This window comes from Atractosteus spatula, chromosome 23, assembly GCF_055471065.1.
Source record: "Atractosteus spatula isolate fAtrSpa1 chromosome 23, fAtrSpa1.hap1, whole genome shotgun sequence".
Taxonomy (NCBI): Eukaryota; Metazoa; Chordata; class Actinopteri; order Semionotiformes; family Lepisosteidae; genus Atractosteus; species Atractosteus spatula.
Genome location: NC_142728.1, coordinates 14,714,070 through 14,784,352, shown reverse-complemented (window position 1 = coordinate 14,784,352; position 70,283 = coordinate 14,714,070). Strand labels below are relative to the sequence as shown.

Sequence of the window (70,283 nt, the reverse complement as noted above, 5' to 3'; positions counted from 1 at the left end):
AGGAGGCACGCCTTTACACAAAGGGTGGCAGGAGTGTGGAACAACCTCCCCTGCCATGCCCTAGAAGCCGATACCCTGGCTTCTCTCGAGACACAGCTGGGTGATGAGATCCTCAGATCAATTTAGCTGCCAACTACCAAGCGATCTTTTTGTTTTTGAAGTTTTCCGACTATTACAATCTTCCAACACCCGACCTGCAACAAAACACAGCAAGCTCATGTTAAGGAGGGGAATAGGAGGCTAACTGACAGCATTTCTCAGACGTGAAAACACGATCACGCCATCAGGTTTCATAGAAAATCTAACCACCGAGAGTCTTACCCAGAAAGATGTTAAGCTTGAAATGGTTAGAAAAGGTCAAAGCCACATGAGCAAGACCAAGAGAGAGTTTACAGCATTAGGATGAGGTCAGTGGGCACCGAACCCTACAGTCTGACATCAACATCGTCTGGATCTGACTACACTCTCTGACACATGGGGATGACATCAGCACTGCTTCTGCAAAGACTCCTACAGCTGGACCCCAGGTGCAGGGTAGCTAATGCCACAAAGTGACTCTGCAGAAATCTAAAACTGAGCTTTAAGGTAGCTACATATCAGAAAGGTCATTTGAAAAAAACAAGAATATCAGAGCTGTACAGTAGTATTGAATATATGGAAAAAAAGACTCGACATAATATATTAAAATGAGATGGGAAACAGAAACCAACACATCAATTTCTATGGATCAGTGGAATTATGATGTGTAGATTTCAACAGGGCTCAGACTTGGGAGAGAGTTCTGTTGGGAGAATTTGATCCGGATTTTTATCAGCCCTAAAATTCAAGCCAAACAAAAAGGCAGTAGTTCACAATGTTGGGAGATTCTGTGCAGAGCAAGATGCAACTCATTCACACACATTTTGGTCATGCCCCAAAAATACACCAGCACTGGAAATCTGTAACTCTTAATAATTTAGTAAATGTGAATATACCATTTGAATTTTCTGTTATATATACTTGGGCAATTTCGACTTTGATGATATTGAAGTAAAGGATGATATATTAGGGATTCTTCTAGCAGCTAGTAAAAAAGTAATTACACAAAAATGGCTTCTAAAAGAACTTCCAACACGTGCACAATGGGTTAATATTGTGAATGAGATCTATATAATGGAAAAAATAACCTTTTCTCTCAGACTGCAGGCAGAGAGGTTTAGCAAAGACTGGGGAACACGGATCCAATTTATCCCCCTACAGGGACCTAATTCTAGTTTATGAGAAAATATGCAGTGATATCTGAGTGTGGACTTTTTTATCGTTTGTTGTGTTTCTTATCAGACAACTGTTTGGCCCTCCATACCTGCTGGCATAGTGGACGTAGTTCGTTTTAGATATACAATGTGGCAGAAATGGAAGATGAAGGCAAATGTTTATCCTGCTGTTATGGTTATGTTGTTTGTAAAACCCATTCATCGCTAAATTAAAAAAAAAAACTGAGCTCGAGACCAGCTTCTGCATCTCTGACTGAGCCCCGCTCCTGGTGATCTGCTTACGCTGCAAAAGCGCGGGGGCTTGGCTAACTGTAAATATTTTTTAAAGCCCGGGCGCGTCACCCATCCGGTTCGCGTGCTCAGCGGGGGCCGCTTCTGACTCGCTCAGACACCTCGGCCCGCGCTGGGACTTTTTTTTCGTGCTGCTCCGCAGGACGGCTGTGAAGCCTCCATCCCACCGTGCCCGACAACGTGGGGCCGTGGGGAGAAGAACTGTTTTGAAAACTGAGGGGGGGGGCGGGAGTGGAGGTGACTTTACACAAAGGGTGGCGGGAGACTGCAACGCGCCACCCAGCCACGCTGTTGAAGCCGACGCCCTGGCTTCTCTCAAGAAAAACAGCTCGTGAGATCCCCAGCTCACAATTAGCTGATCGAAAGTGGCCGGAAAAGCCTCCTCTCTCATCTGTCACATTTCACCTGGTTCTTGTGTGAACAGGTGAATGAATGATCCCGGAGCGTAGTGTCTGGTTATTGTACACATGAAGCAATGACATGAAGCAATGACCACTTAGACACATTTGTTGTCTAAGTGTCATTCTTATTATTTCTCAAGCCACACGGCGTTCTGCGATTTCTGTGCAGACAGCTCCTGGTGCCAGCAGCATGCATCATTGAGAACTGTACCATGGCTCTTTTTCACTAAGTGGCGGGGCGGCTCTGTCAGTTAAGTAGGGCTTAAGACAGGTGAATGAGCTCACTACGCAATCACGCCCTCATTTTCCCTTGAGAACAGAACCATCTAATGTCACACAGGTCTTTCTAGACAATTCTATTTGAAGCTGATCTAGATCGGCTAACCTCACCTACCTTGACTCCTGAAGCTCAGTTTTGGAGAACTAATGAATCCATGCCAAGGCCGTTCAGACTTGAACATTGACTTTTAAATCACAATCATTGATGATATAACTCTTATAACCCCTAATGGGAATATGTCAGTTTACAGTTTCCCGACGGACGAGACTGTAATACTCTTAGGCCCTGGACTGACCAGGCCAGCCCAGTCTCGGGAAGGTTAAATTAACTGCAGTTCTGTCATGGGTAATTGAGTGATCCGACCTTAAATATTTATAGCCTATGATATATTTAAAGTCCTACTCCTCGCTTTTTCCGTTAGTTTTTAAAACGAACTGAAAATCAACACAGATTATTTAGACAACCGCTGTTCCTCAAACGTGGTGCCAATTTGAGCGCTAAAAATGACCGAGCGCCGTCGTGAATAACGGCCAGACAGAACACAGCCCGCGTAGCACAGAGAGGCGTGGGGATATGAGGTGTGAGGGGCGCATTCCACATACACATGCTGGGAAAACTTTACAGCCGGAAAGCAGAAAGGAAGAATTTGAATCTCGATCCCCATCAATCTCATTGATACCTTCTATTTACTTTTGACACACGGAATTGAATTGATCGGCTTTCCCCTTGAATTCAATGAAATGTGTATTTCATTTGCATAGTTCATCATTTCTGCTCTTACCTGGATTATTTTTCATGTACTAGATTTGTAATGTATTATTATTGTTTTTGTTTGTATTTTTGCTGCTGGACTGATAAATGAAAAAAAATCCATTTTATTCCAGGAAGAAGGATAAAAAGAAGGCTATTTCATTCCGAGAGCAAGAAAAAAAAAAAAGATCTTCGACTCTCGGCGGCCTGCTTTTCGTTCTCTGCTTACATCATACGGTTCCGGACTCACGCCCTGCATCACAGACTCAGCGATGATGGCAGCCACCATGAACGACAGTCACACACAGAGAATGCCTGTCATTTCAGTTGGGAAATCTCTTAGGTTTCAGCCCTGGGAGGCCGAGAGGGAAATAACTCCCATAGTTTTGGGTGCTCCTAAATGCAAATTCTCTCCAGTGTCGTGACTCAAGATGAATTTCCTCTTCGATTTCCCTCTACGTGGTTTGCCAGCTGCGAGCGGCAGATATATATATATAGAAAGAGAAACCACCTTCAGGTGTGCGACCTTAAAAGGCTTCCCACGGGAATCTGGGCCTGGTGACAGCAGCTGCTTGTATTCTCAGCTGAGAGGGTGAGCTCACCGATTCTTAGAAGGGAACAGCGCCCCGAGAGGCTCAGTCAGCCCAGGTGGTAAGAACGCAGTGATGTCACCCTGAAACCTGGCACAGGAGCCCCAGCAGGCCAGGGAGGCAACGGTAGCAGGTGTGCAGTGCCTGGAGGACTTTTAATCTGCCTGTACCTCCAAACAAAGGCATTCAGTTGTCCTCAGCCGTTCAACACTCGTTTCTGTGGTTTGTCTCCTTTCCTCTCCTAATCCTCAACACCCAGGTGTGAAGATACCCAAAATACGAAATTCCCTTTATCTTAGCAGCCTGCAGGACTCTGTCCTCATATGGCTTGGCGCACTGTTAAAAGAAAAAAAAACACTTTCCTGGTGTTTCCAGGTGACAAGGCTTAGGGGTGTGCCAATGGGGTCAACAGGTCTGGGCCATGGTTGGGTCTCAGGACTAACTACTACGGTTGCTAGGGTTACCAGCGTCAGGGGAAGGGTCGCACCTGGATCAGATGCGGGGAACTGAGAACGTGTGGGGAGAGACTCGGACACCCCACGGGGAACCCCCCCGTCTGCTCCCATCCAGCCCAAGGACTCGGGCGCCGACGTGCTTCTCCAGCGGCTCCGCCGACCGCGCTGTGGATATTTCGGATCGGCGCAGGAGGGGGCGGGCGGCGGCCGGTAGCCACCTCAAAACGCAGGGTCTGTGCCCCGGCTTGGCTGCAACGGGCAACGCGACCTGGCACTGGCTTGTAAGGGAGAGGAAAGGGCCAGGGTGACTCTGATCCCGGCCATGTACCCCAACAACACCCACTCGTCTCTGTGTGCCCCGAAGGAGACGGCAGCCTTCAGTTCAGTTCAGTGTCATGTGCACAAGCGCAAGGAAATGCGTACTGGGATGTGGGCTCCTGATACAAAGACATCAAGGAAACACCGAAAACATAAACACAGAACAGCAGCAGCAATAAGTTAAATAACAGACATCTTAGAAAAATAAACCCCACCAGTGTGAGCCAGGGGTAGGGGTAGAGTTCAGTAATCTGACAGTCTTGTGTGACGAAACTGTCTCTGAACCTGGACGTTCGTGCCTTTATGCTCCTGTAGCGCTAACCAGAGAGCAGGTGGGAGAAAAATGAGAAACTGGGATGACTGGTGTCCTTAGCGATAATTCCAGCCTTCCTGAGACAGCGAGCTGTACTCCACTGATGGACTGGGCCGACCTGACCACCTGATGCTCAGATAACCTGCATGTCAGGTAAACTGGGTTCAGGTGGTACTGTGACTCGGGCTCAGGTAATGCGTGTTCAGGTAACACATGCTCAGCTAACCCGCATTCAGGTTAATTGTATTCAGGTACTGTAACTCGTGCTCAGGTAACCTGCGTTCGGGTCAATGGCGTTCAGGTACTGTAACTGGCCCGCAGTGAAGCAGCTGAGCTAAATTTAGATCCCCTGACCTCCCTGGTATGCCGTTTACCTGAAGCCAGGTAATCAGAGCTGCTCGCAGAACAAAAGACATACAGGCATGGGGGGGTCGGTGCCCCCCAGGGGAACAGCCGCAGGCCGGTGAAACTGGATGTATTAATGGCCTCCTTTGTCGACTGAAGGTCAGCGAAGACGTCAGCCCGGAGATACGTTCCTGGCTAGAGCCACCGCAACTCTAAATTTAGCGCGTTCTTGCTCTGTCAAAATCTTTTGTTTGCGTTTTCCCACCCGCTTTTGACTCCCCCCCAGCTACTTCGCATGTCAATCCTGGCGAAAACGCTTCAGGATTAAGGCTAAGAAAGCTCCAGTCGACCGCAGCGCACGACAGCCCCCAACTGCGGTGCAAGTTAAAAAAAGGGGGAAACGTAATTATTTCACAAGCACGGATACTAAGGCATCTGTGCGCTATGATTCACAAAGACGTTATCTCATGTGCTGGTATGTGCTCTGTAAATAAAACACGGCCGTTGATCAAACTCTTTTAACAGTCATCACGCCTGGAGGGGTAGATGCGGGTCAGAGACGAAAACAGTGTCAGGGCTCTGGAATCGAGCAAGCAGGTCTGTTCCCAGGAACCGGGGAGTGTCCTCCTGTCACAGGCCCGGGGAACCGAATCTCTTCGGCCCTGTGCATCCGAGAACCCGATGAGATTAAACGATGGATTTAACGATAAAAGCGCTGTCAGGGGGAGGCCCGCGGTGTCCCTGCGGCGGTTTTAAAACAGACACAGCCCCCCTGGATCCGGACAGGCACTGAAAAGGAGGTTGGGACCCCTGATCCTTCATTCTCCTCGCGAAAAACGTTTGTTTTCCCCCATCTGTGTGAAAACTTTCCTTTAACCACATTTACTTGTATAAAAACAAACCGCTGTGGTCTCGTCCGCACCGTGTCCGTCAGTCTGTGTGTGTGTGTGTGTGTGTGTGTGGGGGGGGGGGGGGGGGGGGGGGTACCTCTGTCTTTTTGGGGCTTTGTTTTTCTTCAAATTTAGTCACCACACCGACAGGTAAACATATGCCCTCCCACGCAGAGTGGAAATAATGATCTTCAAAACATCCTTTTCTGAACGCGAAGTTTGTCTTGAAAAGCACGCCACAGCTCGGCAGTTTTCCAGAGGAGAGAGAGAGAAAAAAAAACACGGCTGTGTTTCCTCCATTTTGGAACGGCCCTCGAGCACCTCCTGACCTCGCGAGGCGCCTGTGTCCACAGTCACGCACGAACACCCGAGCAATCCGGATGGCGTCAAGAGGACAATTTTCTTCATTTCCCTGATTACAAGATAATCCGCCATCAACACTTGCTGAGAGGCGGTATTATTCATAATTGAGGGTTCTCTCTTTTTTTTTCTTTCTCTTGCAGCCTTAATTAAAATGAAGTCATTACCGGCGCGGCGCCTCCAGTCACAGTGTGAGTGTGCGAGTCGCTGTTTGCAGGTATGCAGTGCGTGAGACCTGGAGATTCTGACAGATTCACGTTAAAATGTGCACATGCGGTTTTTTTTCCTTCTATAGACATTCCTTTGCCTGCTTCTGACTAAGCGATTAGGCCCCTTCTAATCTCATGGCATTGCTACACTGGTGTAACCATTACTTAAACCCTGCAACACGCACGTCAGGACACCTCGAAGCACAAGTTATACTTCTGTCTTGCCTGAGACATTACCAACGGTACGTGGGCCCCCCTCTTATCTGATATTCAGTAGACGCCCCTGTACGCCTGCAGGCTACCCAAAACCCATCTCTGAACTGGCTCCATCACTCTGCTCTCCTCCCCCCTGAGAGCTGGTGTGTGGGGAGCGGACTGGCGCAGCATCCATGTGGGGCTGCACACTGGTGGCGGCAGTGGGATTCCCCATCACCTGTACAGCGCTTTGAGTGGAGCGTCCAGAAAAGCGCTCTATAAGCGTAAGCAATTATTATTATTCATTATTATGAAAACCGACAGCAGCACCCGCGCGACTGCACGTCCACCCGTGTCCGTGAACGTGTCCTGGGCCGCCGTTTGGCGAGCAGTAGTCGTGGGTTGTTTTGTTTTTATACGGGAAGAGCAACTGGCTTTCCGGGCAAAAAAAAAAGGGCACGTTTTACAGTCGCACAAAGCGCGGTGGAGGAGTTTAAACAAAAGCTGCCTGTGTTCTGGGAGCTGGAGAAAGAAGGAGAGAGAGAGACCAGAGGCTGTGCTGGAGGGGTGACTCGGCTCCAATACCCATATTTTCCTTCTCCGTTCCGCCGCGGGATAACTTTTTTTTCGGTTGTTTCGCGGAAGGCGTCCAACTCCAACGCTTTTGCTTGGAGGAGAAATACTACCCTCATTAAAAAAAAAAAAGGGTATCGTGTTGTATATTTATCTGGGCATTTCGCAACGCCTTCTCTGAGATGCGATCTCTACTCTTGCAAAAGCTGGTACCGCTGTAGGCCGGGGGCACCGCTCGTCGAAGAGGTTTCGAGGAAGTTTCGTGTGATATGCATCGCTTGTTCCACCAGGAAACGAGCGTTTGGCGCGGAGCTAGCTTCTGCTAGTCCTTTATTTTAGATCCGTGCGTGGCTATATATACCGTGGCATCTCTAACGCCTGCTATTATAGACACAGCTAAGGTGGGCCCGTCCCCACTGCAGAGATGAGGGATCCCTTTGAAATCAGGACACCCCAGAGGGTAGCGGGGGTCAGTCAGGAACCAGGCGCCGGGTGGGTGAGCCTCCGGGACTCGGTTTGGCTTCGAGCCTGTCAAACGCTCGACGTCCTCCCCGCCGCATTTTAACGCGCGCAGGAACAAGTGAAGGTTCATTCCCTGCCGAGAAGAGAAGAAAACAAACACGACCTTTCGGGGGTTTGTCGTCGCCCGAAGAAGGCCCCACAGCCGAAACGTTGTGTTTCTTTTCTTCTCTTTCCGGCAAGGAATAAACCTTCCCTTGCCCCTTTGCTGCCTACGCGTGCTGACGCAGCTCCCTAATTGAACTGCTTTTAAGATACAGGTCTGTGACAAATGGGTTTGTTTTTTTAAATACATTTACATGGGAAGGAGTTTTGGAGATTCCATGCGATCAGCTCCCCCCCCCCCCCCCATCACTTTAAGCACATTGTAACACACTGGAAGAGAGCCAAAGACCCATTTTCCACTCTTTCGGCCTCTTCTCACACAGGAAGCGCGATGTCTGTTCCAGATATTGGAAAAGAAAACGAGCTTTAGAAGTCGGACGTTTCTCAGCTGAACCGGCGCGGGTTACCCATTCAATTCAGGAATGAAGTGTAGTTTTAGGGTCATAAAACACAGCTGCTGCTGCTGCTGCTGCTGCTGCTGCTGCTTTGTAGCAGACGCCCCCAAGGCGATTGCCTGATGTGGCCGAGGGCGCTCATCAGGAGACCGTCCACGGACCCACTCCCAACGCCGAGGCCAGAGACGGGCCGCTCGGACGGGGGCTCCAGAACGCATGTCCACGCCTGCTCGGTGTGGGGACCGCGTCAGACACCGCGTTCTCACACCTGTGCGTGTTCTGAGAACAGCTCCTCCGCGACGTGACGCGTCCTCCGGCTGCAGAACCGCCTGCTGTCACCGCTGTCCCGCACCCCCCCCCCCCCGATTCAGATCAGCAACACCCGCTTCAGCAGAAGGGAGGCGCTCGTCAGCATAAATGAGATCATTGACACGGGGCCAGAAGAGGTCACCAAACAAGTATTCATTCTGGGCAGCAGCAGCAGCAATCAGGGGACAGATTCGGTCAAACTCAAGGTGTCGATACTTAAGTCAAAAGCGTAAAATGATGCATACGGTGTAAAAGGAAGACACTCTGTGCACCTTTGAGCCATTAAAAGATATGTGTTGCAGGTAGGGCGAGACGTGTATAACGGAAGGGGGCGCTATTTTTGACGCGGCTGTGCGCCGTATACCTAGAGAAAAGCATGTGTTTCGCCGTTAACCACCTGTCTTAGAGATGGTATTATGCGTGACAACAAGCACGCACTCGTGCGTGGATTCTGCCACACACACAAAAAAATCCCAATAAAATTCATACAGCTGTTATATCAATGATGTGGAGCCGGGTTTTGGAAGAAAGATGGGAACTTTCTCTTTTGTGAAATACGGTTCTAAATTTGGACAGCGCTGTGACGCGAGTCGGGGGGGAGGCGGGGAGGCGGGTCAGAGGGCTCACCGCTTCCCTATAAAAACTGGCAAATCCAGCTGTTAGAGCAGATCGCGCAGTAGCTCTGAGTAGGAGCGGTGTGTGAGGTGAGAGCTGAGCTATTTCGAGTGTGCTTGACGACAGACGTTTCCAGCGCCCTCAGACGCCAGAGATGTACGTGAGATCAGACAGCCTGGTTCTGTCCGTGCCCTCAGGGAGGTGCTACCCCGAGTACAGCTCCTACAGGCCCCTGCCGCGAAGAACCGAGCCCGAAATTTTCACTTTCGAGCCGGTTGCTGTGCTCGAGCAGCGCCGGAGCTCGGTGCTGCGCCCCCGGAAGAAGACAACGCGGGTCATGTACCCCTCCAAGGTGCGCAAGTACCTGCCGCCCGCGGAGAAGAGCCCCGCCAAGCGCTGGTTGCTGGCCCTCTGCTTAGTGCTGTCCTGGCAGATCTACACCGAAGACCCCACGGCGGAGCCCGCAGCGCCGGCCGAGAGCGGCGCCCCGGCCGCCCCAGGCGGCGAGGATCTCTCCTCCCGGTACCAGTTCCTACCTTTTTTCTCCGCCGAGCTGCCCCTTCCCGAGGTGGAAAGCTTCGCAGCCCAGGGCCCGCAGGAGGAGGAGAGGGCGGCCGGAGCCGAGGTGCCGAGCGGCGGCGGCGAGGCGGAGGGCGCGCCGGGCCCGGACGAGAACGTCACCTGCCCCGGCTGGCTCTCCGACGCGACCGGCTCGTCTCCGCGTAGCGGGAGAGACGGCTGCGCGCTGGATCTCCTCTATCCCGTCTACCCCACCATGTGAAGTGGGAGGCCAAGGAGCAGATGGACTTGAAACGCACATTTTTTTATATATATATAGAGAGAGAGAAACTTAACACCGGGATGGTGAAGAAAACTGCGCGTTGCGTCGAGAAGCTCTAACTTCGAGTGAGGACAACTGAGAAACATCGAGGAGACGCGCGGCTTTGAAGAAGCGGAAAAAAAACTGTTGCACTTAAACGGTGGGAAGACACCGCAGAAACTGACTTGAAACTTTTGTTTATATTTTGTATTCATGAACTGAAAGCAAAGGGACACTTGACTTTGATGTATGAAGTTTTAATGTATTACTCGCGGTGTTCTAGCTGGGGTGGGGGAAAGTGTTTCAGAACAAAGAAGCACTGTCGCCCGGGTTGGGAAGTGCAATTATTCTTGTCAGGTTTTTCTCTGTAGTCTCAGGAAAAGCTGCGAAAACTTCACTAAATCTGAACAAACAGCTGCAATACTTGAACAGTTTTCCATGCATCACTGTCTGTGTGTATTTATTGAGCCTATTTATTAATTATTCTATTGTTATTTATTGGTTGGATGTTATTTATGTATTTAAGGGGGGAAAAATGAAAATTCTCGCTAATAAAACACTTAAACCCATCTTCTGTTTTCTCCTGTTCTAAATTCATAATCGAAAAACCGTGAGCCGCACAACACGTACAGAAATAACGGCAGGTCTCTCTGGGGGGGGGGGGGACTTAATTGTGGAGAAGCGTTTCACACACCTAGTGCTGCCGGATTTATTGACGTTCGTCGAGGAAATGATGAGAGAACGTGTTCTCTTCAAGAGTAGCACAGGTCAGGACTTCAGCGTGTTGTTTTTGGAAACCGAAACCTACGTTGTCTCTAATTAAGTAAATCAATTAGTTCACGCATCGCAGAAGTCATTTGGTACGGAAACAATCACTGCGTCCTCCCCCGTGAAAAAGTCCGGCTCTCCAGCGCACCGGAAGCGTTCTTTTCATCGCGGATTGGCTGCAACTGCTCCTGCGGTTGATGATGAAACGGAAGCGGGTAGTCTTCACCCTTGCGCCACACCGCCTCAGAGGGATAGTTTAGTGCCTTTATGCTGAATGGGGAACCCAGAGGTTCTCCAGTGTTTTTCCGTCGGTGCATCTGCAGATGACTCGATACAACTGCCCCCCCCCCACCCCCCTCAGCTTCATCATCTCAAGACGGTGGGAGTCGAGTCGGAGCTGGGAGACGGAACTGGTTACTGGTTCATTTCTCTCATTCCCAGTTAAACCACAGTAGTCCAGGAAATCCCACTCCCGGCACCTGTGATCTCAGCGTGTTTAGCCGTGGGGTCCCCCCTCCACGCCATCATTAAACCCGCAGGACGCCTCGTCACTCCGTTAATGAGACTTTTGTCACTGCAAGCCCACGACTCCTGGCTGTGACAGCGGGGCTGTATCTGTGCCGCTGCAGGGAGGCCACGCGAAACGAGAGCGCGGCGCAGGGAACTGGCGACTCTTAGGGGCAGCGCCAACGTCCACTCCGACCCGGGATGTTGGGAGAGCCAGGCCTGGTTTTACGGAGAGCCCTCCGCTCCCCCGTCCCCCATCCGTGCACTCAAAACGTCTGTGCACGCAGGACACCACAAGACGGCACTGCTTTCACAAAGACGTCAGGTCAGGACCAGGGGTTCGAGTGCTAATTTCTCCTAGGGAGGGGGTAGCTAAAATGTGTGTGCCCCGTTTCAGGGGCAGGGTGTCAATAATAAGCTTTATTTTATATAGTGCCTTTAAAGGAGGCTTCTCATAGCGCTTTACAGCATGACATAACATAATAACATTACTTTATTAACCCTTTACAATTTCTTGCATTAGGAATGTGTCTTTTCGCAGACCCCAGCTTGCTCTCCATGAGACACACAGACAGGGAGAGAAGCTGGGGGTCAGAGCGCAGGGTCAGCCATTTATACGGCGCCCCTGGAGCAGCTGGGGTGAAGGGCCTTGCTCAGGGGCCCAACGGAGTAGGATTCCTCTGCCGGCCGCAGGATTTGAACCAGCAACCTTCCAGCCACAGGCACAGAGCCTGAGCCACAGAGCCACAACAAAGTAAAAAAAAAAAGATAGCAATAGCAATGTGTTTGTTCACCCTCTGAGCGCTTGGTTTTGGTAAGCCTGGCTGTCCTGGTAGAATTCAGACTGCGGGGGGGGGGGTGGAGGGGCCCAGTTGAGTTTTCTCCTTTTCCTTCTCACTCCTCTTCCTCTTTTACGGGAACGAATCTGAATTTGAGCTTGGAGCACCATTGCAACAGACATGTGACAAGGAATTGATTGCAACCAGGAAGACTCATTCTCCTTTTCCTGGAAATACCCAGGACTCCTAAAACCCTGTAATATTCCACCCTGATCTGGCACCCAGACAAGTGAACGGAGGATTTTTTAAGAACTTTAGTTTCATTTCACAAAAAAATACAGGACATCACAAATTAGAAAGCTTTACATTAATATACATACTTAAAACAGTATATATGATCACATCTCATTTACATTTTGACACGGTACCAGTTACATAGCAACAATTTCTTTTTTTCTGGTGCAAATCACATTCTTTACTTAAACATGATAATGTTTTTCACAGTTTCTTGAGATATTGACCTATGCTCTCTATTTCCCACAGAGTTTCTGCTTCCTCCCTCCCTTCTCTCCACAGATCTCTGAGGTGATAGTTCTCTCGGGTGATGAACAGGGCCAGGCTACCTGCTGCCTTGACTGGGACCTCGATGCCTTTGAACAGCCCCCTGTTCCTCACTCTCCACAGGGCATCTTTCCCAAGTGAACGGAGAACAGTGAAAGCCAAGAACAGGCTTGGTGAGGCCTTTATATTAGCTGAATTCATTTGGTGAAGTTCTCCTAGACCACACCTGGCTGGCACATTTTTCCCTAGGGGTGAGGAATTTTACCAGCGTGAGGAATGACAGAAAAACTCTCCAACAGCAGCGCTCAGGGCCTTTGTGATGGCACAGTCATCGTGTCCCTCCCCGGGGCCAGTCGCAGCTTGCAACACGCTGAGTTACTCAGAGTCAGAAAAATTGAGTTTGCAGTCTTGCGTTAAAATAAGCCATAATTAAAATAGTGCGTTCCTTTTTTTTTAGAAGAGGCGGTCATTTCTTATAATCTCGGCGGCCAGAATGATTGCTGGTGAAAGAGGAACGTATATATTTGCCGCGTGGAGTTCAAAGAAATCACCGAGGCGGTAGCGCTGAGCTGTCAGCCTGGGCAGGGCTTAGAGATCTGCCTCTGACCCACCATGGAAACTGCCATTGCTTATTAAGAGTGATTTGGGGACAAGCCAGGAACTGGTCTCTGGGGTCTGAACACCATTATCAAGAGACAAGACACACTTGTTTCACGAATGTATCCTATCCGCTACGTTGTAAAAGCAAATTCACCATCTACATTTTTTAAGCAGCTGCCGGCAGTTATATTTTGATTGTATTTGGCTGACACTTGTATGCAAAGCAATGCACAGTTGCTCCCATATATAGAGGGCATACTACTGAAGCAGTCTGAGTGATGGCTCCTTGCTCAAGGGTACAGCTGCAGGGTCTCATCTAGGTCTTGTAGCCATAATCTTCCCGTTATGATTTCTTGTAACTGGTCTTAAAATGGGAAACTTCCATCCATCCATTTTCCAACCACATCTTCCAGTTCAGTGTTGGTGGGGGAGCCAGAGCCTATCCCAGCAAGCAATGGGCACAAGGCAGGGTATACCCCGGGCAGGACGCCAGTCTATCGCAAGGCGCACACAGACACAGACACGCACACACTCACATGGAGGGCCAGTGTGTCTTTTGGACTGCGGGGGGAAACTGGAGCACCCAAGAGGAAACCCATGTGAACATGAGGGGAACATGCAAACTCCACACAGACAGCACCTCAGATCCAGAATTGAACCCAGGGCCCCAGTGCACCAAGGCAGTAATGCTGACCACTACACCACCCCACTGACCATAATGGGATCCATCTGCTTGAAAAACAACGTGACTGTAACTGTGACTGTCCCATTCTCTTTATTAACTCGGTGGGCTCCTGTCCCCACAAAAACACCCCACATGCCTTGGGCTTCTCTGACTTTTTTTGTTTGGAGGATTCCTTTCCAGCAGGAAAGAGAACCCTCAAGCTCAACACAAAACCGGACTGCTATTTTGAACACTAACAAGTTAGACTCGTTAACAAGTTAGACTGCTCCTATCTCTCACGTAGAGGTCAGATCAATTCTGAGTAACTTCAGGGTAAACCTGTTACATGAGGGTGTCCTGTGCATGCAGTTCTACGCTATTGGGGTGTGAGGGGAACCCCCTTATCTAGAATGGGCTCTCTCTTTCCATTATGAAGCTGTTTTCCTTCAGAGCCTTGTGTGGACACGGAAATTAGACTTCAGATGTCTAATTTAAATAAAACCAAAACAAAAGTCAGATCCACCGCAATCAAAATAAAAAGCTTAAAGGTGTTTTCAACAGCGGGAACAGCTCGGCGCCGTTTTCCTGTGACCCTGCAATGTCCAAGTCCTCTCTCAGCAGATGAACCATCGCTGTTGCATGTGCCAGGCCGCGACTGCAACCAGAGATCAGTTTGAGGAAGAAGTTCCTCCAACAGGATGTGACATCGTCACGGGGGTGGTGGTGGGGGGGGGTGCCTTCCTGTCTCTCCTTCTCCCTCTCTTCTGAGCCGGAATTCCTTTGGGCTGACCCAGCGCCTGGCAAAACTGCTCTGATCCTGTCTTGTGCAGCTCTAGCTTAGGGAAGGATAGAAGGAGGAGGAGGAGGGATGAGAGGCGGATTTAGGGAAAAGCGAGAGGGAGAGACAGAGGGCTGGGGGTGGGGGGGCAGTTGGCAGTGAAAACTAGCAGGGAGAGGAGGAGAGACAGAGACAGAGCGGTGGGGGAGGTGAAAGAAACAGATGGGGAAGAGAGAGAGAGGAAGAGTCTTCTTCGTGTCCCGACAGGAAGAGAGGGTGTGGCGCGTGTAAAATGGAAAACTACCCAAATCCACCGTTCCCAGCCCTGTAATGTAACACGAAGGCGCTTTCATTTTTCTGTGTGGCGTCCTTTTGAAAGGCAACACCTGCACGGAGCTTGAATTCCAATGCCTTGATCTGCACCGTAGCAAGAATTGCATCGCATAGATATTCGTGTTAACCGATTTAGAATACAGAGCGCCGCTATGAATTTAATTCAATTGATTTTTATATAGCGCCTTTCACAACACGGTTGCCCCAAGGCGCTTAACGATGCATGTAGCCATACATTTTGCGAATAATAATATCTTCATAATAATAATATCTTCAATGGTATATTTGTGGTGGAGTACTCATTTATTTAAAGTACAGATCTACTGTATATCCTTAACAGGCACCCAGATTTTTGTGGCCACCATGTCTCCCCCTGAAGGTGCTGAAATCCTGACTGCGGGTGATCTTGGATCATTTAGAAAACAATCGCTACCCTGCACTGGGCTGCCTCCCGGTTCGGTATTTATCAGACGGCAGCTGGCGCAGGTGGGGGTTTCTGTCGCCTGCTGGTTGTTGCTTGTGCTCAGGCACTGCATCGCCAACTTGGCTGCAGGCCTTCCCAGCAGGCCGTGCTTCCTGTGACCTTCTCCTCACCTTGTGTTTCCCGACGCGATTGCACCACGGCGAGAGGATGGGATCGTGACAGCGGGGCAAGAGCAGATTCCTTTCGTCCCTGCTCACGAGGGAGCGCAGCCTCTTGGGAATGTCTGGCATGCCGGTGTCCCACAATGCACTGGTGGGCGGGGGGGAGGGGAGTTCACACACCTGCACACAATAGGCGAGAGAAAAAAACAAACATCAGAAGGCATGTGTCGAGGTGTGGCAGAACAAAGAGGTGGATATTGGCCAGGAACCAGCAGAGTACGGGCATACGGACTTTTCCATCAGACACGGAAGTTTCCACGACCGACTGCATGTTCACAGCCTGTTTTTAAAACCTCTGTCCTAGCACACAGGGGGCTCTAAGGACAGATGCTCAAAGAGCTCCCCGAAGGGATGATGATTTGGGGGTGCTGGTGGTGTTAGCTGCAGCTCTTTGCCAGCAGTAAAAGGCTCCCAGGACAAAGATCGAAGGCTTTGCGAGACGTCTGCACCAGCTGAGCGAGGAGCGTGCCTCCTGTTTCCGAGACCAGACAGCATGGAGTCAGGCCAGGTGCTCATGCCAAGAGAAAGACAATGTTTAAGCCATCCCAAAGCGCGCTCCAGAAAAAAACAAGAACAGTTTTCCGGAAACCCCCCCCCCCCCACGTTTTTTGCAAACCCAACGTCAGCTGTTTATTTTCATCTCAGATAAGATTGCTTTATTGGCTGTTGTATTAGGAATTGGTCTTTTTCACATACCCAGCTTGCTCTCCATGAGACACACAGACAGGGAGAGAAGCTGGGCGTCAGAGCGCAGGGTCAGCCATTTATACGGCGCCCCTGGAGCAGCTGGGGTGAAGGGCCTTGCTCATGGGTCAGGTGGTCACCAATTGGTCAGGTGACCAAGGGCAGCAGCACATTCCCCTGCTCCCCCCTCCCCCACAGAATTCTGGGGAATGTAGTCCAGACAACAACCTCCATTTTGTCCAGTGTCCCTGCCCTCTCACACAAGTGTCGTTTCTACGAGCCACAAAGGGTCACTGTTATGTCGAGACGTGAGAGAGCTACAAGTTGGGTAGTGACACAACCAGGACCCAGACCCTTCCCGCCTGCACCGCAGAGCTCAGCCTCCGCTCCGGACGAGCGCCTTTCGATCTGCGAAACCTGATGCAGGTGCCGAGTTCTGCTGGGGTGAAGATCCTGCAAGGAAACACCACAGAGAAGTTACAACTCGTGAGTCTTGGCTGAACTTTTCCAAACAGGCCCCCAGCAGTCTCGCCCCACGATGGCACCAGTGGAAAATCAAACCATGGATCCAAGAGGGACATCGTGGATATGGTTGTCGTTTAGGAGGAATTTCCTGGTCTACAGAGATCTGCATGGAGTACTGACACACAGAAGACATGATGGATGGATTGATACCCTCATTCATTTATTTCCTTTTTTAAAAAAATAAATAATGTTAGCATGCCCAAAGGGGTTGGGCAGCCAGTTGACCTTGGACCCCTAGAGGTTTTATTTCTCCTTACTAGGGAGTTTTTGGGTCCTCTCCTCCGTTGTTTTCTGTTCTGTATTGACAAAATGTATGGTCACTCGCACTTGTTGTGAAAGGCGCCATATAAGAATACATTGAATTGAATTGAAGTGAAAATCACCGCAGATGAGCAACTTTTCTGAACAGAGCAATCGAAAACACCGGCTTCCAGACTGCGATATGCAAGGGAATGCTTAATGGAGTTTATTTAACTAAAGTGCGGGAGGGATGACGACACCCACGCTCAGTCATCCCCAGCTGTCAGCGATTAGCAATCACTCCCTTCATCCTTCCTCCTCCGAACACTATAAATACCAAATGCGAAATCTCTCCTCTGCAGCGGCCCCTTGGTTACCCTGTGGGTGGGGGGGTCCTGGCCTCCTCGTTCTCTGGCCGATTTTGGGGCGTTGTCATTCCTCGTGAATTAAGCTGATGCTGAACCCTCCCTGCCTGCCAGCACCACCTGCTTTCCAGATATGTCTTCCTCAGGAAGGAGCAGTCCTCAGGTGTGTGGGGAGGAGCTGGAGAATCTGGAGATCTCTGTGTGCGAGAGTTTCCCCGCAGTGTCGCTATGTGTAGAATGTGTTCCTGAAGGGCACGAGAGTCCTGGTTCCGGAAATGAGCTTCCGGTATGATCACAATGCCGGTGACATGATCGGATTTCTGCTGCTCCTTGAGTCCGCAGGTGAGCGTTCACGCCCAGCTGTGTGAAGCAGGCATCTTCGTCACGCCATGCCTGTTTTTCCAAGAAACTGGTGACAGCTCCTCTAGAAATGCTTGAGAAGAAACTATGCCCAAAATAAATGCCATCTTCTTTAGTTGGCACATTAATTCTTTGACAGAGGCGTTCATCCAAAGTAAGTTATGTTCACACCCATTCACACTGGTCAGTAGTTTACTGAAGAAATTCAGGTTGAGGAACTTCACTCTGGGGCAAACAGCTTTGCCCCCCTGCTGGGATTTGAACCCACAACCTTCCAGCTAAAAGCTGAGACCCTTAACCACTGCTCCACACTATAGCCCGGGTTAAGTGATGCCCCCCAGTTGTGTGCGTGTGTGAGCCCTGAAAAGGCCTGGCACTTCTGTGTCTGCTTGGTTAGACTTCCACTCAACCTGTCCTACTTAGACTATTTTCAGCTTTTTAAAATCATGTCACTAAAAATGGACAGATGCTGCACTTGACCATTTGTTTCTTCAGTAACCCTTTAGGCTTCTACAGTGCTGGTAGGCAACTAGCAAAAAAATTAAATGTTATTACTTATACCGTTCACAGCTTTTTGAATGAAGAGTGACCAGGGCTTCATGTCCTACCCCTGACGAAGTTATAAGAGCTGAATCTCTAGCCTTGGAAACAGAAGACGAAGAGCACTTAAGCATTAAGAGTCCTCAAAGTCATTTACAAAGTCGACCCAATGGACTTCTTCACGTGCATTCAAGACTGAGAACATCTTTACACAAAGGGTGGTGGGGGTTTGGAACAAGGTAACCGGCCATGTTGTTCGAACAGATACCCGGGTAGGATCTTTGCATCATTTAGCTGCTAGCAACCGAACAAGCCAGACAGGCAGACCTGAGCTTCTCCTTTGGCCCTGGCCTCGTTTAAACGCTGGAAAGCTTGTGATCGGGGAATACACACAAGGCCGGTGACTGGCTGGCTCAGGGAGGTTCGGGGCCGGATGTTAGAACGCCCTGAATCAGGAGCTGATGGCTCAAGCTACTGTTGGCCATAACGCAATGCTGGAATGAGCGCCGATTTCTAACTCGCCTGGACCGGCGGTAGTTTCCACACCCGCTGACCACAGGAGTGTTCTAGTGATGAAAATGCAGAAATGCCTGACTCCACTTCCTCTGAACCTTTGCCTCTTTTTCTTGGTGGTATGTAAGTGCAGTTCCTGAAGCCAGCAGGGCTGTGGCGGCCCACCGCCGTCATTGACTAATCCCTGGCCTGTCGGTCAAAAGCCCCCCAGTATGGCCCACTTCTTCAAAAGTCGACCCCCGTGACTGGGCATCAGGAGCTCCTCAGCCCAGATGCTCATTGCAGCGGAGCTTATAGCCAGGTCGCAGAACCCTGAGCTGGACTAGTAGTTGTTTTCATCTCCTGAAACAATGAAAAAAAAAGGTCTAATCAGATAATCGCTACATGGACCAAGCTACCCCGCAGTGCTGTTGAAGGTGATACCCTTCCAGGGGGCGGGGGGAGATCCTGGGATCGCTCAGCTACTGGTAACTGGACCAATAGGGTGGCTCAAATGGACTCCAGATCGGTCCAACTTTAAAAGCATCGGGGTATTTGATGACAAACTCTCACAGCGTCTGGGATCTCTGCGGTCAGCTCAGATGCAGGTGACAGAGTCCAGGGAGAAGGAGAGGGAGACGAGGGGTGTGTGTGTGTGTGTGTGTGTGTGAAGTGACACACTGCAGGGGGTCATGGAACTCAGGGACGTTTCTGCAGGCTGTGCGCGGGACGCCCCTGTCCTATATTCACACAGGCAGTGACGTCAAGGCCCATCCGAGATGCTGCCCGTAGATCAGAACGATAAATCTTAGATTATCTTCTCAATAAAAAGCCTTCAGTTTGTGGTCCAAACTGAAAATGAAAATAACGACTGTGTTCGCCTTGCTGGCTAGGAAGAAGCCTTCCCACACACACACACACTAGATCTTAGAAATTGCACTTTATTACTGAAACACATAATGTGTAGGACTTCCCAGGCTCGTCAGAGGAAAGCTCCGAGGAAGATTAGATGATTGAAGCAGTACCTGTTTTAGTAATAGATTCATGAGTCAGTGAGGCTGGGGGTGAACCTTCTTTCAACGCTATTTTCAGACCTGTCCGATTCTGGTCCGGTTCTGTGTCTGTGTCCAGGCCTGTTTACAGAAGCAGCGCTTGAACAGCCGGTCCTGATTGACCAGCTGATTAAGACCCGAGTTGCAATGAATACCTGCAAGCAGAACCAGCCCTGGACGGTGTCTCCCCTTGTGCCCCCCTCCCTGACCTCCAGCTTTCCCAGAGTCTGCTCCCTGCGCTCGGCTCGTGACAGGCGCCTGCCCACGCGCTCACACAGACGTCTCCCAGACTCCGTGAGCTCCTTCAGGAAACAAACACAACCCCCCCCCCCCGCCCGGCAGGTGCTGAGTGCTCTTCCCCTTAATCAGGTTCCACTCCTGCTCTTGCACAAACACTGACCGAGTCTTACACAGTAGACCACAACAAGCTGGAGCATGACCCAGCGCAGGGGTGTCCTGCTCCTTATCGCAGCTCTGGGTTGGAAGAGCGGCTCTAATGATTTAACTCACAGCAGAATCGTTGACTCTTCTAACTGGGCTTGACGGCGATTCGCCGTGAACCGTGCCTTTACCGGAGTGTATTATTTTGGCAGTCAACCTTAAAAGACCTGAAGACAATTCTGTGGTGCTGTGGCGAGCGTTGTTGCTTCGCAGCTCTGGGGCTCTGGGTTCAGCTCTGGCCCTGGGTGCTGTCTGGGTGGAGTTTGCATGTTCTGTCCAAGTCCACATGGGTTTCCTCCCACAGACCAAAGTCATGCTGGTGGGTTAATTGGCTTCTGGGGGAAATTGGCCTAGGTGTGAGCGTGCGATGGACTGGCGCCCTGTCCAGAGTCTACCCTGCTTTGCACCCATTGCTAACTGGGATGGGTTTGACACTCCTGATCCTCCTGGTGTTGTTTCAGACAAGGACCGCTCTTCCCCTCCTGCAAAGACCGTCAAGACTGCCAGCTGCAACAACCTCATTATGAAATAAATAATTGATGAGCTGCTGGTAGGAAAGCCTTACTAGGAATTTGGCTACTGACTCCTAGTAAGTACTGTCTCCTGCACCTGGCTGACAGAAAGAGGCCCATTCACAGCCTCTGCGCTCCCTCCTGGCACTGGAGAGAGGCCGCCCTGCTGGTTTAATGGAGAAATCACATTCCTTCACACCGTAAGCCTGGGAAAGAGACCAGCGGACTTGACTCAACTGACTGAATTGAGTCTGGCAGAGCTCAGCTGGAATGAAAAGCAGAACGCCCTGTGGCTTCCAGGACCTGGACCTGGACCTGGACTTGGAGTGAGCAGCTCTGTCCTATCCGGTGGGGGCACTGGTGGTCCAGTACCGGACCTTACAATCCATTCCAGGTCTTCGATGCAGCCAGTTCTTTTTAAATGATAAAACTGAACTAATCCCTGATTATTCAACAATGAAACATCAGGGAACGTACGGGAAAAAATCTGTCGGAATGAAGGGGAAGGCCTGCTGTTGGACTGGCTCCCTGGACGATGACACAAAATGCCTTTGGGTTGTCATACTTTAATGCACTCGAAGAAACGTAGGCCTCTTACTGTGTCACGAGCGAAGCAGTAACAGCAGCAGTAGCAGCAGCAGTAGCAATAGAATAGGGGCAGCAGTAGTAGTAGTCACAGTAGCAGTAGGAGCAGCAGTAACAGAGGAAGTAGCAGTTGCAGCAACAGTAACAGAAATAGCAGCAGCAGCAGCAGAAGCAATTACGATATCAGCAGGCGCAGTAGCAGTAGCAGCAACAGGTCCAGGAATAGCAGCAGTAGCAGAAGCAGTAGATGTACAGTAGCAGTGGCATTCACAGCAATAGCAACAGCAGCAGCAGTAGAATAGGAGCACCAGTAGCAGTGGCAGCAGTAACAGAGCCAGCAGCAGCAGCTGTGGCAGACGCAGGAGTAGGAACAACAGCAGTTGTAGCAGCAGAAGTAGCAGCACTAGCTGTAGCAGTAGCAGAAGCAGCAGCAGCAGTAGGAACAGCAGCAGCGGTTGCAGTAGTAGTAGCAGCAATAGCGGTAGTAGCAGTAGCAGCAACAGTATCAGAAATAGCAGACGCAGTAGCAGACAAGCGAGAAAACGAAACGAGACACCCGCACCAGCTCGCCACCGCCCCGCCACGTGGCCCCGCTGTGAGAACTGCTTTAGGGCTGATCAGGCTGATAAGGGCCTCAGAGAACAATCTGAGTGGTGAGAACAGGATGCGCCAACACGGGCACAGAGAGAGAGGGGAGGCTGTTGAGATCTGAGGTCAGTGACAAAGGATCCGCTGAGCCGGGCTACACAGCGCCCCCCCTGCTGTCAGATGAGTAGCTGCTCATCGGAGTTGTTGTACCCACAGGAAATAGAAAGACTGGATTTTCCCAGTGTAGGCCCGACCATCTGAGCAGATCGCACTGCCCTGCACTCAGGGAGCACTATCCCTGCAGCCCCACGGTTGACCTTTCGAGAGAGGTCGAAAGTCCAAGCCACACTCCCAGGGAACTGGGGACTTCTCATTTCCCTTGGTTGTGTGCGTAAATAACATCATCGGGAAATATCTGCAGGCAAATCACAGAGCCACACAGCATGTTCCTGGTAATCTCACCCTGACTCAGCACAACCACTGTGTGGTTGCAGATGATAGGTGAAACGTCACGTATCTCTTCGGCAAGGGAAAGATGCAGCCAAGCCATCCAGCTTTGTGCCAGGAAAATGTCATCTGTCTGTCTTCGGGGTCAGTGCAACATCTGAGGAGGTATTCGGTTTGGCTGTGATGGGGCCGGTCAGGCAAGAAACTGAGATGGGCCACAGAGCAAAAATACAGAGGCTCTTTTACAGGAATATCATCGCCACCCCAGGTCAGCAGCCATATCACCGTGCAGCTCACAACTGGCCACCCCACTACAGCTCAGCAGGTGTGAGCCTGGCCAGTACCTGGATGGGAGACCTCCTGGGAAAGCTAAGGCTGCTGCTGGAAGAGGTGTTAGTGGGGCCAGCAGGGGGCGCTCACCCTGTGGTCTGTGTGGATGCCCCAGCATAGTGATGGGGACACTATAACGTAAAAGGGTGCCTTCCTTCGGATGAGATGTAAAACCGAGGTCCTGACTCTCTGTGGTCATTACAAATCCCAGGGCGTTTCTCGAAAAGAGTAGGGGTGTTACCCTGGTGTCCTGGCCAAATTTCCTCCTGTCCTTTACCCATCATTGCCTCCTAATAACCCCCATCTCTGAACTGGCTCCATCACTCTGCTCTCCTTCCCACTGAGAGCTGGGGTGTGTGGGGAGCAGACTGGTGCATCATCCAGGTGGGGCTGCACACTGGTGGTGGTAGTGGGATTCCCCATGACCTGTAAAGCACTTTGAGTGGAGCGTCCGGAAAAGAGCTATATAACTGTAATCAATTATGATTATATTATTAAGTCTAGCTGGAGCAGCGTGGGGGGTTAGAGAGTAAGTCAGGAGAACCCCTGACTGGAAGGTTGTGGATTCGACTGCTGTTGTGCTCACTGGGCAAGCGATTTTCCTGCAATTGCTCCAAGGTTATCCGGCTGGAACAGCGCACTCCACTTCCTCCTGTCCCAGTGGCCACATGGCGAGAGAGGTTGAAGTGTAAAAAGCTGCAGAAACAGGTACCCACATTGCTGGAGGGAACCCTGAAATAGATTAGCACCCCATCCAGGAGGGGGTGGGGGGAGAGTCTCAGCCCATGTTCTGCTGCAGAAGCCAGGATAACCTTTAGTCTTGATGACCCTCTAAGTAGGAGAACCTACTTCCGGACTAAAGGAATAACAACAAGACGTCAGTTCAGGGGAGATTGTAGTGAACTCCCAGCAGTCTGATGTGACTGTCCAATTCACTGCACACAGAAACAATGTCCTGCTCTCTTCTACCAAGCCAAGAGTCAGCAAAACAATTAGCAATGTTCAATTTCATACCTTCAGCCCCAGATTCATTAGCTGATTGTTAAGATATTACCTTGCAGTTTGCTCTCTGCATGTCCTGTGTCAGCGTCTGAACGTCTCCCTCTAAAATCTCTTAGGTTTCAGAGGTATAAGGTATTGCAGAATGCAGGCTTCCAAAAGCCCAGCTTGGAGCTTTAAAGTAAACAGGCAGGGGGAGTGATTTAGAGTCGCACATCGCTCTGCGTCCCAGTGAGTAAAACACTGTGGGGCAAAACCCGTGTCACACTTTTATAGGCTCCCAGGTTTGCTTCCTCTTGTTTTGGTTTATCTGAGCGAAGAGCTACCTCAACCGCTGACCCACACTTCAGGGTGAGATCCATAGGGGATAGAGAAAGAAAGTACAGGCTCAGTGACCACAGCCTGGCCATAGACACTGGACACAGGCAGACCTGGCTGTCCAGAGAGGACAGGCGCAGTGGCCACAGCCTGGACACACACACTGGACACAGGCAGACCTGGCTGCCCAGAGAGGACAGGCTCAGCGACCACAGCCTGGCCATAGAAACTGGACATAGGCAGACCTGGCTGCCCACAGAGGACAGGCTCAGTGACCACAGCCTGGCCATAGAAACTGGACACAGGCAGACCTAACTGTCCAGTGAGGACAGGCTGTGCTCCCACTGCCAGCGGGGAGAAACAGAGACAGAGGTGCACTTCCTCCTGCACTGCGAGACAAATATTCTGGGATTAGAGAAACATTCTTCCCTAAATTCAGAAAGCTAGTCCCAGAGTTCCCACACCTGCCAGAATCACAACGGGTCCCAATCCTACTGGGAGAGGGAGGAGGGAACTCAGTTGAACTGGCAGCCCAGTATGTGATCTCCTGTCACAGCCTGAGGAACAGTGAGCCTGTCTCCCAATAATGCTCAATATGTTTACAGTATATGTAAATATTTTATGATATGTCTCTGTTGTAAATGTCTGTAATATGTCTGTAGATTTTATTTTATGTTTTGTTCCATGTTAATTTTATTATTTGTGTTTGCTTTGGCAACACTGATTGTACCCATCGGTCATGCTAATAAAGCACCCTGAATTTGAATTGAAATTGAATTGAAATGATACCAGGCATGCACTCAGAAACAAAAGGAAACAGGGCAAATGTGTTATTTTGAGAGGAAATCATGGTGGTTATCAACTGCTTTTGTGGAGATCACAGCAATGCCCTTAGTCCCGCTGTCACAGGAAACCACCAGTTATTTCTATATTGTGGAGATAGGCTGCCACCTGCTGGACAGTCTGGGCCATCGCAATCCCATTTCAAAGGGGTTCCCGTGAGGCAGGTAGTCTTCTCTATGACTCGAATACGGGCGACCCTAACTGGCCCAGCTGAAAAAAAAAATCCTCAAGCCTGAGAAGCGAGCTTTAATGACACCTCAGGACCTTATCGTTTGCAACAAGCTCTTCAGACATTTCTATCACGGTCCATCGCTGTCTTCGGGGTTATTATCCCTTTCAATCTGGAGTGATCGCAGTGTGCTGGGTGGGCCTCCAGGATATCTCAGCTTGTCTCTCCTTGTCTGATCATTTGCTGCAGAGTCTCGAAGGTGCTACCGGTGTAAGAAGGAAACGGCCATCGGCTGAGGACCAGCTTTTACCCAGCAGTGGAAGCAATGGCCCCCTGTGTGTGCTGGATTCGGGCAACACATTTGTCTGCTCAGTGTGGCCATACTTGTCCGTAATACTGCATTATCTGCCTGCCTCTGCCACTCTGCGTCACGCAGCCCTGGGGTGTGAGTGGTTGGACCTGTGGACAGTCACAAATAATAATCATTAATAAATGCTTACACTTTTATAGTGCTTTTCTGGACACTCCACTCAAAGCGCTTTACAGGTGATGGGGAATCCCACGACTAACACCAATGTGCAGCCCCACCTGGATGATGCGCCAGCAGCCAGAGTGCGCCAGTGACCAGAGTGATGGAACCAGTTCAGAGATGGGGATAATTAGGAGGCCATGATGGCCATGATAAAGACTGCTGGGAAATTTTTGGCCAGGACGCCGAGGTAACACCCCTAGCTCTTTCGAGAAACGCCCTGGGATTTGTAATGACCAGAGAGCTTTCATTTTATGTCTCCTCCAAAGGACAGCACCTTTTTACAGTATAGAGTCCCCGTCACTATACTGGGGCATTAGGACCCACATAGACCGTAGGGTGAGCGCCCCCTGCTGGCCCCCCCTAACACCTCTTCCAGCAGCAACCTTAGTTTTTGCAGGGTTATATGGCTGCGGACACAAAGAGACACAGGCTTCCTCTGTGTCTCATGGCCCTGCAGGCTGTGCGGTTGTACCTGTGGACAGTCAAGAGACATGCAGGACTCTCAGTGGGCACCTCCAGAATGTGCTAGATGGCTGATCCAGGGCGCTCTTTTTCCTGTGGCCGTGGGATGGCCAGGCGTCCCATCCAGGGGGATCCATCACAACCCCCCGGTCCCGCCTTGTGCCCTGTGCAGCTCCCTCAAGGGCCTTGTGTATCCTTTTTTCCCTATCTGTGTAGTCAATTAAACAATTAATTATTTCCTATATTAGACATACAGTGTAGGGTTTACCTTAAGGTCTTTTACACAAGGACCCAAGAGACTGTAGAACCGAGAGGAGTTCAGTAACCCTGCCAGTCTGATGGCTCCTTTGGTAGAAACAAGCTGGCTGGGTAGCTTATTCCCTACTCCCACAACTCTTGGCGTAAAGAACTGGGCTGATCGAGAAGTGACTAAATATGTTCACTTTGGTAAAGGTGTTTTAACGCTTTGGAGCCTGATTAGAAATGCCGTCGTTTCCCAGTTCATTAAAAATATTAGACCCACTTTTTAAGCTTGTGACTCGGGTTGGGAGCTCAGATGACACCATAATTTATAATCAGGTCAAGATGAGCTTTATCTTGTGTGCATTAGTGCAGTTAAAGGGAAACAGCAGATAAAGCACCATAGTTAAAGATAGTAATAACACAAACACTCTTTGCAAGACATCTCAATTTACATATATTGCACAAGCATTTAGAGAGCTAGCTTGATGTTATCATCAACACTCATAGCTGCATCGCCACCTACCTGCTTGTCAGCTCTCAGCCTAACGTCTGTACAGAAATAACTTATGTGCCCTGTCCAGTACAGTACAGTTTAAAAACCCAAGCTTGTCATATTATGATGTGATGACACAGACCGTCCAGCAGGTGGCGTCATTGAGAGTCCCCCCCCCCCCCCGTTAATGCACTTCTAGTGGCTGCTGCCCATCGTGCTCAGGCTCTCCTGCAACAGAATACATATGGATGTGTTTAAATATTCCAATCCCAAACACAACCCCTAATCTTGAAGAAGGATCAAACCACCACCTTTAAAGGTCACTTATTAAAGGATAAATAGCAGTTAATATGAAGGGTATCACGGGCTCTATTCCAAATATCTGCCGTATTGGCTGTGTTTGGTGTGGAAATATATATGTGAGTATGGTCTTGCATGCTATAATAATAATAATAATAATAATTGCTTACATTTATATAGTGCTTTTCGGGACACTCCACTCAAAGCCCTTTACAAGTAATAGGGATCCCACTACTGCCACCAGTGTGCAGCCCTCCAACTGGATGATGCAACAGCAGCCAGAGTGCCTTAGTCCGCTCCCCACACACCAGCTCTCAGTGGGGAGGAGAGCAGAGTGATGGAGCCAGTTCAGAGATGGGGATTATTAGGAGGCCATGATTGGTAAAGGCCAGGGGGGAAAATTTGGCCAGGACGCCGGGGTAACACCCCTACTCTTTTCGAGAAACGCCCTGGGATTTTTAATGACCATGAATGACCATGGAGAGTCAGGACCTCAAAAATACAATCACAAAATCAAACCAACTGGTGAACCGGATAGTAAAGCAGAGAGCCAAACGTAATGTAATCGCATGCGACCCTCTAGGTAACCAGGTGTTTGGAGCTGGCAGAGCTGTGTAATATGCACGCAAACGTATATGTGCAGCAAATGTACATTTTCCCCGTGAAGAATCTACCCCCGGGTGAGGATGATGTCATCGCCGACGCAGCACTGGCGAGAAGTCGGAAAAGGGTCCCCAGAGGCGTGCTTCTGCAGAGTCGCCAAACGTTGCGCCTTCTCGTCCGCCGGCTTTCTGAGCGAACCCTTTTGCTAGCGGATCGCGTCCGCAAGAGGTGAATTCCTGCGAGCTCCTCTTGAAAGGCTTCAGAAAGGCTCGTCTTTCTGAAAGGAGGAAAACGTGACGGACACAGGACACAGGAAATGCTGCAGTTGGAGATGGAGCCCCCTATCCGTCTTTCCCACCTTTTCCTCCCTTGTGGCGAGTAACGTAAAGAAGAACGCAGTTCTGACTGCCCCCCCTACGCTTTCAACCAGCAGCTGTCAGATCCCAATTCAAAGGGCTTTGTTGGCAAGGCCAGTGGACTGCATCGCTGCCAAAGTAATACCAATCAAAGTATTTCGAGACCTTTCCAATTAAAAAAAAAAACACACTATTAGACATTTGCAAAGAAAACATTATGATGTGAGTCTTGCTGTGAGATCACATCCCGGTGGGCTGCAGCTCCGTCGAGCTTCCTCTCATTGTCACAGTGAGGCTGGGAGCAGTTCCGATTCAGACAGGGTGTGGAATTCGGGGAATTCTGGGAATACACTTGTCGTTGCGGAGAAGGATGCTTGTCGAATCCCTGAGTTCCTCTTGCAGGACGGGCGGGACCTCTGTCACTGCTTGCAGGAGGTTCCCCTCTGGCGACGTAACGTTTCGCAAAACGAGCTTTGCGCCTCTCTCGAATCAGTGCAACACGACGTCCCCCCCGAGAAGAGACTCCCGTCTTACCTGCAACAAGAAAAAAGATGGAGAGACTGGGACATTTCAAGAATTTCCCATTTCACTTGGAAAACCTAGACCACTCAGAGAGAGTTGGCATTTCATTTGTAGTCCAATTTACTTACCTAATTTATCTCGTTATGCTCCCAAACTTCACTGACACCACCTACTGCCACCGATCTTAAGCTTGAACATGATGAGTGTAAGAGGCCATCTGGTGGTCCTAGTTGCCCATTAAGGTGCTAGTGGCTAAATTGATCCATTTGATCAACAACACCTTACACAAAGAGCTGTGGGAGTGTGGAACAAGCTGCTCAGCCAGGTTGCTGAAGCTGGTTCATCCAACTGTTTCCTGAAGGAAGCCAAGGTACTGTATCAGCTTCAACAACGTGGCTGGGCAGCTTGTTCCACACTCCCGCCACACTTTGCGTAAAGGGTGTCAAAAAAGACTTGGAAATCGGACATCAGCTGGGAAAAAAAGTGTGGCATTTCTATTCAGGAAAGTTTTGGCGAAGCTTTACAATGCGGTGCGGTAGTCAGAAACAAAGGATATTACATCCTCAAAAAGAGTTGAAACAAGAGCAAGAGGAATGAATCCTAGTCTTAGAGGACTGCTGTAGACAAACAGAGGACTAGAGAAGGAACTAAATCTCTTCAGTCTGGAAAGAAAGGAGATCGAGAGGAGATTAGATCTAATTAAAGTAATTACATTCCAAAGAGGTTTTGACCACTTCACACTAGAACATTAGAGTCTCAACTGGAAACTAGAAGAGACTTCGTTTCCGATGGAGAATAGGAAATGCTTCTTTACACAGAGTTGTAGGTGTCTGGGACAGGCGTTCCAAGCAGGGGGTTGAGGCCAAAACTCCGAGCTCTTCCAAGACGGGGAGGAGCTGCTAAACTACCTAACGAGCAGGGAAGGTCTCCTCTGGTTTGGATACGTAAGATCTTATGCCTCCCTTGTATCTGAGCTGGGCTAAGTGCCACGTTTTACCACGTTAAACACAGAAATGATATAATTACACATTCGCACAGCTTCAGTAAGCTGGGAGCAGATGGATATTTCAGCTTTGAAACTGGCCTGGTTCACACTGCTGTCATGCTGGATGTTAGTTAAAAAAAAACTTAGGCCATTTAATTCTGTGTGGTAGACCTCATGCCATTCTATCAGATAGATAGATACTTTATTGATCCCGTGAGGGAAATTGCAGTGCAACAGCAGCTTAACACAGACAACACAGCCACAGTGTAACGAATGATACAACAATAATAATACAATACATACAATACAATCAGTACAGTGAGAAGTGCACTAAGGTGCCTTTAGGAGTTGTGTAATGGGTGACCGGGCTGGAATGCGCTAATTTAGTGTTTTCTTTGTGGACCTGGGTTGGAAGAAGATCTGTCGAATATGCGGCACCCCAGGGGTACACAACCAAAAAAACGGGCACAGAGGGTTTTAGTTTAGTGAAGAGGGACAGCATGCAGCTCTCAAGCTTCTCCCATTAGCTAACAAAGCTCATTTACGTCTGTAGCCCCTGCGGCCCCCACAGCCACTCCTAAACCCCACCTCTTAAATCCTCTAACCCCCACTGACACCCCTCTGTTTTTGCACTGGACTCAAAATGCAGCCCCTGCTGGAGTTTTGCACGCAGCTGCAACCTTAAATGCTGGTTAAAACTACAACTGCTGCCCGGTTCCTGTCCCCAAGAGTCGTGATGTCATTTGTGACGTCATGTCTTGGCTCGACGCTGCGTCGTGTTTTCTGTCCTCGCCTGGTACGTCATTTGACCTGGGAGGCCAACACGCAGCACGTTTCATTGCACTCGGCCGCGCATGACGATAACCCCGAACTTAACATCTCAAAGCCTGCCCATTAGAAAATGCGCATAACGACCACTTAGACTATAAAGGGAAAGTGATCGAGAAAGAGGACACGACGTTAATCATTTAAGGACGACGTCAGGAAGAGACGTGATGACGCTCTTGCCTGCTTTCCGCCGCGAGTCCACTGTGTGGTTTCAGATCTTACAAACCTTGACGATTGTGTGTGTGTGGGTGGGGGTTTGGCGGGAGAGTCAAGAGTGTCGTTTACCGCACAACCAGCACAAGGGGGAAAAAAAAACCAGTCCCACGGTCCTGATCTCCGTTCCGACGACGGAGGGGGGTGTTTTCAAAGCGAATGCTCGGTAAATACATAATCCATTGAAAAGACAGGGTGCGTTTTGTAATGAGGGAGAACTGGCGGGTGGGTGCGGGGGACTAAGGTTAGACAAAATGGGCCACATTCCTGCTGCTGCTACTGCTGGAAATGAACTGGTGTTATTGTTTAGTCCACCTTGGTGATCGTGTGGACGCCGTCGGTGTGTAGCTCAGGAAGGGGACGAACAGCGCTCTCCCGTGTCCTGGGAATCGACTTCCCTCCCTCCCTCATTACCACCCTCTCCTCCAGTGGCCGGAAGGGGGATGTGATGTCAAAATCACATTGAAACTTTTTTTCCCCCATTTTTTTTTTTTTCCTCCTTGTGTATGCGGATCTCCCAGATACATTTTTTTTTTCTTTCAGGACGGGAGAGGAACATCTGAACAAAAAGAGAAACCGCGGATTTCTTTTCTGTCGAGAGACTGGATGCGGCCGGGGAAGGGACGGGGGGCGGGTGGTCGAAGAGGAGGTTTTATTTGGCGTTTTAGGAGAAGACCACCGGCGAAAGAGCGCAACAGGTAAATTATTTTTTTTTTTCCTCTCTCTCCTTCTCTCCAAAAGTTGGGGAAGGCGGTTTGTTGCTGTGGAATGGCAGGACAAAAAAAGTTTTCGATTTCTCTTGTTGCTCAGTGTGTGTGTGTCTTTAGGGGGGGGGGGGGTTGCGGCCGTGTAAACGTGTTTAGGCGATTCCGAACCGGGACAGAAACGCGGGGCGGATCATATGATTTCAAACAGTGAAGCCAGGGCGGTCTTGAAGTTTTTGTCGCTTTTTTAATATTTTTTTTTTTTAAAGCGAAGCGAGTAAGAGAGCTCGTTCAGAACCTTCTCGGGGCTCCGAGATCATTTCAGGTCTTTGTTCGCGCAGAACTGGGGGGCGGCGGCGGAGGTGGTGGTGGTTGGGGGGGGGGGGGGGCACGGATTACTGAGCAGGGATCGATCGACCTTTTTTTTTTCTCTCTCCTCGAGAAAGCGGAGATCCGCTCTCGAGTTAACGCTGGCGCGGAGGAGGACCATGAGCTGCAAATTAAAGGGCAGTTCAGTACAATTATGCGACCCGCTGGTTGGCCCTGGAGTCGCTTTGATTTTCTTGTTGTGCACGGGGGGGGGGGGGGGGCAGTGGGGAGTGGGAGTGTGTATTCTAAGGGGGGGGGGAGAGGCACTGGCGTCTCTTCATCCCCCAGTAAGTTACCGGCTGTCCTGCCCCGTGCGGGAGCGTGCTAAGCGCCACGGTGGGTCTAGGGGGATCCCACCGGATCCGCCGCTCGTGGACGTTCCCCGGGGGATCCTGCCCCGCGGGATCAAGTCGGGGGTCACTTCTCCTCCCAGAGATCGCCTTCTTGCAGGAATGCAGTCTGAAAGCAGACGGAGCCTGTGCACGTACAGGCGTCTGAGCGCCCGGACGCGAGGCGCTGATTTAGCCTATCTGTGCAGCCGCTTCCTCCCACTCGGTTGTGAGAAGGAAGCGGGGCAGGACCGGCTGGAAAACAGCTGGAAAAGAGACAGACTAGTGTTGCCCTGCTGTCCCGGGCCGGCCGGTTTTGTTTTGCTTTTTGATTTTCGGTCCTCGATCTCGATGGCGGGCAGTCGGTTATCTGGGGCAGCAGGGAGAAGAGACTGGGTCTCTGAACTCTCCTCTGGGGGCTCAGGCCCCTGACACTGTACCCTGCAGCCTGGCACCCCCAGATCTCCCACCTGCACCCCAATAACGGATTAGAAGGTCAAAGTGCAGCAGACCCCAGCCTGCTCTATCAGGTCTCTCCCAAACACACAGAGTCCGACACTCTCCGATTCCACTTGGTAACGCTTACAAGCACAGAATCTGCCAAGCTTGCAGACCACGGAGACCCTCAGTCTTTTGACCGGAAGCAGCAGGGACTCTGCTCTCCCGCAACGCAGGAGTCCTGCTGGTCTCAGGGGGACTGGCCTCTGGGTCCGAGGAGTACCAATATCCTGATACAGGGTCAGTAAGGGGTTCTGGAATTGGTATATTTGACCTTGTGGGGGGTGCCGTGTGTGAGAAGTAGTTGTGGGTGCAGTCTGGACGTCTTTGGGGTGCTTAGGATGTTGCAGTGCAGGCTGCGGGTGTAGCCTCGCATGGAGAGACTGTGCACGATCAAAACTGGCACATCCCATGCTCGTACCTGTCGCGTGAAGCACAGTACAGGCTGCGGCACCCTACCCATCCTTGGCAGAGGGGGGCAGCCATGTGTCTGGGGGTGGACTGGCGGCTCTGTGGCTCAGGATCTGCACCTGTGGCTGGAAGGTTGCCGGTTCAAATCCCGCGGCCGGCAGAGGAATCCTACTCCGTTGGGCCCCTGAGCAAGGCCCTTCACCCCAGCTGCTCCAGGGGCGCCGTATAAATGGCTGACCCTGCGCTCTGACCCCCAGCTTCTCTCCCTGTCTGTGTGTCTCATGGAGAGCAAGCTGGGGTCTGCGAAAAGACACATTCCTAATGCAAGAAACTGTATGGGGCTGATAAAGTGATCTGATCTCATCTTATGTGTGTCCCTGCTCAGTTGTGAGGCCTTGTGCACAAAACCTGGCCCTGGAGTTCTGGGTTGGCTCTGTTCATACGAGAACTGGCTATGTCTCAGAGTCTTTAATTCCATAACCCACGCAGCAGGTCCCTGGAGAGACGCAGACGCCAACCTAACATCCCTCCGCAAGATACGAGAGACTCCTACGGCGTAGCTTCTGGATCCACGTCAGGTTTTCTAGCTGCTCCCATGTGGTCATAATTGTGCATTACATAATTTCCATAATACTTGGCGTGACTTTTTTGGCGTCGCTTGCACCTCGGTGCCAGTTTATTTCGACAGAGGTTATCGTTATCGCCGACATCTCATCGTTTCTGGCATCGCCAGCACGTCGGTGCAGACGTGTTTTGAGAGGAGGGTGGCGGAGTGGGCAGTTTGTTGAGCCTTTTGCAGCCTGCGGGTTATCAAGCCCGAAATGGGTCAAGTCTGCTGTGCTGATTCATTTAAACCCTTGAGGCTGGAAAGTCGGGAGGCTGTCGAAAAGTCAAAGGAGTTTAAGAGCGGGGTCCTGCAGCGCCACATCCAAGCAGTCGCGGCTTTTGAAAGGGCAATCGGTTCCGTTTGGCTGGAGGTCTTGACGTTTCGCGCCCGGGAAGAATCCCACTTCTTCCACCACGGTTCCCGCTGCCTGCCTCTCCCACCCTGTTCTGGCGCGAAGACGTCTGGCAGGGGGGGTCTCCTCGGGGTCCCCGGTGGGTGACGGGAGCCCAGCCGAATCCCGAGCCGAGTGCCAGGGATCTACGCCCTCTCGCTTCGCCCCTCCGGCCCACAGTTTTTCCCCGCGGGCCCGCGCGTCCTCCGATTGTCTGGAAGGATCCGCTTACCGCCAGTAGCGACTCTGGCTTTGGAGAGAAGGGCGCGGGGCCTGTCCCTTCTCTTGCTCAAGAAGGCGAGTCTGGGGTGGGGGCAAGGGCACAGCCACCATGTGGTTCATCTTGTAAGGAGTTCTCAACCAAAGGTCACACCAAGGTGTCATTTGGGACAGGCAAATCCAAGAGGTACGGGTCGATTCTGCTTGCGTTCTCGAGTACCAGACACCTCTCCGTGCTCATTCGGTACCCAACCGGGTTGACGTTGTCGATGCCTCTGCCTTGGATTTTGAGTTCCTGTCTTGGGTCCCCTTGTAGACCTCTCTGTCGAAGCCCAAAAAGGCTCAGTTCCTTCAGCCTGGCGGGGGCGGACGTTCCCTGACGCCCTGAAACGTCTCCGTTTCCTCTTCTCTGGACTGATTTCCAGGGCAGCGGTATTGCTTGTTACTGAGCAGAAGGAGAGGACGGTATGTTTTCCCGAATCCGCAGATGCCCGAGCTGCCTTTGATCCCTGTTAACCAGAAGAACCGGGGCGTTGGCCAATCGGAGCTTCTTTTCGGGGTGCGGGCTCAAGCTGGATGCAATTACGTTGTGCGTGTCGGAAAAGACGCACTGTCGGTTCTGGTGGCGGGGGGGGGCCGAGGGGCGGGGCTTGGGGCCGAGGGGGCGGGGCGTTCCACATCTCGGAGCTCTTGTGCAGCTGTCTGGAGTTTGATGTCCAGGAAGAAGACACCGGCCTGCTTGCTGTGAACTCGGATGGCCCCCAGCCAGGGCTGTACAGTGCCGCTCTTTCTGTAAGATCAGGTACCTGGGTCAGCGCGGGAGTTGCTGCACACTTTTTTCCCCAGGCAGGGTTGATGGGAGTGTGTGATTTCAGCTGCCCTGGGGAGGTCCTGTTACAGTATTTTTTTCAGGAGTGGGGGTGGGGTGGGGGGTGGGGGGGCTTGTAAGAGAATCTGGGCGGCCTTTCACCCCTGGATCCCATGGAGCAGGGCTGCTGTTAGGAATCCGGGGGGTGGATGGGACTTTCTTTCCATGGGTCGTATTTATAAACTCTGAGCTGGAAAAGATCAGGTGTGCAGCATCCGGGCCCTTCTTGGGTTACATTTTCTCCCCCCACGTCCCTCCCTGGAGTTCTGTTAATTCCCTTCCCCCCCCCCCCCCCCCCCGTTTGAAATAACACACCTGTGAAAACAGAGCATGGAATCTTGCCCCAACCCTTCCCACCAGAGAAGGCCAATCTTCTTTGAACCAGGCTGATTCCTCAATCCCTCAAGGGTTGTCTTTTGCATGGACAGGTTACAGGAACAGAATCTCTTCAGTTTCTTGGGAGAGGCCTTAGGCTGGTCCCACTCGGTATCCGAGTCTCCATATGTCCTGTCCGAATTCCAGCAATGCTATGCTCTCCTGGGGTCAATCAACAGGCTGTCAAAGGCCTTTAAGCTCAGGACAGCATTGTGATTGCCATCCTCTTGCCCAGGAGACCCTGTTATCTCTCCCTGGTCTGTTTTTCAAGAAGCCCCTTCTTTTCCCCATTACCTGGGAAGCGCTCCGAGTGGAGTCTCTGGAAGAGCGCCGTGTAAGTGTAAGGAATTATGACGAAGAAACAGCTGGAGGAGATCCTGGAATCAAATGGCTGCTACCTAGAGCAGATTAGCTACAACTGAGACCAGCCATTCTCAGGTTCATGGTGGAGTTAAGGGGCTGAAATTGTGCTGATGAGCATCAAAGGGTGGGTTGTGTCCCTTGCAAGACTGAGGTGAGGGGTGGACAGGCACAGTGATTAGATTTGTTAATTTGGGGGAAGAATGTTTGTCTAATCCCAGAATATTTGTCGCAGTGCAGTAGGAAGTGCACCTCTGTCTCTGTTTCTCCCCGCTGGCAGTGGGAGCACAACCTGTCCTCTCTGGACAGTCAGGTCTGCCTGTGTCCAGTCTCTATGGCCAGGCTGTGGTCACTGAGCCTGTCCTCTCTGGACAGCCAGGTCTGCCTGTGTCCAGTTTCTATGGCCAGGCTGTGGTCACTGAGCCTGTCCTCTCTGGGCAGTCAGGTAGGTCTGCATGTGTCCAGTCTCTATGGCCAGGCTGTGGTCACTGAGCCTGTCCTCTCTGGGCAGTCAGGTCTGCCTGTGTCCAGTGTGTGTGTCCAGGCTGTGGTCACTGAGCCTGTCCTCTCTGGACAGTCAGGTCTGCCTGTGTCCAGTTTCTGTGGCCAGGCTGTGGTCACTGAGCCTGTCCTCTCTGGACAGTCAGGTCTGCCTGAGCCCAGTTTCTATGGCCAGGCTGTGGTCACTGAGCCTGTCCTCTCTGGACAGTCAGGTCTGCCTGTGTCCAGTTTCTATGGCCAGGCTGTGGTCACTGAGCCTGTCCTCTCTGGACAGTCAGGTCTGCCTGTGTCCAGTTTCTGTGGCCAGGCTGTAGTCACTGAGCCTGTCCTCTCTGGACAGTCAGGTCTGCCTGAGCCCAGTTTCTATGGCCAGGCTGTGGTCACTGAGCCTGTCCTCTCTGGGCAGCCAGGTCTGCCTGTGTCCAGTTTCTATGGCCAGGCTGTGGTCACTGAGCCATTTACTTCATCGGGGTCTGTTTCTCCTTGCCTCTCTCTCTCTCCCCTCTGCTCTCCCTCTGTGCTGTGAGAGAATTCTGGCTCGAGGTGAAGGCTCATTTGCCAACTCAAGCAGCGCTCGGGGTTTCCTTTGATGGTAGCAGGCAGGAAGGCTCACCACAGGGAACCCGGAGAACACCTGCCGAAAACTGGGCTCCGGGCCTCCTCACAACCCCCCCCCCCCCCCCCCAACAACATTGCCGCACTGAGCCGATTTCTGGGGGCTGTATGACCAACCGCAGAGCTGCGGGCCTCTCCTGGGCCACTCTGAGACAGCAACCCCAGTGTTAGCAGAGCTGAACCCCAACATCTTTATTCTACAAGAGCAAAGACACGACCTTGAAAATCTGCAGAGTTGCAGACTTGTGCGACTTCTCATTAAACTGAGCACAGCCTTATGAGGTATATAAGACTATATGAAGAGCATACCTAATTTTAACAATTAGCAGCCAATAAAAGCTACTAATTGGTAAAATGAATATTTCTGGTCTTGGGGACCAAGTGTGCTCAGGTTTTAAAGGGGGTTTCAATCAGTAGCTGAAGATTCCATTCATATTGTTCTACTAATCAATACTTATTGGAGAATTTTGTTGGAATGTAATACACAAGACCCTGAGCTCTCCCGAGGGCGGTGTTGGAGGGACCTGCTAGTTAGGCTAGTTTGTGCAAACGTTCCCAATGCAGGAAGAGAACAAGTGCTCAATTTCCCTTTGTCGTCTTTTTTACCTTCAGAGGTCACGCCTGCAGGAAGTAGCAGAACAGGACAGGAAGTGACATCGCCTGCTGGGTTTCACAGCTTTTCTCCAATCAGCGCGCAGAGCCCAGGTGACTGGTGAGTGCGAGGGTCTTGATTGGTGGACTGGTCAAACTGTGGAGATGGATGATTTGTACTGGCTTGTAGCAATACTGGTTGTGTTCCTTGGAGAATACAAGTGGTGGTAGATCCCTCTGGCCTTTACCCATCATGGCCTCCTAATAACCCCCCTCTCTGAACTGGCTCCATCACTCTGCTCTCCTCCCCACTGAGAGCTGGGGTGTGGGGAGCGGACTGGCGCAGCATCCAGGTGGGGCTGCACACTGGTGGTGGCAGTGGGATCCCCATGACCTGTAAAGCGCTTTGAGTGGAGTGTCCAGTAAAGCGCTATATAAGTGTAAGCTATTATTATTATTATTATTATTATTATTATTATTAAACGTGTCTTTGTCTGTGCAAGCTGAATAGTTGGCAAGCACACCGCCCCCTGCACCTGGTCTGCTGCGTAAGCACGAGCTGGCAGCTATGGCAGCCATTGTTGTCCGGCAAGGGGGTCTTATTCGAACCCTGTTCATCAGAAAGCGGGGCGTATTGGATCAAGGGGGGGAATTCTGGATCGCTGTGCGGGGAGACACCGGGACTGATGGCGACGCTTATAGCCCCGGTCCCGAACCCAGAGTCCAGCTGCGGCTGTACCTCGTGTTTCCCCCAGCCGGGACAGTCCCCCATGGCAACAGCAGTGCCGTCATCCCTGCAGCTGGACTATGGGATCGTTCCCGGATGTTGGCGCTGCCGGGAATCACTCTGTTTGCTGGGATCACGGCGAGAGTGCTAGGATAGGGATGGATTTCCTGAACCTCTTAGCCAGGAGCAGGGCTTGTTTTTCTGAAGCGCGAATGACAGCCAATTCATTTTGCAAAACTTGCACACCCTCCTGGGGGTGGGGAGGGGGGGGGGGGAGGGGGGCGGAAAAGCTTAGATGCATTCAGAAAGCCTTTACACAAGTCAGCTGAGGTGGAAAATGAGGGGAACGAGAGCCCAGTGATGACGTAAGATAGTGCCTTGAGTGATAGCTGGAGGTGTTTGAACCTTGACCCGACAAAGTGTTGTGACATCCTGGAGAAGTTGTTGTACAGCCCCTCCTGGTCTCGAGCAGCTGTGAGGTGTCCGGGGGGTGAAATCCGTCAGGTGGGCTTGTTGGTGCATCGTTCCTGGCGCACTGGAGCTGGTCTCTCCGCGGCTGGTGGGAGACGCCGGGGTTGAGGTGTGTCGCGGGCGCCTCTGTTTGTGTTTTTCCTCCTCCTCCTCCTCCTCCTCCTCCTCTGAGGAGGAGGGCCTGGGCTCTTCCTGCTGTTTGCCCTCATTGTTCCCAGCCGGTCATGTGACGCCCTTGGAAATATGAGCAACAGCAAAGGAATCCGATAGCTGAGCCGGGGCTGAGAGGAGGCCAAACATTACATAAAACAGCCGGGACTCTCTCTCTCCTTCGCCCTTCCTCTCTTCCCAAGTCAGTTCAGTTCAAACAGCTTTATTACAGGGATGAATTACAGTGCAGCCAAAGCTATACACCACTATCACAACATCTACCGACATTTACAATACAGACACATCATAAGATATGAACAACATAGAGCATTATTGAGAGACGGGCTCACTGTTCCTCAGGCTGGGACAGGAGATCACACACTGTATTATTATTATTGAGAGACAGGCTCACTGTTCCTCAGGCTGGGACAGGAGATCACACACTGTATTATTATTATTGAGAGACAGGCTCACTGTCTGTTCCTCAGGCTGGGACAGGAGATCACACACTGTATTATTATTATTGAGAGACAGGCTCACTGTGTGTTCCTCAGGCTGGGACAGGAGATCACACACTGTATTATTATTATTGAGAGATAGGCTCGCTGTCTGTTCCTCAGGCTGGGACAGGAGATCACTCACTGTATTATTATTATTGAGAGACAGGCTCGCTGTCTGTTCCTCAGGCTGGGACAGGAGATCACTCACTGTATTATTATTATTGAGAGACAGACTCACTGTCTGTTCCTCAGGCTGGGACAGGAGATCACTCACTGTATTATTATTATTGAGAGACAGACTCACTGTCTGTTCCTCAGGCTGGGACAGGAGATCACACACTGTATTATTATTATTGAAAGACAGGCTCACTGTTCCTCAGGCTGGGACAGGTGATCACACACTGTATTATTATTATTGAGAGACAGGCTCACTGTTCCTCAGGCTGGGACAGGAGATCACACACTGTATTATTATTATTGAGAGACAGGCTCACTGTTCCTCAGGCTGGGACAGGAGATCACACACTGTATTATTATTATTGAGAGACGGGATCACTGTCTGTTCCTCAGGCTGGGACAGGAGATCACACACTGTATTATTATTATTGAGAGACAGGCTCGCTGTCTGTTCCTCAGGCTGGGACAGGAGATCACTCACTGTATTATTATTATTGAGAGACAGACTCACTGTCTGTTCCTCAGGCTGGGACAGGAGATCACTCACTGTATTATTATTATTGAGAGACGGGCTCACTGTTCCTCAGGCTGGGACAGGAGATCACTCACTGTATTATTATTATTGAGAGACGGGCTCACTGTTCCTCAGGCTGGGACAGGAGATCACATGCTGTATTATTATTATTGAGAGACGGGCTCACTGTGTGTTCCTCAGGCTGGGACAGGAGATCACACACTGTATTATTATTATTGAGAGACAGGCTCACTGTTCCTCAGGCTGGGACAGGAGATCACACACTGTATTATTATTATTGAGAGACAGGCTCACTGTTCCTCAGGCTGTGACAGGAGATCACACACTGTATTATTATTATTGAGGGGGAGGCTCACTGTGTGTTCCTCAGGCTGGGACAGGAGATCACACACTGTATTATTATTATTATTGAGAGACAGGCTCACTGTGTGTTCCTCAGGCTGGGACAGGAGATCACACACTGTATTATTATTATTGAGAGACAGGCTCACTGTTCCTCAGGCTGGGACAGGAGATCACACGCTGTATTATTATTATTGAGGGGGAGGCTCACTGTGTGTTCCTCAGGCTGGGACAGGAGATCACACACTGTATTATTATTATTATTATTATTGAGAGACAGGCTCACTGTGTGTTCCTCAGGCTGGGACAGGAGATCACACACTGTATTATTATTATTATTGAGAGACAGGCTCACTGTGTGTTCCTCAGGCTGGGACAGGAGATCACACACTGTATTATTATTATTATTATTGAGAGACGGGCTCACTGTGTGTTCCTCAGGCTGGGACAGGAGATCACACGCTGGACTGCCAGTTCAACTGAGTTCCCTCCTCCCTCTCCCAGTAGATCTCTCTTCCCTTCTCCTCCTTCCCTGTCTTCCTCTCCTGCTCTCTCCTCCTCCCCCCTTCCACCCGGGTCCGGTATGTCTGTCTCCTGATTCTGACCATTCCGACCCTGCCCCCCCCCCCCTCTTGCACTCTTCCAATCTCTCCCTCTCTGTTGCTCTCAAAGTTTAGAGGGTCCCTGACCGACTCTGGAGCCTGAATAAGAAGAATGGGGCCAACTGCACAAATCCCAGCATCTTCCCTTTTCCTGGAGAAAGAGAAAGTTATATTGTTCGGCTTGGAACAGCTGGTCAGCTAATACGCCTGGCAGAGACCCCGTGTTTTCCACTCGGGAATGTCTGCACTGAGTAACGAGAAGAAATTAGGCAGACGTACAGTGCAGGTTTCACATCAGTACCCAGGTGGCTGGAGCTGTTATCATTGGATGTCCAGTGCGGATTATAGCACTGCCTAGTCTGGCTGATGACACCCACCGCCCTTAAGACGCAGAGCTGTCTTCAGGATTTCAGACTGATGGGTTAAGATCTTCTCCCAGCCTTCTGGGGTTATTAGTGCTCTGGAGCAGGAATTTCCAGTCACAGACTTCCAGAGCCCTGCATCTGCCTGATGTCACCGAAGACGGAGCTCGAAACGTTTGCCGATGTCCAGCACGTGGGTTCACAGCCCGGGGGGTGAAGGCTGTAGATGTCTGGGAGGGGAAGGTGTAGTGCAGCCCGAGCCGCCCTCTAACAAACAGGTAGAGCGGACGTGGGCGGATTTCAGAGCTCTGAGGCCTGGCCTCTTGGGGGGCGGCTGGTCTGATCTGCGCCTGTTCTCAGTCTCCTAAGCGGGCCGCACGCGCCTTCGGCCTCAAGAGTGGAAATTAAATCGGCGCTCCAGTGAATTAGCTCATTTGGACGGCAGGGCCAGGATTGACACCTGTGGCCATCGAGATGGAACGGGGGAGACGTTGGCCGGGATATATATAAATATATATATTTTTTTTTCCTGCTTCGCTTCGGCAGTTCAGCGATTCCAGTCAAGGGGAAAACCGTCGTTTGGAATTGGCACCAGGCTTCTCGCGTCACTTAGGACCCAGCGGTGGGATAACAAGCAGCAGAGGGGGGGAGTTTGTGTTATGATCTCCTTTGTCGTCTCTTTCCAGGGGAATCGGTCCTTTCGTTTTGCCCTGGGGGGGAGAGGGTGGGCCGATCGGGTCTTCAAAGACAATCTCTTTGGCCGTTTTCCCCAACTGCTAAGACACTCTCTTAATAACCGACTGAATGGCACAGCCCTGGAGTCATTCTTGCATCTCTTAGGTCAGGGACAGAAGGTGGCCGATTCCCAAGCGCCTGTCAGTCTCCAGCTTGAACCCCGATGGCGGCCGGTGACGGAGAGCTGGGAGAATTCCCCCCCCACCCCCCGCAGCTGGAGTCCGTTCGAGAAAAGCAGAATAAGTGCAAGGCTTTTTTTTTTTGACTTAGGCCTCAAAAAAAAAAACAAAAACCCCACGTTTTGGTCTTGCAAAATCGCAAGGCTCGTAAAAACAAACAGCAAGGAGAGAGACACGAGCCCAACAGCACATTGTAAGCTTGCAGGACGAGGTGGGGGGGGGGGGGGGGCTCTTGCATTCCTGTGGAATGGGCTCATCGGTGATTGCGTCAGCAGTTCTTGGCTGGGGAGTCTGGCAGAGCGGCAGGCCTCAGAGCCCTGTACTAATCTCTTCGGGGGACGGCCAGGGAGCGCTTAACCTCACGGAGACGCGGCGCGGCGACGGGCTCCCAGGGGCGAATTTCAAAGCCGGTGGCTCTCTCTCTTCTCTCTCTCTCTCTCTCTCTCTCTCTCTCGGGGTGTTTTTGGTTCTGCCGGAGAATCCATAAAACGTCAAGGCTGTTTTTGAGGTGGTGGTGGGGGGGGTCAAATAACAAGAAAAGGCAGTCCTGTCCTGGGTTTGGGCACCGAAAACGGTCGCGCGGGAGACCCAGACTTCCCAGCAGCCCTCCTGTTGTCAAGGTAAAGCTGGCTGTCTTGGGCTGGCCTGGTTGCCATGGAAATGGAGGCCTAGTTCAGATTCAGGTCTGAGGGTCTCCTGCCTCCGCTGTGAGCCTGGATGGTGCTGCGTGTCGGTGTGGCTGTTTGAAGACGCTCTTCTGCCATCACTGACTCCTTGACACAAGGGAGCGAGCTTTAATAATCGGCTGATAGGTCTTTGTTTTCCTTTTTTTTTCCCGTGTGGACAACCCTCTTTGCTGTGGGTGACTTTGGCTTTGTCTAGGCTTCAAAGTTGCTAGGCCTCCCCCCCCCCCCCCCACCTCCTCCTCGCTTCCTGTGCGTGATGCCTCTCTCCTCCCCTGACTTGAGTGAGTTTCTCTGCGCGTCAGATTAGGCCTCTGTGTTTGCACTTAACCCTGCAGGCTCTTGGAGGTATGTTTCTGACCTACGGGGAGAGAGAGAGAGAGCGAGAGAGAGAGAGAGCTCTCTGGCACAGCTCGAGGCTCGAGGCTGTGCTCCAGCCTGCCGCCAGCGAGCCGGCCTCGAGAGACCTGTGAGAAACGAGAGAGAAGACAAAACGTCACAGGGCTGCAGAGATGGGGAGCGAGAGAGGGAGTGAGAGAGGAAGAGAATAGAAATAGGAGACAAGACGGGGCTCTCTTTCGGTAAACGAGTGAGAAACAAGAGGGAGCCGGTTTAAAGTTGATGGTTTCAGAGGAAACAAAAACATTTCTGAGTTGTCTTAAGCTCCTCTTAATGCACATGGGGGACCTGAAGGACAACACAAGGACAGGAAGTGTGTGGTTAGGGAGGGAAGAAAGGTGGCTAGAGTTTGCCAGTTTTATCCAAGACATCAAAATGTTCCATCCATTCTTTTTCTAAACCGCTTTACCTAGTACAGGGTGGAGGGGGAGCTGCAGGCTATCCCAGCAAGCAGCAGGCACAAGGCAGGATGGGATGCCAGGGCAGGGCACACACAGACACAGACAGATACACACAGTTTTCACCAGGGCCAGTTTTCACCAGAAGCCAGATAACCTACCAGCATGTTTTTGGAGCGTGGGAGGAGACCGGAGCACCCGGATGAAACCCACGTGAACATTGAGGAGAACATGCAAACTCCACACAGATGGATGCCCATTGCAAGGCGGCCAATGCTGACCTCTACGCCGCCTCCTTTAAAAACATATAACAGCAGAGAAGCAGTGTGCATCCAGCTGTCCAGTCTGAGGGAGGGGGGGGAGAACTCATGCAACAGAGCAAAACGTTGCAATGGCACACTTCTGTACTGTTCCCAAATGAGGACAGAGGAGCTGTGAAAGGAGAACATGAAGTTCGAGGAACTTAGTTTGTACACAAGCAGGATTTTCTGCTTAAGTTCATCAAAAAGGATTTCAAAAACCCGCTGAGGCCCAGTGAGCAGAATCCTTTCCTTGTGGGAGTGTTTTGCAAGGCAATTTGAAGTCCTTCTGTATTGGTAAAATCAGCATAGAGGCCAATGTGTGCCAGAAACTGAGCGCAGAACGTGCCACAGTTCAGCCCAGGACAGAGAGAGAGAGTCTAAGTGAGGCGGAAGAGGAGTGCCTGCTCTTGGAGCTGCCTGCCCCCTCCCTTTCTTAAACACTGATGGCCTGTTTCTCCTTTACTCTTCTCTGCTGCTTTTTCTCCCCCACCTCGGGACATTTGACCCTCTCGTCTTTTCTCTCTCTCTGACCTCAGCTCTCCCGTCTTCTCTCTCATTGCTTCACTTCTGGCGCGTTTCCCAGATCTCTGCCAGTGATGCTGTTGCAATCCACACACCGTGAGCAGCAAGAACACTCTATCTTACACTAACATACTTGTGCACAGACTCTCTTGCACTAACATACTCATGCACACACTGGCACCCATTAACATACAAATGCACACACTCTTGCACGCTAACATACTTGTGCACACACACTGTCGCACACTAGTATACTCATGCACAAACTCTGCCTCTAACGTGCTCATACACACTCTCTTGCTCACTAACATACTCATGCACACGCATTCTCACACTAACATACCCGTGCACAAACTCTGCCACTAACATACCCGTGCACAAACTCTCTTGCACTAACATACTCATGCACACGCACTGGTAGAGATGGAAAATACCCCTGCACACTGGCATACTTGTGAATGCACGCTCTCGCACGCAAACATACTAGCGCGCGTGCTCTTGCACATTAACGTACTCGTGTGCACACACATTCTCACCCTGACATACCTGTAGGCACACACTCTCTCTTGCACTAACATACTTGTGCACGCACTCTTGCTCACTAACACACTCATGCACAAGCACTGGCTCCCACTAACATACCCATGCATACACACTCTCATACTAACATACTTGCGTGCTCACAAACTCTCACACTAAAATACTAGTTCCTGCACACTCTCGCACACTATCGTACCCGTGAACGCACACTCTCACTCACTGACATACACGGATGTGCACTTGCACACATATAATCACTCTTGCACAGGCACGTACGCTGTCACGACCACACACAAGCTTGTAATCGCACACCCTTTTCTGTGATGTTTCGAGTGACTTCCTGTTTACTCCTGCTGTAATTTAATTTAGGTTTTCTAATTCTCCTCAGATGAAAGTCCACACTCGGTTCCCATCTTCAACTAAGAAAAACTAAATCCTTGTACTGCTTTTTCCTTGCTGTTCTGTCTACTGCCTGAACTGAACTGCTGTTTCTTCTGTTTCCTTCTCTTTCTCTCTCCTTTCTTTCACCCTCGGAGACGCGGAGAGCACGAGACCAGCTGCCAGTGATTAACACCCCCTTCTCTCCCTTTGTTTTCTCCTCGTGTGCTTCCCCTTCCTTGTGCAACGCGTCTTGAGTTCCTGGTGAGAGGCAATGTGTTCTTCATTGCCTTGTCAAGATTTAAGTTTTATTGTGGACGTTAAACACCCATCAACCGCACAAAACACTTTTCGTCTCTTTTGCAGGGGAACAGGGACAGATTAATTAGGCTGGGATGGGAGTTTATGGGAAACCACCACAAAGATAAAAGTGAGCTGCATCGTGTTGCTCGTGTTAAGCCTGGACTCTCTCTCTCTCTCTCAGCACTGTGGGTCTCAGTCAACCCACAGTGCTGAGAGAGCACTGTTTTGAAGACCCAAGTGTCAGTCAAGTCTATGTCAACCCATCTGCCTGTGTCTCTCAGGGCTGTAGGCCTCATTCGGTGTGCGTCACTCTGTCTGTTGTCTCTCTCTGCCGCCTCAGAGATGTAGGTCTCGGTCCCTGGCTCTCTGGACAGACGCCCCGGACAGCTGCCCTGCCCACAATGCTGCTCTTCCTGCTGCTGGTCCTCCCGGGTGACACGCGTGGTCAGATAGACCCTGGTGAGCACCGGTCCTTACGCACCCTGATGACGACCGGTCCATACGCCGTGCGATAGCAGCCCAGCATCAAAAATCGGGCTGTGATTGGTGCTCCATGCAGCTTATAGTAGCAGCCAGACCAACAGCCGTCCCTCACTGACTCTGATAACAGTGTGTCCATACAGACTGAAACATGAGCTGCATGATGTAGGCTTTAATAAGTATCTGGTCATTGTAAAGTAGAATTATGGCTCATGCCTGGTATATATAGGCTGACATAATAGCCAGACCATATAGACATTAATAGGTTTATACGTAGTCTGTTCATGTAATAGTCTTTACAAACTACAGTCTAGACGGCTATACTGCTATACACACTGTAGCTACATCTGGGCCATGGAAGCTGTAATAAGATCTGCTCAGGAACCAGTAAAGGTTTATTTCTTGCTGGAAAGAGAAGAAAAGAACCACAACGTTTCCGCCGTGGAGCCTTCTTCAGGTCCTGAATAAACCTTGACTTGTTCCTTTGCAGCCTGCGCATGCTGATGCAGCTCCCTGCTTGTAATAACACTCCTACGGCCTAGTTGTGAAGCTTGTCCGTGTACCGTAGGGTAGCGCTTTCGCCTTCCCGTGTGAAGAAGAGAGCTCTCCCCAAAACACACGGCTTTGTTTTTTGCCTGTCTCCATGGTGCCAGCTGTGGGCACTTTGCCCCTTTGTGCCCCGTGCAGGGCGGCGGCCCCCTAACCTCCCCTCCCTCTCCGATCCGCAGCACATTGCCGCTACCCTCTTGGCATGCAGGATGGCAGGATCAAGAACGACGACATTACGGCATCCAGCCACTGGTACGAGTCCACAGGCCCACAGTACGCCAGGTATGTATGAGAGCAACACCTGTCCTGAGCCTGCTCTGTCGGGCAGGAGGCAGTCCTGGGACCTTTAAGACCTCCTGAGCATTCAGGAAGAAGATGGCGCTGATATTTGTCCTGTCAAAGTGCTGAAATTCTTTCTAGGAGACTGGAAGTTATTTCTTTAATAAAAACGTCACCTATTTCTCTCTCTCTCGTCCCCTGGCTCCGTCTGTCATGCTGTTATGCTCCGCCTGGTTATGTCTTAATTTCTCTCTGGTTTCTTCCTGCAATTTACTCTCCATATCTCTCGCTCTGAGCTGCCGTCGTGGGAACATCTGTCTCGGGCGAATCTACACGAGGGTGTCAGGTGGTAGGCTGGCACAGCGAGGAGCCCTGAAGAGATGTAGCTTTGTCAAAGACCTGGGTGGTGAGGCGTCAGTCTCTAGTCGGCAGGAGAGCTGTGTGTGTGCGTGACTGTGCGTGTGCACGCAGGTTGGAGAGGGAGGAGGGTGATGGGGCGTGGTGCCCAGCCGGGCTGCTCCAGCCCACCGACGTCCAGTACCTGCAGATCGACCTTCGCCAGCTCGTCTTCCTCACCGTGGTGGGCACGCAGGGGCGGCACGCCCGCGGCAACGGGAAAGAGTTCGCCCGCACCTATCGCCTGGACTACAGCCGCGACGGCGAGCTCTGGATCTCCTGGAGAAGCCGGACGGGAGTCAAGGTGACGGGCTTAGCGGAACCGAGGGGAGACTGAATGGTTTTTGTGCCCGGCTGGGGTTCTCCGTGTGTCCTTGTGCCACACTCTGCGGCTCGTGCTTCTTGCCATCTGGGAAATAAATCGGGAAGGGCAAGACCACTTGAGGTCGAGTAATATAAAAAAAAAAATGCAAATGTGCTTTTCTGGTAAGTCGGTGTCTCTTCTGTGTGGAGCTGTCATGTTAAGAATATAAGAACGGTTACAACTTGCCCGTTTGGTAGTCAGTATCTAATCCACCTATTTCTGGAAAGGAGCTAGGGCATCCCTTTCAACAGCAGTGATTGGGCAGCTTGTCCCACGCTCCCACAACCCTTTGCTTCCTTATCTTTATTGTTCCCGTCTGGAAATGTGAGGTAAAAGACGTAACATAGTGCCAAAATCCATTCAGTAAAGAAGTGCTTCAGCAACACGACAAGGGAACCTGTTCCATTCTTTCCTGTCTTCCCCATGTCGGTGCTGCTATCTTCCTTTACTCTCTATTCCTGCCACATTCCAAGGACATGCTGGCTAGGTTGCTTGGTACATGCTAATTGTCTTTGTGTGCACTGGTAACCCATGCAGGGCTTAGTCTTGCTAATACGTCTGGGATGGGCTCTGGGGTACTATAACCCTTACCAGGATGAAGCAGACTTTGAATCATGGATGAGTATTATAACTGATGCCTGCAGCTCGTTGACATCAAAGGAGAAAGTGTTGAAGCAGGATCAAGTTTCCCTTTCCAAAATCTGGTATTCCCAGATCCTTGACCCAGCATCCCATTTTTTTAATATCATTCTCTCTCTTCCCCCACTCCCATCTCTGTGTCCAGGTGATTGAAGGGAACAATAATCCCTATGACTCTGTGATCAAGGATCTGCATCCCCCCATCATCGCCCGCTATCTCCGGGTCATCCCTGTCACCAATGTGCCCACCACAGTCTGCATGAGAGTGGAGTTGTATGGCTGTCCGTGGCATGGTGAGAGTACCTGCAGCCTGGTTCTGCTGTGATAGTGATGTTACTCTGTAAAGGTTTTTAATCAGTATTATGATCTGTAGAAGGCAAAGATATTGGTCTGTAATGTGTGGTATTCTAACCTGTACTCAGTAATGGTACTGGTCTGTAAAGTATGAAATTATAATCCCTTATGATAATGATGTTGGTCTATAAAGTGCCCTATTGTGGTTTGAATTTAGTAGTGATATGGGTCGATATGGACTTAATTTGTTATAGTTCAATTCAAGCCTGATACTGCTGTGTAAGATACTGTATTGTACTTTTAATTTGAGATTGGAGGTGGAATCTAATATCGAGCACTGCAGTTTCGATGCACTAGTTATAGAGGATCAAAACACACTGTACTGCATATTTTGGTCTTCTGAAAGCAGATTAGGAATCGATTTTCAAGAACCAGAATTAAGAAGTAATTACAGAAGGAAACGTGCGAGTTAAAATTTCTGAACTGTAAAAAAAGATCTCTTATCAGACAGAATCCCGCGGTTATTCTCTCAAGCTTGTTCAGTCATTGTCTGCCCTGAATCATATGATCCAGGTTGCTTTACGCAAGCGATGGTCGTAGCAATAGCCATTCATTTTGTATATGTCACGTCCCAGCCCAGTGCAAGTCCCATGGGTGAATTTGCATTTGAAAAATGATTCCAGGCTTCATTGATAAAAAAACCCTTCATCTGCATTGTTGCCAATGTGTACAACTACAAATCAAAGCAGAAACAGTAGTAGGTGTCTTTCTTCCTCTGTCTCATTTCTGTAGCCCCACAACTTATTTTCCTGGGTCATTGTTTAGCTGATACAGCCCTCTAGTGGTAATATCATGTAGCAGCCAACAGCCAGGAGACTCCAGCAATGTTCCCTTTCAATGGATTTGTCAAACCCGCAGCGTTATAAACTGGGTCTTTCAACAGCAAGCTGTGCACTGTTCGTGACAACGGCAAAACGAGACTTTTCGGTGACGATCCTGTCGTTCCTCCTTTCTGCTTTCCCTGTCCCTCTGTTTCCGCTCTGTCCAGATGGGCTGGCGGCGTACAATTCCCCAGAGGGCCAGGTGATGGCGGAGCCCGGCTATTCTATCGCCTACCTCAACGACTCCACGTACGACGGCTATCAGGAGCGCAGGTAGAGTCCTCCCTGCTGCACTTCCAGTTCTCCTTTGCTGGGGCTCCTAGGGCCTTAGGATCTTATCCCTCTTTCTGTAGGTCCATTTGTCGGCAGCACCACTTACGGTTCAGTGGAAGTATTTGGAAATCTAGTGAAATCTCTAATAATTGTGAATGGAATGGCACTTACAAAAACCGGTAACAGCAGGTCAGCAGCTCCACTGTAAAACGCTTTCTGAGCAGGTCAGACTACGCGTTACTTAATCTGCTGACGTACAAGACTAGAGGGTTGCAGGTTCAAATCCTGGGTTTTGGCGGCACAGCTGTTTTACCCTTGTGCAAGGTACTTCACTTCGATTGCTTCAGTCTCCTTGGACATCTAGGATAAAGGAGTCAGTCTAATCAGTTATTGGCAGTATATTATTACAGTGTTTTTCTTATTTTTGAAGCTGCCCCTGTATGGTGTCTTTAACTTTTGGGGGAACACTAAGTGAATGGAGAGGTTGCTACTCCCCCTTGTGGGAAGCTGGAGTACTGCAAGTGACACCCAGCGGTGGAAACAGATGGTCCTCATCTAGGCTGCAGGGCTGACTGAAGCCATCAGTAGACTGCGTTGCTGACAGTCACAGCTGCTGATGTTGCATCTACGTTGTTTCAAACTCCAGCCGCATTCAGCGCCACTCAGGTTCTCGGGCATTGCCGCACTACAGCCGTGGCTTCTGTGTGTAAGTTAGCGCGCGGTGTCACCCACGCAGGCATCTGTACGGGGGGCTCGGCCAGCTGACGGACGGGCTGATCGGGCGGGACGACTTCCTGCAGACCCACCAGTACCGCGCCTGGCCCGGCTACGACTACGTGGGCTGGAGGAACGAGAGCCAGGGATCTGGGCACGTGGAGATGGAGTTCATCTTCGACAAGCAGAGGAACTTCACCTCCATGAAGGTACAGCGTGGGGGAGGGCGGGCAGAGAGGTGACAGCAGGAAGGAGAAAGATGCAGAGATAAGAATAATCCTTGCACTTATATAGCGCTTTTCTGGACACGCCACTCATATCGCTTTACAGGTAATGGGGGAATCCCACTACCGCCACCAATGTAACTTGTAAAACCTCCAATTTGCATCACAAAATAAGACCAAATTTCCAGGGACGTGCAGCACCACGTTCTGCGATTCAGAAATTCACGTGAGCTCGGCGAGACCAGAGATTTGTGACAACATGGTGACTTACAGCCACTTTCACAAAAGTTCTCGATTTTGTGTTTCACTCGGTATTTGAAAAAACGTATTCAGATGACTACGTTACTGAGAGGTAAGTGTGGGTACCAGGGTATGGGGCGCAGGTGTGTGACTGTGTCGCCCCCTGCTGGCAGGTGCACTGCAACAACATGTTCGCGCGGGGGGTGAAGATCTTCGCGGCGGTGTCCTGCCTCTTCAAGCCGCGGCTGATCGCGGACTGGGAGCCGCAGCCCGCCGAGTTCAGCCCGGTGCTGGACGACCGCAACCCCAGCGCCCGCTTCGTCACCGTGCCGCTGGGCGGCAGGCCCGCCAAGGCCCTGCTGTGCCGCTTCGCCTTCGCCGACACCTGGATGATGTTCAGCGAGATCTCCTTCCAGTCTGGTGAGGGTGCGGGGGGGTCTCTCTCCCCGGGCCTGGTCTCGCAGGGGGACCTGCAGTCCGCCACCTGTGTTGTGAAAGCTCAGATAGAACAGGGGTTCGCGGACCCCTAGGGGTTGGTGACGGTACTGCAGGGGAGTTTCGTGAGATTGTCCAATTCAATTCAGTTTGAAAAACGTATCAATTTTTTGGAAAGTAAAATCTATTATGTTAAAACGGTCAAGTGTAACACTTTTGCTGAGTAATCCCACTCCGTTGGGCCCCTGAGCCAGGCCCTTCACCCCAGCTGCTCCAGGGGCGCCGTATAAATGGCTGACCCTGCACTCTGACCCCCAGCTTCTCTCTCCCTGTCTGTGTGTCTCATGGAGAGCAAGCTGGGGTCTGCGAAAAGACACATTCCTAATGCAAGAAGTTGTATAGGGCTGATAAAGTGATCTGATCTTTACTGGGACTTTATATGCAAAAACCAACGACGGAATTAGCTGATAGAATTGGCCCTATATTTACTGAAGGTTTGATTTAGTTCAAATCTCAAGGGGTTACTTGAGCCAAATAATTTAGGTTGAAGGGGGGTTCCGCTGAGAAAAAGGGTTGGGAACCCCTGAGTTAGTGTCCACCAGCTTAGATAATCGTCAGAATAGTGGGTAGTGATGTATTTAAATTCTCTTGCTGTGAAACCGATTGCAGTCTGATTGGGTGATATCCCTTCCCTCTGTCTCTGTCGCTCCGTGTAGACATGGTGAACCCCAGACTCATTCCCATCAACACCCAGTTGCCGTCTGGACTGAGCACCTCGAACCCGGAGCAAGAGTTCTCCACCCCCACCCCCACCCCAACCTTCAGACAAGGTACTCTCATTCGTCTAAGTACTGCCTTGACGCTCATAGCATGAACAGCTGCGACACAGAAGATTGTTGAGCATCTGCAAAGCTCTTCCAACAATAACCGATGGCGTGTTGTGTTAAAGGGTTGTGCGCAATGTTGAAACGGTGCGGTACAGTCCTCATTTTACAATGCAGAGCTTATTCCTGCTTACTGACGCAGTTCTTTGATAGGCTGATGAAAGAGAGTGATTTAGCCCGCTGCATTAAGATCCTTTCACCCTCAAACTCCGCCCCCTTTTTTAGAAACCACGCCCCCAGACAAAGATCACCAAGACGACAGCAGCACCTCGGTGCTGATTGGCTGCCTGGTGACCATCATTCTGTTGCTGCTGGTGATCATCTTCGTGATCCTGTGGTGTCAATACGTGTGCAAGGTGATGGAGAAGGTACGTCACAGACCTCCAGGCCCCTGGCCTTTGCTGTGGTCCTGGGACGAGCACGCACAGTGACCTCCTTCGTCACTGGGGCCGGCCAGCTTCTACCTGCGACTGACAGCCCCCCTCTTCCCTGTCCAGGCCCCCCGCCGCATCCTGGAGGAGGAGGTGACCGTGCGCCTCTCGTCCTGCAGCGACACCATCGTCATCCAGACGCCCCCCACGGCCCCCCAGGTGGACCCCCCTTACGAGCGGGTCTACCTGCTGGATCCGGAGTACCAGAAGCCCCCCACCCCAAGGCACAAGCTCCCAGAGCTGTCCCAGAGCGCGGAGGACTCGGGTATGGGCCGGCGGGCGGGCGGGCACGCTGACAGTGGGGGGACACCTTGCCCACATGCAAAGTGAGACAAGGGATCGTGGGACGGGCGCCGGTGATCCCTGCCTGATTGTCACGTAGGACAGGAGATCACACACTGTATTATTATTATTGAGAGACAGGCTCACTGTCTGCTCCTCAGGCTGGGACAGGAGATCACACACTGTATTATTATTATTGAGAGACGGGCTCACTGTGTGTTCCTCAGGCTGGGACAGGAGATCACACACTGTATTATTATTATTGAGAGACAGGCTCACTGTCTGTTCCTCAGGCTGGGACAGGAGATCACACACTGTATTATTATTATTGAGAGACAGGCTCACTGTCTGCTCCTCAGGCTGGGACAGGAGATCACACACTGTATTATTATTATTGAGAGACAGGCTCACTGTGTGTTTCTCAGGCTGGGATAGGAGATCACACACTGTATTATTATTATTGAGAGACGGGCTCACTGTCTGTTCCTCAGGCTGGGACAGGAGATCACACACTGTATTATTATTATTGAGAGACAGGCTCACTGCTCCTCAGGCTGGGACAGGAGATCACACACTGGGCTGCCAGTTCAACTCCCCCTTCTCCCAGCAGGATTGGGAGTTGTTGTGATTCTGGTAGGTGTGGAAATTCTGGCGTTAGATTTGTAAATTTGGGGAAGAATGTCTAATCCCAGAATATTTGTCTCGCAGTGCAGGAGGAAGTGCACCTCTGTCTCTGTTTCTCCCTGCTGGCAGTGGGAGCACAGCCTGTCCTCTCTGGGCAGCCAGGTCTGCCTGTGTCCAGTGTGTGTGTCCAGGCTGTGGTCACTGAGCCTGTCCTCTCTGGGCAGCCAGGTCTGCCTGTGTCCAGTGTGTGTGTCCAGGCTGTGGTCACTGAGCCTTTACTTCGTCAGGGTCTGTTTCTTTTTGCCGTTACATATGTGGGTCAAATATTCGGCTAGTGTGCATTGTCTATTTAGGATTCTGTAGCATTCCAGTATAGGTTGTGTTTGTGTGTATGTGTGCCTTTCCCAGTGTGTGAGAAACAGCTGTTTGACCTGTGCTGTGATGCGAGTTGTGGTGCTCTAGCAGTGCCGTCCTGGGTCTGTCTCTCTCTCTCTCTCTTTCTCACCCCCTGATTCTCTGCCCCCTCCCTCTCTTTCTCCTGTTCTCCCTGTCTCCTAGCAGTCACGCTCAGTAACCCTGCCTATGACCTTTTCATCCCCACCTTCCCCCCCCTCTGCTGGCGGGACATGGGGCGTCACCTTGCCTGGGTCGATGGTAAGAGTGCCTGACTCTGTCCCTTTCCCGCCCCTGTGTCCCCCTCTCCATCCCTCCCTTCCTCCTCCTTCTCTTCCCCAGTCTCTCTCGCCCTCGCGCCCCCTCTGTGCATCACGGTATCTGTCACCGGTCGCTCCCTCTCTCGGCGTGCGGTCAGAGTTCCTGTGGGTCCGCGCGCTCAGAAGGTCACATTTGATGGTCTTTACAGACAAGACTGCAGGATAACTGTCTCGCCAATGCGAGAACAGTTTGTAGACCTTTACAAGCATTCAGGATGGCATTATAATATTGTCTGAGAGGCTCACTCTCTGTTTCTCAGGCTGGGACAGGGAAATCGCAGCAGGGGCAGTCAGGTCTGTCTGTGTCCAGTGTGTATGTCCAGGCTGTGGTCACTGAGACTGTCCTCTCTGGGCAGCCAGGTCTGTGTGTGTCCAGGCTGTGGTCACTGAGCCTGTCCTCTCTGGGCAGCCAGGTCTGCCTGTGTCCGGTGTGTGTGTCCAGGCTGTGGTCACTGAGCCTGTTCTCTCTGGGGCGCCAGGTCTGTCTGTGTCCAGTCTCCATGTCCAGGCTGTGGTCACTGAGCCTGTCCTCTCTGGGCAGTCAGGTCTATCTGTGTCCAGTGTGTATGTCCAGGCTGTGGTCACTGAGACTGTCCTCTCTGGGCAGCCAGGTCTGTGTGTGTCCAGGCTGTGGTCACTGAGCCTTTCCTCTCTGGGCAGTCAGGTCTGCCTGTGTCCGGTGTGTGTGTCCAGGCTGTGGTCACTGAGCCTGTCCTCTCTGGGGCGCCAGCTCTGTCTGTGTCCAGTCTCCATGTCCAGGCTGTGGTCACTGAGCCTGTCCTCTCTGGGCAGTCAGGTCTATCTGTGTCCAGTGTGTATGTCCAGGCTGTGGTCACTGAGACTGTCCTCTCTGGGCAGCCAGGTCTGTGTGTGTCCAGGCTGTGGTCACTGAGCCTTTCCTCTCTGGGCAGTCAGGTCTGCCTGTGTCCGGTGTGTGTGTCCAGGCTGTGGTCACTGAGCCTGTCCTCTCTGGGGCGCCAGCTCTGTCTGTGTCCAGTCTCCATGTCCAGGCTGTGGTCACTGAGCCTGTCCTCTCTGGGCAGTCAGGTCTACCTGTGTCCAGTGTCTATGTCCAGGCTGTGGTCACTGAGCCTTTCCTCTCTGGGCAGTCAGGTCTGCCTGTGTCCGGTGTGTGTGTCCAGGCTGTGGTCACTGAGCCTGTCCTCTCTGGGGCGCCAGGTCTGTCTGTGTCCAGTCTCCATGTCCAGGCTGTGGTCACTGAGCCTGTACTTCGTCAGGGTCTGCGTCTCCTTGCTGTCCCTCGCCCTGGTCCGACCCCCGGCCGGTGCGTCGCGGTCTCGGGGTCCGTGTCTCAGTGCGCTCTCTGTGTGTGTGTCCCCCTCAGTGTGCAGCGGGGACTACGCGGAGCCCGACCTGACCCAGTGCACCCCCCACCAGTGCTTCCAGAGCAGCGTGCCGCACTACGCCGAGACGGACATCGTCAGCCTGCAGGGCGTCACCGGGAGCAACATGTACGCCGTGCCGGCGCTGACCGTCGACTCGCTGACCCGCAAGGACATCTCCGTGGCCGAGTTCCCCCGGCACCGCCTGCTGTTCCGGGAGAAGCTGGGAGAGGGGCAGTTCGGGGAGGTGAGCGACGGGCTGCTCTTCCCCGGCGGGCAGGGGGAGGAGTCAGGGAGTTTAGGGCCGCCGATGTGAAGAGGAAAAGGCGCGGTTCAGGAGGGCGTGTCCAATGTCAAGCTGAGGTCCCGTCGTAGGAGACTTGTTTCAGGGAGTGATGTTCCGTCTGGTCCCAGAGTATTTTTCACAGTGCTGGAGAAAATTCCATCTGTTTCTGCTGCTCCAGTTAGAAACACAGCCTGTCCACTGTGGGCAGTCAGGTCTATCTGTGTCCAGTGTGTGTGTCCAGGCTGTGGTCACTGAGCCTGTCCTCTCTGGGCAGTCAGGTCTATCTGTGTCCAGTGTGTGTGTCCAGGCTGTGGTCACTGAGCCTGTCCTCTCTGGGCAGTCAGGTCTACCTGTGTCCAGTGTCTATGTCCAGGCTGTGGTCACTGAGCCTGTCCTCTCTGGGCAGTCAGGTCTACCTGTGTCCAGTGTCTATGTCCAGGCTGTGGTCACTGAGCCTGTCCTCTCTGGGCAGTCAGGTCTATCTGTGTCCAGTGTCTATGTCCAGGCTGTGGTCACTGAGCCTGTCCTCTCTGGGCAGTCAGGTCTACCTGTGTACAGTGTCTATGTCCAGGCTGTGGTCACTGAGCCTGTCCTCTCTGGGCAGTCAGGTCTACCTGTGTCCAGTGTCTATGTCCAGGCTGTGGTCACTGAGCCTGTCCTCTCTGGGCAGTCAGGTCTATCTGAGTCCAGTGTGTGTGTCCAGGCTGTGGTCACTGAGCCTGTCCTCTCTGGGCAGTCAGGTCTACCTGTGTCCAGTGTCTATGTCCAGGCTGTGGTCACTGAGCCTGTCCTCTCTGGGCAGTCAGGTCTACCTGTGTCCAGTGTGTGTGTCCAGGCTGTGGTCACTGAGCCTGTCCTCTCTGGGCAGTCAGGTCTATCTGAGTCCAGTGTGTGTGTCCAGGCTGTGGTCACTGAGCCTGTCCTCTCTGGGCAGTCAGGTCTATCTGTGTCCAGTGTGTGTGTCCAGGCTGTGGTCACTGAGCCTGTCCTCTCTGGGCAGTCAGGTCTATCTGAGTCCAGTGTGTGTGTCCAGGCTGTGGTCACTGAGCCTGTCCTCTCTGGGCAGTCAGGTCTATCTGTGTCCAGTGTGTGTGTCCAGGCTGTGGTCACTGAGCCTGTCCTCTCTGGGCAGTCAGGTCTATCTGTGGCCAGTGTGTGTGTCCAGGCTGTGGTCACTGAGCCTGTCCTCTCTGGGCAGTCAGGTCTATCTGTGTCCAGTGTCTGTGTCCAGGCTGTGGTCACTGAGCCTGTCCTCTCTGGGCAGTCAGGTCTATCTGTGGCCAGTGTGTGTGTCCAGGCTGTGGTCACTGAGCCTGTCCTCTCTGGGCAGTCAGGTCTACCTGTGTCCAGTGTCTATGTCCAGGCTGTGGTCACTGAGCCTGTCCTCTCTGGGCAGTCAGGTCTACCTGTGTCCAGTGTCTATGTCCAGGCTGTGGTCACTGAGCCTGTCCTCTCTGGGCAGTCAGGTCTACCTGTGTCCAGTGTCTATGTCCAGGCTGTGGTCACTGAGCCTGTCCTCTCTGGGCAGCCTTGTCTGTCTGTGTCCAGTGTCTATGTCCAGGCTGTGGTCACTGAGCCTGTTGATCTACCTGGGAAAAGGTCTAATATATTGTCTCCTCCTCCTCCTAATGCGTGCTAGAACTGGAGACCAGTTGGTAGGTCAGAGACTGAGAGAGTCTCCTGCACACTGAGCTGCAGCTTGCTGTCTGAAAACCAGCAGCCTGAGTATTGCGTATTGCGTATTCCAGATTCATTTCCATTTGAGAACAATCTCCCTGCAAAACAAACAGCAGGAGGTGTGGAGACGATATCAAAACCGGGACAGGTGAGAGCAGAGCAGGAGGATAAAGTGTTCTTCTTGCCCTCCGGCCAGGTGCACCTGTGTGAAGCCGAGGGGCTGTCCGAGTTCCTGGGGGGGTTCCCCGACTCGGACGGCAAGCCGGTGCTGGTGGCCGTGAAGAAGCTGCGGGCCGATGCCACCAAAAACGCCAGGTGGGTTCCCTGTGGACAGCGTGCGCAGCGCGCTGCTTGTGGTGCTTAACAAAGGTGGGGGGGGGACACAAGTGTGGCCCTCAAGTAGCCTGAAGGGCCAGTTCACATCCCCAAGCAGGGTGCTGCTCAAAGGTGTGAGCCCTGCCTGTGTTCAGGTGTTCCTCAGGGGTACAGTGTAGGGACTATATCTCTAGCACTTAAGATCCTTAGAGGGCCCACAGGATCTGTTCCTACATTATGATTTGTTGTAATAATAATAATAATAATAATAATTCTTTACACTTGTATAGCACTTTTCTAGACATTCCACTCAAAGTGCTTTACAGATAATGGGGAATCCCACTGCCACCACCAATGTGTAACACCCCTAGGTACTGGCCAGGCTCACACCTGCTGAGCTCCAGTGGGGCTGCCAGGTGTGAGCTGCAGGGTAATATGGCTGCTGGCTGTAAAATAACAGTTCTGTATTGCCTTAATATAAACAGCACCCCTACTTTTCCTCCTGAAAAGCTTAAAGACTTGGAAAGCAGGGTGATTATGAACTGAGGTGGGCAAGTCCACCAATCCTACACTGAAGTCAGTGAGAGTGGTGATGTTTTGCACAGGCACGAATGGGACAGTAGGGAGCTTGTTTGCATTGACAGGAGCGGTTTACCTTAGTCTGCCACCAGGGGGCAGCAGCATCATTAGTGGCCACAATCCAGCAGGTTTTACAGATGTGGAAATAACTCCAGCACCCACACAAATGGGGAACAGCATTCTATCGCTACAGTGCAGCCAATAATAATATCAATGAGGTAGTTAAACATGGAATAAAAACTGGCGATAGTCCAGACTAATGACCTCTCTTAAACAGCCATTCTCCAAAGCAGTGCATGACCACTTCCACCATTTTTTGAGAGCTAGATGTGGGGACAGTTTGACCCTGTACGAAGGTAGCCGATGATGTCCGTAGGAGGCCTGCAGCTCTCACCCCGTCTTGTGTCTCCGTGCGCCACAGGAACGACTTCCTGAAGGAGATCAAGATCATGTCGCGCCTGAACGACCCCAACATCATCCGGCTGCTGTGCGTCTGTGTCAGCTCCGACCCGCTGTGCACGGTGACGGAGTACATGGAGAACGGGGACCTGAATATGTTCCTGTCGCAGAGGGAGGTGGAGAGCACGCTGACCCACGCGAACAACATCCCCTCGGTCAGGTCAGCACGGCCCTCCGGCCTTCTGCATAGCTCCTGGGTGCCGCATGCGTAGTCTCAGGAGCTCCCGGGTGCCGCATGCGTGGTCTCGAGAGCTCCTGGGTGCCGCATGCGTGGTCTCGAGAGCTCCTGGGTGCCGCATGCGTGGTCTCGAGTGCTCCTGGGTGCCGCATGCGTGGTCTCAGGAGCTCCTGGGTGCCGCATGCGTGGTCTCGAGAGCTCCTGGGTGCCGCATGCGTGGTCTCGAGAGCTCCTGGGTGCCGCATGCGTGGTCTCAGGAGCTCCTGGGTGCCGCATGCGTGGTCTCGAGAGCTCCTGGGTGCCGCATGCGTGGTCTCGAGTGCTCCTGGGTGCCGCATGCGTGGTCTCGAGAGCTCCTGGGTACTGCGTGTGTGGTCACGAGAGCTCCTGGGTACTGCAGTGAGGCCCCACTGCCCAGCTCCATCCGTGAGCCTGGGCAGCAGGTCCAGCAGTGCCCGCAGGGATCATCCACGCCAACACGCTGATGACCCCCCTCTTTCCGTTCTGCCCCCCCCCAGCCTAGCCGACCTCCTGCACATGTCGGCCCAGATCTCCTCGGGGATGCGGTACCTGGCCTCCCTGAACTTCGTGCACCGCGACCTGGCCACACGCAACTGCCTGGTGGACCGGCGGCTCACCATCAAGATCGCCGACTTCGGCATGAGCCGCAACCTCTACAGCAGCGACTACTACCGCATCCAGGGCCGTGCCGTGCTGCCCATCCGCTGGATGGCGTGGGAGAGTATCCTGCTGGTCAGCGCACCCCTGTGCTTGTGTGTCTGTTTGTGCGTTGTGTGTCTGGGGGGAGAGAGTGTGTGTGTCTGTGTTTTTGTGTCTGGGGGGGAGAGTGTGTGTGTCTGTGCTTGTGTGTCTGGGGGGGGAGAGTGTGTCTGTCTGTGTTTGGGCGTTGTGTGTCTGGGGGAGACAGTGTCTGTCTATGTTTGTGCACTGTGTGTCTGGGGGAGACAGTGTGTGTGTCTGTGCTTGTGTGTCGGGGGGGAGGAGAGTGTGTGTCTGTGCTTGTGTGTCTGGGGGGAAAGACTGTGTGTGTCTGTGCTTGTGTGTCTGGGGCGGGGGAGTGTGTGTGTCTGTGCTTGTGTGTCTGGGGCGGGGGAGTGTGTGTGTCTGTGCTTGTGTGTCTGGGTTAGTGTTTCTGTATCCTGTGACTGTATTTGACAGGCTGTGGAGTTTAGATCGTCAGTAAGATGTGTCTGATTGTGAGATGTGTGACTGTGTGCCTGTGTGTTACCAATCTTGACTATGTAGGTATGCATCAGAGCTACTGTACATAAAGCTCCTTCAGAGGTTGTCTGTCATTTCTCCATACTTGTGCTTTGCAAGCTCCTGTTTTTCTCTGCTGCTGCCCTGCAGCTGCGTCACTCTTTCCCTTATCCTTTCAGGCGCCACCATGTCTTTTGCATGATTTCACTGCGGACAGGCCTTCTTGCTGCTTTTATCACAGTGTGCGACAGTTGGCCTTTGTAAGAGAAGATAGGCTGAATGAATGTGGTTTACATTTACAGTCTGTTTGCACCCGTGCCGGGGCCTGAAGGTGTGTGGTTTCTGCACGCAGGGCAAGTTCACCACAGCGAGTGACGCGTGGGCCTTCGGCGTGACCCTGTGGGAGATCTTCACACTGTGCAAAGAGCAGCCCTACAGCCTGCTGTCGGACGAGCAGGTGATCGAGAACACGGGGGAGTTCTTCAGGAACCAGGGCCGGCAGGTACGCTCACCTGGGGATGGGGGGGCACGCTGGGGTGTAACGTTCCCACCCCCCGGTCTGCCAGACAGACACAGACCTCTGGGCGCCCCACAACATGAGTGAAAGGCACTGTAGGAAAATATACATACCGACCTCTGAACTGAGAGGTAGATGCATCTGGGCACCCCTCAACATGAGTGAATATAGGAAAATAATCTTCTATTATTACAACTTTATAAAGACTGGACACAGGGCCGGATTTTGGTGTTCGCGGGCCCCAGGCTTTTTCGCCCCGAAATGTGCAAAAAGAGGGTTAAACGCCAATTGGAATGACATCGACTGACATGATGCACTTTCAGCTATTCTAATGCTAATAGTTGAATGCTGGAAGAGGCCAGAATCCTAGGCTCAGAATAAGATAAGAAAAGATCACTTAATTGGCCCTATACAATTTCTTGCATTAGGAATGTGTCTTTTTGCAGACCCCAGCTTGCTCTCCATGAGACACACAGACAGGGGGAGAAGCTGGGGGTCAGAGCGCAGGGTCAGCCATTTATACAGCACCCCAACTGGGGTGAAGGGCCTTGCTCAGGGGCCCAACGGAGTAGGATTCCTCTGCCGGCCGCGGGATTTGAACCGGCAACCTCCCAGCCACAGGCGCAGATCCTGAGCCACAGAGCCACCGCTCCGTTGCGGTCTCTGGTGCATCTCGTGCCTGAGAGACGGGGATTCGGCAGGAAGCTCGGAAAGCTTGCTGGGCTGCCCAGGTCTTCCTGCGGAGGCCGAGTCGGGCTGGAACTCGCCGGCGCTTGGGGCGCGGCGGCTCTCCCTCTCACTCTGCCCTTCTCTTCCCTTCCCCAGATCTTCCTGTCTCCGCCCCCGCTGTGCCCGGCGCCCCTCTTCGAGCTCATGCTGCGCTGCTGGAGCCGCGACATCAAGGACCGGCCCACCTTCGAGCGTCTGCATCAGGCCCTGCGGGAGCACGCCGCCTAGGGGGGCGGGGCCAGCACACGCAGGGAGGGGAGGGGGGGGGGGAGGGGAGTGGCCTCGATGCTCAGCACACCTGTGTGCACTCCCAGGGAGCCGCCCCCCCCACACCTGGCATACCAGGTCACTGCGGGAGACTGGGGGGGGGGGCGAGATTCCCTGGACAAACTCCGATGTCTTCCCTTCTGCCTCCATGGAAAGCCCATGTCAGACATGCAAGTGGAGTTGGAAGTACCCCAAGTGTACAGACACACGGAGGGGGTTCACCCCTGGACCCCATCCTCCGCACCCCGTGGCAGTTCTGGAAGGGCTGGGCTGCTGGAGTGCAGTTTTCCTGTGGAAGAGGGGGCGGGACTCTTGCAAGGATGGGGCACTGCCCCGCCCACCCTGCCCCTTCACTGATTGGACCAGGGTTGAGTCGCTCTCCCGAGTCGCCATGGCAACCAGAGAACAGGAAGCGGCCTTCCTTTTTCCTTCCCTCCTCTTTTGACTCAGTGCGATCGTCATTGCGCTTTTAAAAAAAAACACAATTCCGTTGCATTCTATCCAAAGCGTATATACACTCCCCTTAAAACACGGGAGGCAGACTCTGAGCAGAGACCGAAATGAGCAAGCACCTCCTGTGTTTGGTGAGTTTCTGGACTTCTGATTGTGTGTGCGCGTCCTGTGGTTTTTATATCGTAAAGCACTGCTGTCTGTTTGTTTTCACCATTTTTATTTTCCATTTTTTTTTCCCTCCCCCACACTGGAGTTTTTTTTTTGTTTTGTTTTGTGGAGTATTGTGTATTTTGTTTGCTCGTGGCTATGAATGTTCTAAAGGGGTTTTTTTTTTGGAGGTCAGAAGGGGGGGGGGGAGGGGGGGATGTGGCCTCTGACCTTTGACCTCTGAATGAAGCAGAACTACTGTCATGGAATGGGATAAGAACCTTGACTGACCAGAGGATTGTGGAGCCCAAATGGACTGATGTGCAATGAACGCTGAATCCCTTCGGAGCACCGATAGGTGTTTCAACCCGTCTTGGAAATCCTGGAAATCCTCACCACCTGGTGCAACAGCCTGACGTGCCTTCTGTCTCTAACGTTTGACCCACAGGGACCCCAATTCGAGGTCTGTATCCCTGGTCCCAGAGAACCAGTGTCTCCTGAGTTCCTTTGTTCCAGCTGAATGACTTCATTGGACCGGTTACTGGAGCCTAGTTTCCCGGCGTGTGCTTACGGCCCAGTTAAAGATCCCTGTTCGACCGGCTAGCCTGTGGTGCAGACTGTTGTCCTCATGAGACGCCTGTGGAGTGCCAAGCCCCGAGCGGTGACTTCAGAGTGTGTACAATGGGGGGAAAAAAAAGTGAGGGCACTATGTTACAAGCACTTTTTATTTTTTGGCTACTAGGGCCTAGTTTTCGGAGACGCATGTCCGATGAGGGGATCCCTGTGGGGGGGGGGGTACACGTTGAACATCGAAAAGGAAGTTAGCGCTTACAGCTACCAAGTTATTATCGGGGAAAATGGCGATCCTGTTTGTAGCAGGCGCACTAATGTTTCTTTGGCATAATACCCATGTGAATGTTGGCTCCCCTGCATCTGTCCAGACGTGGTAGGGGTAGTTGTCAGTCCCCTCCGCCACTGATTAACAGGCAGTTTACCTCGTTAGCCTCCGTGGTATTTACAGTAAGCCCTGACTGAGCCCCGGCTCAGCGCTCTGTCATTGAGTTTTCCCCTGAGAGTCCTGTTTGCGTCGCTGTGCTCCGCTCCGCTTTCGCCTCGCTGCGCACTGACCTCTTGCTTCTTCGAACTCCCCACCGAGTTCCCGGATCCTTCCTGGCTTGTCTGCCGCGCGGCTACCCGGCTACGAACCTCCCCCGCCAGTCTCTGCAGTTTGGAAACTCCTAAGGAATCTGCCCTGTGGCTCCCCGCTAATCTCCACCTCTCTGCTTCGCCCCCCCCCCCACCGCGCCCCACCTGGTGCAGAAGCCTGCTGGGAATCATCACACTCTCCCCGAGCGCGGATCCTGTCCAGTTCGCCAGCTAGAAGTAAAATCGTCATGCCGATTTGGCGCCAGCAGGGGGCGCCGCTGTGAAGGTCGCAGGCTAGCAGCGGGCGAGTCCCGCGCGGGAAGCTATACCGTCTGCACCGCTGCGCCGCGGGCTTCGCACCAGCTGCTGCCCGGTTGGGTTCTCTCCCTTTCCCTCCTGGACGAGCGCGTGGCTGTTCACTGGTCTCTGAGCCCCGGGACGCCACAGACAGTCCCAGCTAGCTGAACCCCGAAATGTTCAACGGGGCCATCCCCCGTCGCGTTCTCGCCTCGCAAGAAGGCTGCTGCTGGCCGAGCAGCAAGAGGTGGGGTGTTGTCATGTCAGGGGGGAGACCGCAGGAGGGGGCAGCAGCTGCCCTGCGGTCAGATTGCCTTCAATCTCTACAGGCGGAGCTCTGCAGCGACTTGTCAGGCCTGCCCCACGTGTGCCGACAGTTGGCGTGTCACGCCGCACACACTGCTCCTCACATGCTGACGCTACGCCTTGATTCATCTCTAAATAGGACCGAGGGGGGTCTTCGTCTAGTCCCCATCGCGCTGACGGTGCAAAAGCCTCGTTCTCTCAATGATCAGGGGGAACATCGATTCCTGTCTGCATCTTCCTTTCTTGATTTTTTTTTTACCCGGCTCGACATTTCGGCGGGTTAAATCAGCTCCTCAGCTCTGCCCATTCAGCTTTCTCACTAATGAGGTGGTTAACGGCGAAAGCCACACTCTGATGCATCACAGATAAATGCGATTGACCAATTGATTAAATTGCCACCTAAAATCTTTACGCAAATCCTCACACCTGCTTTTTGCAAGATGCACACGCCTAAGCTAAGCAGTAATTCTCTTTTGATGCTTCATGTGTCAAGGAAGATGATTCCTTATTCCTGTGGTGTTGACTTTCGTTGGGTGGGCTTGTTTTTGAATTGCACAGGGGGTAGATTTCAGTGTGCTGCAAGTGTAAACGTGTGCTGTAAGCATTCTACAGGAAGTGGAAGCTTACTTCACGCCCGGCGGGCTGAGACTGCAGTCACCTTGTGCAGAAGGTTGAGCTAAGCCTGAAAACCACTGATCCCATCTTTGCAAGTCACTGGATTTGAGACCTGGTTGTACCCAGCTGGCTTCATGAAAGAGCAGCGTAATTAATCACAGTTGTGTTATTTTTTTTTTAAGGCAATCGCAAGCAATCGCTGGTAATTTCTGGCATGTGCTGTTGACTCAGAGCGGACAGGAAGGCTCACATGCAGTGTGCCAGAGAGCCAGGATGTTGCGCTCGTTTCCTGTGACATCATTCCCTCCCTTCTGCTCAGTTTTACAACACAGTCCCTGCAGAGCACAGGAGCAGCCAAGAGCTGAAATTGCGATGTAACAGTGCATTGCAGCAGTCCTTTAGCCAACCTCGAACGTCTGGGGAATTCCAAATCATTTTTGCAGGATTTTTCAAAAACATGCTAAAATGTAATTGGATCATCTGTAGATTGGTAGATGGTGCGATAGCAGAATAAAGACAAAAAAATGCACAAGGAAGAGCATTTGGTGTTGCATTAGGGGTGCCCTCCGGGCTGTTTTCTGTCTGTAGTTTGCAACGTCAAACATCGCAGCTTTATTGACAGAATTGACATGAACAGAAGCAGCTAGGCCTTTTAACAGCATATCCTGAAATATCGTTCTTTCCGTACCGAAGACACAATGAACTGTCATGTGGGTGTCATCTCTGCGCACCTTAAAACGGGAAACTCATCCCCCTTCTTCATGCATTTAAAACCACTTGAGTACACAGCGGTGTGTGTGTGTCTTGGTTATACCTGTCCTAATGGTGTCTGAGGTTTGAAACACTGTGTTCTTGTGTGCCCTTGCCCTCCTGCCGAGCGTAAGAGAAGCCGTTTCGGGGGACTGCAGCGGCCTGTTCGCGTGGACGGAGAACAGGCTTGCCCTCGGGAGAGCTGAGTGATCCCTTTGTTGGCGCTTTTCCAAGACCTGGCAGTCCCAGCAGGCACCGGGATGTGCTCAGATGCCACCTCTTTGCCAGACTGATGCCATCAGTACAACTGGCAGCGCTGCTGTGACTGGGGGGGTATTTATCCCTGCTTCTGGAGAGCCTCGAGTCTGCAGGCTTGGTAGCTAACCATGGATTGGTCGGTTTCTTGCAGAAGATGTGGGGTGGCCTTTAAGGCGGACTGGATTGGGAGTCGGGGACTTCTCCGGACCAGGGCTGCAGACCCCCCTGCTTTCTGCCCCTCGCTCGCCTGAGTGTGCATTCCCAACCGGTGGGCAGGTTTTAGGTTATCATACAAACGTTGTGACTGAACTCGCTGGGACCCTGGTCAAGCTCTCCTGCTGCTTCGCGGCCTGGGTGCAAGTGCGTGCGATCTCCCCCAGGAGCTGTGGACTCTGGTCACCCAGGCGTCCTGTGTCTCTCTCTTCAGCCATGGTATAGACAGCCCCCCCCGGTGGGTTCCAGTTTAAGGAAAGGGGGATCGGAAACAGGGTGGAGGATATCCCATGTGTGGTGTGGGGCGGGCAGGTGCCCCCTTTGTGTTTCGGGACGGACGAGCCTGTGGATTGTAATATTATCCCGATCGCGAGGGTCCGGGACAAAATATTTGCGGAACAGTGTTTACGTTGTGTAACAAAACAAAATGCTGTTTCTGCTGTTCCTTTTTCTGTTTTGTTTGAAACCACATTGTAATCTCTTGTACTTTTTGTGTTTTATTTCTTGTTTTTTTTTTTTTATGGTTGAGTGTTTCAATACCGCTTGTATAGAGCCATAAGTCAGGCTTCTGGAAGATCCAGTATTGTGCAGAGTGGACTTGCTCGCTTGAGATGCTGGGAGCTGTAGACGGCGGTCGGGGGGCCTGTGTGGGAAAAGAAGAGGTTAATGAGAAATTGGGGTAGGAGGTGGGGGGGCTCCTGTTCTTGCACTGTTCTTCCTAATGCTTTGTGGAGTGGGGCAGAACCACAAAACTACATCTCCCAGAAGCCTTTGCTGGAGTGAGCCTGTGGTTTCCTTTTGTAACTGGGTAGGGAGGGATGTCTGGGATTATAACAGACTACATTAGCCCTTGACCATTGCCTAAGCCTCTGTTGGTCTGATCTTGCTGTTACCTAAGCAATTATTGGCCAAGACTGAGCCTGTAATAGAATTTTGCTGCAGCAAGTTCAGATGTCCTGGGGGGGGGGGTGGAGCTTTTCAGAAACTGGTTGCAGATCAGGTAGCCTTTGCTTGGGTAATGTCAAAGAGCTCATATACACCTATCAAAATAGAATGAAATACCTTTATTTGTCAGAGAATTTCAGCATGATTCAACTTGCCAAGCTTTTGCGCTCTGGAGATGGTTCTGAATGATGTCTGTATGTCAACACTAGCTTCTCAGTTTGTAGGGATACATCTGCCTCTTTCACAGAACCGAACCAAGTCATTGACAAGTGTGTATGAGCTCTTCGAGGAACCAATGCAGGCTGAGATCACTGCGTTTGTGTGGGAGTGTGCATGAATTTGAGAAAACGGACTGCATCAGGGGTAGTGGGGGGGACAGTCTTGGAGAGTACCTGGACTCCATTTATTGAAACAGAATGTTTCACTTGCGAGTTAAATGATCAGATTGCTTGCTAATAAAGTGATCCGAAGTGTGTCGGGTGCCACGAGCTCGCAGTGAACCGGGGTTCTCCTGATTTGTGGTGCACAACTGGCACAGCGCCCCCCCCCCCCCCACCAGCTGGTAGGGTTAGGATTAGTCGGATGGGGCTGTCCTGGCTTCAGGCGAAACAGCGCCCCCTAGTGGCTTCCCCTGTTGACGCCGAATCCTGCAGAGACTCACAGGCAGCATGGGAGTCACTGTGAGCTGAGCCAGGAAGAAACAACAGGTCCCGGCAACAAAAAAGATAAGACCACTTTATCAGCCCTATACAATTTCTTGCATTAGGAATTTCTTTTCGCAGACCCCAGCTTGCTCTCCATGAGACACCCAGACAGGGAGAGAGAAGCTGGGGGTCAGAGCCCAGGGTCAGCCATTTATACGGCGCCCCTGGAGCAGTTGGGGTGAAAGGCCTTGCTCAGGGGCCCAACGGAGTAGGATTCCTCTGCCAGCTGCAGGATTTGAACCGGCAACCTTCCAGCCACAGGCGCAGATCCTGAGCCACAGAGCCACTGATCTGTCTGGCAAGATGTCATGAATTCACTGTACAGGGTAAGGTGTTAAAAGTGCCTGATTTTTGCTCTCCAGGTGTCCTGCTTTTGGTATATGTGAAATGCACATAACAGTATGTCACACAAGGGCCAGGTCCCAGAGGGGTGTGACTTGTGTGTGTGTGTGTTGCACTGTGTTCCTGTGGAAAATTAAGGCTGCGATCAAGACATTTCCAGGAGGGTTTTAAAACGCCCCCCCCTTTTACAATGGCAGTTGTTGCAAGCTGGAGATCTTTTGCGTTGCGGGGTTGTCCGTTTTCTGTTTGGGGAAATTTGCCGGGGCTGAAAGTGGTGGCAGACCCTGCTGGCCGCAATCGATGGCGCTGGACGGCCGGGAATCTCGGTCCCTGCTGCAGGGCGGTCCGAGAGACGAGGGGGAGCGGCCGGCCACTGGCCGTGCAAGGTTGGCCGAGGGGGCACTGACGAAGACGAAGCGAAATCCTGGGTCAGCGCACCCAAAAACCAAAGCCAAAGGATATGCATTTTAAAGCCTCAAGATGATTTAAAACACCGTGCAGTCTGGGCCATTTTTACTGCTACGATGTCTCTTGGATTTATAGCACCCATAATAATTTAGTAATGATTCAAGGACTTGATTTACATTTCCTTTTCTTGTGTGCAAGCCCTGGGAGGATGGTGGGAAGGCCTGGTGATTGGCTCAGTGATGAGAGTCTGGAGTTAGGAGCGCATCCCGCTACAGGAAGTGGTATCCGGTCACTTCCTGCTCGTGTTTTGGTTCATTCTTGGTACGATCTTAACCTTGTTGCTCTGTGATTGTGTGTCAGGCTGGAGTTGCTGTCGTGTACATAGTGTAATCAGAGTAGATTTGTACAGTAATATATTGGGTGTTTAGGAGGACATTGTAGTACCATTGTAGTGACGTTGGCTCTAGATTTTTGTGTTTTTTTTAAGGATGTCAAACAGTTACACGTGAGAAAAAATGCAATAAATTCATTCTTGATCCTCCGTGACTTTTTGAAATGTCTTGTTTTTATCACAAGTGTTTTCGTATCCGTGCCTGTTGGTGGCATTAATGTTGGCAGCCCTAAGAATTCTGCCCAAGCTCCGAGAGCTAAACAAGACTCCCGTCACTCTTCCTTCTGTCCCACTTGAGGTTCTTGTACCTATCAAAGCTAATTGTCTCCAGGTAAACACACAGACAGCATGTCCATGATGAGTGAGCGGGCCCTTGGCGGGCATCACTACCAGCAGGAAGAAGGAGCTGAGAGCTGTGCCAACTGTCTTGTCAAAAGCCGCAGCCGGCAACAAATATTGTCAGCAGGGGAGGGGGGGGGGGGCGTCTCAACCTATCCCATCACGCAGGTTTGCCCTAACGGTATCCAAGTAAGGTCAAGGCTGGTGTGGCGAATTTCCAAGGAGCCCCTACAGCTATCAGAAGTGATAGAACAGGTAAAGGTTCATTCCAAGCTGAGAACAAAAGGCTCTTTTCTCAGCATGGAATGAACCTTTTCCTGTTCCTCTGCAGCCTACTGCACGCTGCAGCCATCATCTGGAGCTTTTAGAAGAAGTGGTGTCTGGTTAGCTGTATGGGCTCCTAACCAGTGCCGGATTTCCCACGATGCACTGTAGGCACAGAGCCTAATGCCTACGAAGTGTTTCTGGCCTACGGAGGAGGGACAAACTAGTGACTGATGAAAATCGAGCTGGAACAACATGCTTGCGATCACCTCTGGGTGCTCCAAATCAATAATCACACGCTATCCAGCGGCTCTTCTAGGAACTAGAAGTCTCGAAGTGATGGTCGCTGGACTCGCTCCATCGAACACGTGGTTTATCATTAGAATAGTTGAAAGTGCATCATGCCAACGGACGTAATTCCAGTTTTGCACATTTCGGGGTGAAAGCGCCTGAGGCCCACGAACACCACAATCCTGCTCCTATCCCCTCTGCTGTGCCACACGTACTTCCATGTGTTCGACCGCTGAATCCCCCCAGCTTTCACAATGTTTTCCTCCCGCGGCCTGGCCCACCATCCCCTGCACTTTACCCAGCATTCCTGGGGCAGTGCCCGGCCCCACCAGTGTGAGGAGGCCGCCTGG

General features: G+C 51.8%; 2 protein-coding genes across 2 annotated transcripts; both read left to right on the top strand.

The window, feature by feature from the left end:
* The first annotated feature begins 9,219 nt into the window (after positions 1–9,219).
* On the top strand, positions 9,220–10,554 carry ier3 (immediate early response 3). Its single transcript, XM_088940646.1, has one exon. The coding sequence runs from the start codon at positions 9,321–9,323 to the stop codon at positions 9,945–9,947; it is 627 nt and encodes a 208-aa protein (XP_088796772.1). The 5' UTR covers positions 9,220–9,320; the 3' UTR covers positions 9,948–10,554.
* A 20,565-nt stretch (positions 10,555–31,119) lies between these two features.
* ddr2l (discoidin domain receptor family, member 2, like) lies at positions 31,120–69,189 on the top strand. The gene is made up of 18 exons (XM_088940689.1): positions 31,120–31,346; positions 37,508–37,607; positions 46,132–46,250; positions 47,000–47,102; positions 47,571–47,799; positions 48,644–48,791; positions 49,841–49,946; positions 50,683–50,869; positions 51,298–51,544; positions 52,276–52,389; positions 52,669–52,811; positions 52,941–53,139; positions 55,839–56,083; positions 57,996–58,114; positions 59,115–59,312; positions 59,849–60,083; positions 60,904–61,053; positions 61,894–69,189. The coding sequence occupies exons 3-18, from the start codon at positions 46,193–46,195 to the stop codon at positions 62,023–62,025; spliced, it is 2,613 nt and encodes an 870-aa protein (XP_088796815.1). The 5' UTR covers positions 31,120–31,346; positions 37,508–37,607; positions 46,132–46,192; the 3' UTR covers positions 62,026–69,189.
* The last annotated feature ends 1,094 nt before the right edge of the window (positions 69,190–70,283 follow it).

Excerpts from the sequence above, each read along its gene's own strand:
- ddr2l (XM_088940689.1), top strand. The coding sequence starts at position 46,193 with ATGCTGCTCTTCCTGCTGCTGGTCCTCCCGGGTGACACGCGTGGTCAG. Across the intron at positions 50,870-51,297 it reads GGAACTTCACCTCCATGAAG|GTGCACTGCAACAACATGTT; the intron begins GTACAGCGTGGG and ends CCCTGCTGGCAG. Across the intron at positions 61,054-61,893 it reads TCAGGAACCAGGGCCGGCAG|ATCTTCCTGTCTCCGCCCCC; the intron begins GTACGCTCACCT and ends TCCCTTCCCCAG.
- ier3 (XM_088940646.1), top strand. The coding sequence starts at position 9,321 with ATGTACGTGAGATCAGACAGCCTGGTTCTGTCCGTGCCCTCAGGGAGG.